Source organism: Bombina bombina, chromosome 2, assembly GCF_027579735.1.
Source record: "Bombina bombina isolate aBomBom1 chromosome 2, aBomBom1.pri, whole genome shotgun sequence".
Classification (NCBI taxonomy): domain Eukaryota; kingdom Metazoa; phylum Chordata; class Amphibia; order Anura; family Bombinatoridae; genus Bombina; species Bombina bombina.
The window spans coordinates 520,307,505-520,379,593 of record NC_069500.1 but is presented as its reverse complement, the minus strand read 5'-3'; the positions used below and the strand labels follow the sequence as shown (position 1 = coordinate 520,379,593).

General features: G+C 37.9%; 1 protein-coding gene and 1 gene segment (V, D, J or C); one reads left to right on the top strand and one right to left on the bottom strand.

The window, feature by feature from the left end:
* The first annotated feature begins 13,775 nt into the window (after nt 1–13,775).
* On the top strand, nt 13,776–52,887 carry LOC128649175 (uncharacterized). Its single transcript, XM_053702288.1, has 2 exons — nt 13,776–13,816; nt 49,739–52,887. Exons 1-2 carry the CDS (start codon nt 13,799–13,801, stop codon nt 52,091–52,093), a joined length of 2,373 nt encoding a protein of 790 aa, XP_053558263.1. The 5' UTR covers nt 13,776–13,798; the 3' UTR covers nt 52,094–52,887.
* Nucleotides 52,888–61,392: 8,505 nt separating this feature from the next.
* Nucleotides 61,393–61,909, bottom strand: LOC128647160 (Ig heavy chain V region PJ14-like). The segment is given in 2 exon segments: nt 61,393–61,742; nt 61,822–61,909. Coding segments are annotated over 2 exon segments (396 nt in total).
* Between the last annotated feature and the right edge of the window lie 10,180 nt (nt 61,910–72,089).

Here is a 72,089-nt window from a genome sequence, read left to right as displayed (position 1 = left end):
AAGTTCACATAAGCTGTACAAAGAGCACTAATCCTTAAGAATGCAATAATTAAGGCTAGATGAGGATACTAAGAGAGTCCGTAGACAAACTGAGACGAAATACCTAGCAAGGAAGTAAGAGAGGAGGGGCCTTAAATAGGCATGTCAGTCTGTGCTTAAAGGGATATACTTAAATATGTGACAGTACCAAAGTATTCTTTCAACGCCAGTTGTCTCTTAAATTTATAGAGATCCACCTGTAAGGAAAGATTATCAGCCTGTTCAGTTGGTATGAACTTAAGGCCTTTAGTTAGCACACTTCTCTCAGGCTCTTAGAGGTAGCACTTAAAAGGTGGTAAGTAAATGTATTCTGTATGTCTGAGGATGGGCTTAGGCCCGAAAACGTAAAATCTGCTTTTTGCTTAAATGCCAGTAAGTGCCTGCCTTTGTGGAACATTTTGTATTTGAGCTTGGCTGGCAATCTGGGGGTTGGATTGATGAGAGAGTGCTGGGTTCATTGGAAGTATCATGTATTGTGTTTAACCCTTAGCACCCTGCTATTTAAATAGACTGCTCCTTAGATTGTGTTTGCTTTATTTGTGACAGGATGTCACGGACTGCACATACTATACAATCTACACAAATGGATAGCACTGAGGTGATACGGGGTGCAAATATTTTTCAATTTACTGAAGAGGATGCCAATAGAATAAGATTTGAGGAGATTACCATTAAAGCTAAAAGGGAACAGCCAGATCAGTTATACAACAACCTGATTAAACTAAAGAAATGGAATATAGATTTTAAGATGCATGGTTGTTATCTGTCGGCCTATCACTGTAAGATGTTTATCCCCAAAGGTTTCAGAGTAAAGAACGTTCCCACCATTGGGAGGAATAACCCTGTGTTCAGCACCAAATGGTGTGGGATACTTAACAAATGTTCTCTGGACCTTATTTTCCTGGTGATCACCGAGGCAAGTGACATATTTAAACAACTGGATGAGGGAATTAAAAATTATGAAATGGAACACCTATCCAAACTCAAAGATGTTGATTGGTTGAATAACATGAAGAGGGATCTTGATGAGTATGACGCGGAATAAATAGCCTTTAAGGAGATAAAATGGGAACTACTAATTATAAAGAAAAACATGTGTACAGATGGCTTTTGGGGGCTGAGAAGAGGCGTCAGCAGCACAGAAATAGACGTGCCAGACCACATAAACCCAACAACCTTGATACTGTGGATAGTTCTGTCAATAGTAGCAATGAGGAACCTATACCAGCAACAATAACTTGTGTGGATAACCAAACTCCCCATGGTATGGCCCCCTGTTCAAAAAACGGGTATGGAAGAGGCCACACGCAAGAAGAGGGGGGCAGAGGTGCAAGAGGAAGACCACCACGTTATTGGCGGAGGCGATGATGGATGATATTATCATCAACTTAAGCAGTCACCTGATTACTGACCCTGAGAGAAGTGTGCTAACTAAAGGCCTTAAGTTCATACCAACTGAACAGGCTGATGATTTTTCCTTACAGGTGGATCTCTATAAATTTAAGAGACAACTGGCGTTGAAAGAATACTTTGGTACAAGCGATAATGCCACTGTGGGGTTAAGAAAGAAAGGACAGTTTGACCCTAAGAGTAACAACTAAAGTATCCATACGATACGTTCTTGAGAATCGTGGATCAGGAGGTTACCAATAGTGTACACGCCAGACACAACATCCAGAAGAACAACCTCAATAAGGAAGAAAGATTGGCATTAAAGGGTCTTAAGGAGAATCATCAATTGGTTATCTGTGAAGCCGACAAGGGCGGTGCTCTTGTATTACAGGACTATAAGGATTATAGAAATGAGATCTTGTCTCAACTTGGGGACACACGGACATACCGCAAACTTGATGGAGATCCTACTAGGGAATTCAAAAATAAGGTGGACAGCTATGTTAAGACAGCTGTGGAATCAAATTGCCTCTCAAAGGATCTGGGTGATTATATGATGGTCGAGTTCCCCATTACACCTATAATATACATACTTCCTAAGGTACATAAGGACTTAAACCATCCACCTGGCCATCCCATAGTCTCCTCTAGAGGCTCTAACCCATTGCCACATACTTGGACACTTTGTTTCAGCTGTTAGTATGTAATATGCCTTCGTTTATATTGGATTTTATAGAAGACATTCACTTGATTAGAAATATGCCTGATGTAGGGACCGAGGATATTTTGGTAAAACTTGATATTACCAGCCTTTACACCATAATTCCACACAGTGAGGGATTTTCAGCAATTAGGAGGAAATATCCATACATTGGTCCTCCTATGGATACCATTTTGGATCTAACTGAATTTTGTTTGAAATATAACTATTTCAAATTTGAACATGGTTACTACCTCCAGATTGCCGGTATGGCGATGGGTTCAAACGTGGCCCCATTGCATGCCAACCTGTACATGGCATGTTTTGAAAAAGAGGATACAGCAGCATTCAAGGACCCCAGAGTGAAGTTGTTTAAGAGGTATATTGATGACCTCATTCTACTCTGGGGGGGATCCAAACAGGAACTTGATGAATGGATTCAGTTGTTAAACAAACAGAATCAAAACCTGGTCTTTAAAATGAATTGTGATAATGTCACACTTGACTTTTTGGATCTAAGGTTAATTAAAACAGGGAATAGATTGACCGCCACACTAATACACAAGGCCACGGACCGCAACTCTCTGCTACAGGCTACAAGTTGTCATCATCCCAGTTTAATAAGGGCATTGCCTAAATCACAGTTCAAAAGAGTTGTGAGAAACAACAGTGATCCGACCAAGAAGGTTACACAATTGGAGGATATGTTACATAAATTCCAGGAGAGGGGTTATGGCATCAAATATCGACAGGAGCCATTGAGGGAATCCATCTCCATGACCCAGGAACAGGCACTAATAAAGAGGGAGAGAGAATCCAGTAACAAGAGACATATTCTCCACTGAGTACACACCGGACAAATTGGATATACCCAATATCCTAAAGAATAATTGGGACATTATAAAAACAGATGCATCTTTACCATTTAACAATTTTGAAGGTCCCATGGTAGGATATAGAAAAGGGAGATCTTTACGTGACCTACTATTATGTACTGATAATAGACCCAGTCATACTACCAGAACCTGGTTAGGTTCAGAGAAAAATGGATGTTACAGGTGTAGTGGGTGTGTGACCTGTAATGGGTTATCACAGAGTAAACAATTTGTGCACCCTTGGAGAAACACACGGTATAACATTAATTACAGAGTCACATGCACCACTACACACATAGTGTACCTACTTCATTGTCCCTGTGGGACGTTTTATGTGGGTAAGACTCAAGATGACCTACGGGTTTGTATGGCTAACCATCGATCAGCCATACGTACCACACTCCATATAGGCAGCTCTGAGCAGCCGGTGGCTCTGCATTTTTTATCGCATAATCATAATGTATCTGATCTTCGGTACATGATTATTGATCATATTCCAGCACCAGCCAGGGGTTGGCAATATGTCTAAAATGCTTCTCCAAAGAGAATCCAGATGGATTTTTACTTTGGAGACATTAGTACCCAGGGGCTTGAATACCAATTTTGACTTACATTGTTTTTTGTGATATCTCTATATTAGGTGGTTCTCTGATATTTGGTTTTTGTATTTTTGACAGATGATCCTTTGTGTAGTCTATTCTCCGGGTAGTTAGTGCGCCCATGGGGCTAGCATTTTCAACAGATGATCCTTTGATATATTATTAAGAATGTTGCATTGGGTAGTCTGTTACATCTATGTATTTAACATTTTTTCATCAACAGGTATGCATGTACATCGGTATTGGATCTCCCAGCCCTTGCATCTTTATTATTCATGCAGTATGTAACTACTTATAGGGGTGTATGTTTAAACTTTGTGTTTTTTTCTTATAGCACATTCTATATTGCATATTACATGTATTTTACGGTATAGGCTCTTTTGCAGGTTGTGTTCATATATAAGGATTGCTGTGATTTACTCATATTTATTTTATACTATGTGCAGTAACTATATCCTGTAACCTTTATTGATTTTTGGTTTGTCTTTGCACGTTGGCCCAGATGGTGGCCAGTAGTCCTACTGGCACATGCGCATGCGCAGTTGCGCCGTTTGTGTCCTGCGGAGAAACGGATGTGGCAGAGCGTTCTTACTTGGGGATTAGAGATAGCACTTAAAAGGTGGTAAGTAAATGTATTCTGCATGTCTGAGGACGGGCTTAGGCCCAAAAACGTTAACTGTATGCTTTATACACAGTAAAATCTGATTTTTGCTTAAATGGCAGTGAGTGCCTGCCTTTGTGGAACATTATATATATATATATATATATATATATATATATATATATATATATATAGTAAACAATGAAACTTTTCAAAAACACACGTTACTGTGACGTTTCGGGTACAGAGTATCCCCTTCCTCAGACATAGTGTAACAACAACTCATACAATTTATAGAGCAAACAAAGTAGTGACCCCTCCCCCCAATTGAGACCAAAAACTGCTAAACTGCAGTCATGGCAACCACCTTAAACAAAACTAAACCAAACAGTGTTGATGATAGTGACATAGCAATTGCTAATACATAATCCTTCCTAAAAAGTAAGTGATTTGATGAAAATAAGTGACAATGTATTGAACACTGTAATAACCAAACAATATGATTCAACAATGCATCATTAATAATTGATAATTGATAGTGACCTTCACTGTAAAAACACTTCATACTTAAACACTATATTGTGAATATTTAAAATCATCATAGTGAACAACTGAGAACATTAAAAAGCCACAATGTGTATCATGCTTTCAAACATATAGGGCCCCATGTACAATTATATCTCTATATGCAATCACAATACAGATTATAACAATCTTGTGACACATTAATAACTCTTGATCAAACTCTTGTACCTGATCATGTACATATATTATATTAAATTGAATTGAGAACCGCCAAACCCTGATTATAAAATTTGCGTGTATAGCGGACACATTACCTCGCCACGCCGACACGGACGCCGAAACTCCGGAAGTGAAGGGGAGGAAACACCACGTCCCGGCGTTCACGTTACGATGGTAATCTGGCATGTACACTAAGCAGCATAAAACTCAGCTAGAAAACCATAGCGACCGTCGCAATCAAGCCGGTTAACAAAAAAGAAAAAGCCTGTGTTCCAACACAGTATCAAATTAACTAGACTATCATAAAATGAAATCTTCATATGGTAAAAACCAATCACATGAGCCTATTGAAATGAATTAATACAAATGTTAGGATAAAATACCAAGCCAAAAAGTTCCAACACACCAAGGTGACCTAAATATATATATATATAAAAAAGTTAATAACATATAGTGAACTGCATCCCATATATTTTACTAGGGAAATGTAGAAAAAAGACCTGATCATTAGTGATATGGAGAAGGACATGGAGTGTTATATAAACACCATATCTCCTATACTCAATACATATATTACGTCAATAGAACCCATAAGAACAGACAAATATAAAACACAATACGGCGTCATAAAAACAAGGGCGCAATCTCGCTCATGTCTCCAATTGATGGAACAAACTCATCGAGTATATTTATAGACCGTGGCTATCATGTTGACAGAGAAAACAAAGAAAACAAATGGCGACTCCCATATAAATGACGGATGTATATTACACTAAACCCCATCAGTGGAACCCATAACAAAGCATACATAACACACACAATATAAAACAGAATGAGGCATCATAGGAACACAAGGGCGCAATCTCGCCCATATCTCCAGAATTAATGGGAAAAAGACTCATCAAATCTATTAATAGACCATGGCTCTCATATACATTGTCACTTATTTTCATCAAATCACTTTTTAGGAAGGATTATGTATTAGCAATTGCTATGTCACTATCATCAACACTGTTTGGTTTAGTTTTGTTTAAGGTGGTTGCCATGACTGCAGTTTGGCGGTTTGTGGTCTCAATTGGGGGGAGGGGTCACTACTTTGTTTGCTCTATAAATTGTATGAGTTGTTGTTACACTATGTCTGAGGAAGGGGATACTCTGTCCCCGAAACGTCACAGTAAAGTGTGTTTTTTAAAAGTAAACCAGCGAGTGCAAGTTTTTGTTACATATATATATATATATATATATATATATATATATATATATATATATATATATATATATATATATACAAATTAGAAGCAGATTGCACTCCAAGCTAACAAATACTCCAATGCCCTGGGTGCTGCAAAATAGGCATACAAAACATAGAAACAAAGCGCACTCCTAGGGATCCTTATTCAAATACTTTTAATGGTTCAACCATTAAAAGTATTTGAATAAGGATCCCTAGGAGTGCGCTTTGTTTCTATGATATATATATATATATATATATATATATATATATATATATATATATATATATATATATATATATATATATATATATAAGAAAAAGTAAAGATGGGTTAATCCAGCACTAACTATTAATGCATCTTAAATAAAAAGATTGAAAAACTGTGTAAAAAAGCCACAGGGAGTCACCGGATCAGATCCAAAGAAACACAATTTATTATTAGATAAATAATGTTAATATGAAACACAATCATATATAGGTTTAATTCACCAAATATTTGAGTAATCCTAAAAACTAAGGAGAAAATGGCCATATATAATATACCGGTATATATAGACTATACATAATAAGCTCAAAAGGTCTAGACTAATATAAGCATAACACAGCATCCAAACTGGAACAATTAGTAGCACAAAATATCCTAAAAAGGAAATAAAGATGCAGGATAAGTCACACTGTGATCACAATACCAGTATATCCATACTCGGCATAAAATATACAGATCTTATTCAGCTATAACCAAAGTCCCAGCTTAAATGGCATTCCCAAGGCAAGGCAAAGCAATTGAAACGTTCAAGCACCAAGTCTCTTGTTAGAGAAGCATAGCAAAATTTGTAATGCAGTAAGTTGTAAAGCAAGCTGTAGAAATGGCGATCCCAAAGCAAAGCCAGCCAGAAGTATTAATAAGCACAGTCACTTGTGAATAATGTGTAGCAAAAGCTTATAATAGGATAGTTCATTGTAGAGCAAATGACAGGTGTAAGAACACTGTATATCAGTCGTACATGTGCAGACAAAGTGGTATCAGCAGTAAAATATCAGCACAGCGTCTCTTTATCAAGCAGAGCAAAGCAAAGGAGACCAGGTTATTCAAGGCTTAAACCGCCAACAGCTCACCAAACTGGAATATGAGTAGTCCTCTCAAGTATACTGCGGTCAAAGCTGCCCCTCCGTCTCCTACTATAATCAGCTGTGCGGTCCGCTCCAAACACCTGTTCCGTCAAACACAGGCCAAAATCCTCCAAAGTTGGCGTCCCACGCCTCCGACTTCACAGAGGGGTGCTCTTCACGCTACGCGCGTTTCACCCTCAATTAGCATTGGGCTTTCTCAAGCGTCATAATCATTGTTGCACATAGGCAGCATTATATAGGCTTATCATATATTTTTAAATCAGGTGAAATATACTTAAAACAGATTACTCGCTATACTCATGTGTAATCAATACAATTTATAAACAAACAAAAAAATTATATATTTTTTTACCTATATTCCTGTGAATAAATTTCATTAAGCATAGAGTGGGAGTCCGATACCAATGTAATTACTATACAAATTATAATATTATTTGGGTACTTCATTAATTACGAATCATGTAAATATCCCAGTTAGAACCCCCCCCCAGCAGCACAATCTTTTTAAGAGCATATGTAAGTATGCATACAAAGTTGAATATATATTGTTTTCTTTCATAGTCTTAATTTGAACATGGGGACTGATTATCTGTACATATTTAGTTGAGGAAAGGAGCATAATTTATTTCATTGAGACCATTAGGTTTTAGAGAGTTCATATTGTATATCCATTTACACTCTGCCTTTAACAGCAACTGATCAATATCCCCCCTCTATCCTTTAGGTCAATTAACTCCAGACCCATCCATCTAAGGTCTGTGTCTAGGCTATTATGTTGTTCCTGAAAGTGTTGTGCAACACCACTAGTTTTAATATTTTCATTTAGGATATCTCTCCTATGCTCTTTTATCCTCTCATGTAATTCCCTATAGGTTTTTCCTATGTAAAATCTTGGACATGTACAAGTCACCATATACACCACTCCTATGCTCTTACATGTTATATGTCCCTTTATTCTGAATGCCCTTCCTTCCAAATTCACAATCTTATTACCTCTTATCATGAATTTACATATGATACACTTTCTGCAAGTAAAAGATCCATTTTTCAAGATTAAAAAAATCATAAGAATAATTTAATAAAACAACTTAAATTAAAATGGGAAATAACTAGTTTACAAAGATACATTGATAATAAAATGGTACCCCGAGGGCTTAGATTAAGAAAAAAAACAGGACTTAACTTGAATAACCCTTTGACTGAAAATTTTAAACAAAAATGGGAAAAGTATCTCTCTGAATGTTCCTTTAATCTGATGAAATTAATTATAAATGAAACTCAGTTAAAATTAGAAATCTTGATTGAGAAGATTAAGGAATCAGAGTTAGCACTGGATGTCTGGTCGGCTAATCAAGACTATAAAAAAATTAAAGGATAAAATAGTGATGGAGACTAGGAAATTACAGGAAGAGACTAAATCAAGAAAAAGAAGGAACTTTTTGAGAGATCTTTTAGATTATAAAGAGGACAAATTGTATGAATATGCTACTAGATATATGTCAGATTCTTCTGAATCTGTTTTAAGTATATTTCACCTGATTTAAAAATATATGATAAGCCTATATAAAGCTGCCTATGTGCAACAATGATTATGACGCTTGAGAAAGCCCAATGCTAATTGAGGGTGAAACGCGCGTAGCTGTTTTAGGGTACCAGGTATTGGAAAGGACCTTGACGAGGTACCTGGGCTTGTCCCATTTGGCCAGATGCGGTAACTAACCTTTCCATTTTTGCTTTTAAATCTTAGCTGAGAGCTTGTGAGTGAGTGCTGGGTTTTCTCTGTGTGTTGTATTAATTTGTTTTGTAATTTTCCCTATGGTTCTTGCACCCAGACCTGTCTGGGGTTAACTGCCTGTGACTCTGGGGACGGCACAGCTTCCTGTGAGTGCCAGTGGCACCCAGGACTGAGCATGTTGCAGGGTCATGGTATGTGTACCCGGTCCGGTATGAGAGTGCAGTTCCCTTCCGTGTTTCGTATATATATATATATATATATATATATATATATATATATATATATATATGTAGCCTTTGTAGGCTAGGGAGTTTTGTTTTTTTTTATTAATTGATACACAGTATATATCACAAATTAAGTATTGTATTGCACAATATCTATGTCCCAAACAAAACAAAAAAAAAGTATTAGTTAGCAATTGTTGGTTAGTTTTTTTTTTATAAAGTTTTTCCACAAACACGAAAATATATAACGAATGATATAATATGTGTAACAACTTTTTCATGAAGCATATTACATTGGTATATAAAAAAAAAAAAAAAAATACAAAATGAATGCTAGAATGTGAGCATCTGAAAACTCTATTTTCCATTTAGTTTTTTAAATAGCTTTGTAGGACTAATGAGTCTGTCACTTTTGGACCAATTGATTTAGCTAACACTGGTAAAACTAGTTAGTCCAGTTTATGACCCTTTTGGGTCTATTAATACACAATAGGGAGAGTCCAACAGCGTGTAAGCACCGCTTGAGGTTTTAGCCAAACATTTGAATAGAAAGTAGCAGTAAGAGTAAAGGGAACTGAATGTAGCCCACTGGGGGGCTCATGTTAGCATATGGGAGGGGGGGTAATGTAAGGAGACATACAATAATTATAACACCTTCAAATTAGTAATAACAGTCATTCAGTTTTTTCCATTCTAAACTAAAACAAAATTGCAGGGCGTCAGCAATGTAAATTAAGTTGTAACTAAATTAAAATGTCTGTAAATATTTTAATACAAGGAGTTAAGGGCAAATGGTCTCCGTGCATACAGTAATGTTATAGGAGATGTGGCAGAATCATAACAATTATGGAATATAGAGGGTGGGAGTAATATGGCATACTAAACATAGTATAGTATATATCAGCCCTAGATATAGACAGGAAATATGTAGTTAACATCATGGCAATTGAAAATTATAGTAGCTTATGCAGCATATGTATAGCAATAGCATATAGCATTATTTGCATATGAAAGTCATTTAGGCATGAGAACACTATAGATAGCCCAGAGAACACATATTCATTCTATTAGGTTATTAAACCTCCCTTAAAATGCCATAAGATGAAGCAAGGGCAGTGTTAAGGCAATCACAGGACAGAGATCAAAAATCTAAAATGGCATAGATATGCTGCCTGTCTCGGCCGCTGACAGGAAAGCTTGGGTTGTAATTGCCTTTTAGATGAAAAATAGGAATGCTTATAATGTATAAACAGAATAAGTAAGAATGAACTTTGCACATTTGGGGATGAAGCTCATGTCTAATAATATGATTGGTTTGTGAGAAAAACAGGAGGGATCTGTACAATAGTGGTTTCATAGTAGAATACAATATATTTAGATATTTAACTTATTAATGGATGTGGAAGAAGACATGGAAACGTACCACTAGGCTGTATATCTGGTGCGGGTTTGTGTAGATAGCATTACTCTTAGGTAGTCAAATGAAATGGACATGTTTCCTGCCCTTATATGAAAGGGGGGCAACTGTATAACCCATGCCACCAAAGAATAACTAAGGATATCTGCATCAATCACATTAGTCTCCCCCAGTAAAAAACAAAATCAATGACAAGAGGAGCATAGAGGACTGCATAATACTTAATCTATAACATTTTCGTGGAGAGCATTAATAGTCAGGAGCCTTCTGAATACTCATTATTTAGCCGCTGTAGGGTGATTTAGAGAAGTAGATATATATCCCAAGCGTGATGTGATGATATGATAATAACAATCCCTCTATAGAGGAAGACATGCACAGCTATTGAGTAAATTGCTTTCCAACTTCTGTACTGATAAAGGGCACCAATGGCTTTGTAAATTAAGATAGAAGACAATAAATGCACTGTTGTTACTTTATGTATCTGTTTTCACTTGCTATATAGTGGGGTACTCACAGACCATGAATGACCAATAGGGGGTTATAGGGACTTCTGTAAGAGTTTAGTATTCCTCAGCTATAAGATTAGCAGCCTATGATATATGAAACTAGGAAAGCATACTAAGGTCAGCTAGAAAATAAGCCCTCAACCAGTGTACTAGGAGTAATACTGTAAGTAATAGTATAAAAGCAACATATAAAATATACCAATTAGGGAGTAACTGTAATAATAAGAGGGGACATATCTGCAGTAAAAGTCTGTACTAACTAAATTAAGCTTGTTGTACCACAGTCTCAAAAGGATAAAACAAATTCTACAACGTTCTGAAGGAAGGTAGTCTCATTATTTCAAATTGTGAGATCATCATCCGGGAGATCTGTTGTCGGCAAGTCGGTGTCACAGAATGGAACAGACACTACTTTAATGGCAGTATCAAGTTACCCCACACCAGATCTAACTATGGGTGTAGTTAACCGCAGAGAGAGCTGGGGGCAAGCTTCCTTCAGAGCCCATATAGAAAAAGGTAGCTCTGTAGATGACCAGAGCAATCTGGGGCTAAGATCTCCTTCCATCTGCGTTATAGAGGGGTGATTACCATAGGACAGAGTAACCAGACTGAGTGGTCTGTGTAGTTGCTCCGGCAGCTGTGTGTCCCCAAACACTTGAGCAGTTTCAGTGTTCATTAGCGTCCCCATCAAGCTGTCAGGGTGAGAGATCTCAGTGGCTACCTCAATCTCCTCTGTGTGAGCTTTGCCGGGTTCGGACTCCCTCCGTTGTGTGCTCTGAGGGTGTAAGATGCCTGCCGCTGGGGGACGATATCAGGGTCCCACTGCAGCCCCCCCCCCCCCGGGCAGCAAAGCATCAAAGTTGTGATCGAATGAAGCCACCGCAGGGAAAGTATCCAATGATGGGTTGGCTCTGTTGTGTAGCGCATCTATGCAGGCTGCATGATACTGGTCCAGACGGGTAGACAAGTCTTCTAAAAGTAAAGTGATGAGTTCCATCTGTGTAGCGGCTCTCAAAGCTATCTTGCATGCCGGAGTAGGCCTCTGTCTTCCTCAGAGCTTGTGACGTCACTGACAGTAATGGAGGTTTTCGTGCTGTTTGTTCCTATACCTTCCAAGTAGGTTATGGCTCCTGCGCTATCATGGTTTCATCCGCATATGTTGCTCCTTCTGCAAGCAGTTATTCATAGACCTGTAGGATCCTTGGGGCAGATGGAGGTCGGGTTAGAGCTGTAGCCTTTGCTGTTCGGCGTCTTTGACCTACCCTCCCTTCAGGAATCAATCTAGCGTTAGGAAGGTGGTAGGAGAATCGTAATAAAGAGAGATCTAGCTTATCTTGGATCTGCTAATAGTCCAGTTACATTTTTATAACCTGCCTGCTTCCTTAATAGCTGTTTTTTTTAACTCCTGAATTATGTTATATTTGGGAGCTCTGCAGAGTTGTGTCTATTATCTTTCCTAGCTGGCACCGCCTCTGATTTTTGGTTAGTTTATAAAAACAATTTCTGAGTGCAGTACTCTTGTTTTGTTTCAGAAAGTTAATTGTTATTCATAAAATATATCAAAACATTCAACCCGAATTTGACACTAGTGTGACTGTAGTGTAAATTTGATTATTGATAACAAAAGACTGCATGATATACTGACTGAATGAGAGATACACTTTTAATTTCCATTCATATAATTTCATAAAACATCCTAACATAGAAAATGGTTTATTAACAATACACCAACAATTTGTGACATTTTCATGAGACAATGCCACGGACCTTTAATTAAAGTAAAGTCACATGCACACTCAGGTCAGTGTCAGTCCCCACTTATTAAAATAATAATAAAACAAATGTGTTGTGTACAAGCATGTACACAGCCATTTGTTTGAAGATTGTGTAGGACAGTTTATTATAGCAGTATTGCCTGTCTATAACTGGAGGCTATGCATATATTCCACTAAGGACTGGCTGAGACTACTTTGACGACATCTCCCCCCAGGGAGGAAATCCAGTTTTAGGCAAACATATTAGAGTATTTTATTTTTGCACTAGTATGACACTAAAATCCATCTATTTCTCTACCAGAATAGGAAATGTTGGGTTCATGTCCCTTTATGAATGTGACCACATAGCAGGAAAGACTTGCAGGACTAAATAACATGCTTTAACAATTTGCAGCATGGCATTTTTGCACTACGTCTCTTCAATGACTACATTTTACAAGGTTAGCTTGGAAATGAGAAATATGCAACACCGCCGGCTCCGTTTATTCTTTCTGAAATTCGTATTATAAAAAATGACGTCTCCAAACATGATTGCATTCTATGGGATGATAACGTATTATTCTAATTAGTTCCTCCAAAAGTGGAGCCTCATAGTCACCACCACAATCACACACTCCAACGTTATATGGACTTCAAGGTAAAGTTTACACGCATGAGCTAAAATACTATTAACAAACAATAGGACACATTCTAAATGTAATTCCTGATTAGAAAGTTACAGCTCGCTCACTCACTAACTCATCTACACTACATCATAACTACACTTTCCGTCTCCCGGCGCACTTAGTGATCGTCACATCCTGTTGGGCCTGTGCTCTGCGAGATGGACACCGATAATTCGGTAAGTGAAGAAGCCGGAAAGAGTGAGGCCGCCATTTTTGTATGACCTGTCCGTGTCCAGTGAACACTACCTGTGCAATTTAGCTGTAATTTTAGTGACTATTTGACTCTGTCATGTTAGTCGTTTATGTTTTGTAGATATATAGAGGGAAGCCACGACGGAAGAAACCGTATTCTGTCATAAATAAACATTGAGTGTCGTTTTGATGTAGCATGGACATAGCTGTAGTTTAGAATATACTATCTACAGGACGGACACCATATTACAAGGATATTGCTCTGAAATAAAAGTGGGCAGAACACCCATAAAAAGATGTCAGGGCAGCTGTTAGTATATTATAAACTATCATCAAACTATTACTAATCATTTTTGGGAACGAAGAACAATAATACATTTGCTAACAGCAGTAGGCGTCACAGTAACTTATTTAGCAGATCTTTACAGAAGTCAGGTAGATTTATACTTTTGGCCCCAACATTAATTTACTTTTGACTGACTGTAGTGCAATTCCATGGAATTCAGAACACATTTATAGACGTCCAACACATTTCTGCAAACACTTGGGTAGACAATAGCAGAGTATAATAATTAAAACAGGTTAGATGACAGTATCTGTGAGTCACTATATCATAGTTGCCAACATTTGGAAAAAAAAATAAAATCCAGGGACACTTTGCAGCTATCAATTACCTGCATGAAAATGTTTACCACACCCCCTGCCCTAAAGTTCTGCCCACTTTGCCAAACCCACATAATTAGCATAATTTAGCTCCACCTATTGTGGTGAAAAATATCTATAAAGAACCAATTAAAAGGTTACAGGCCCTTATCTCACTCTTGTGCAGATTATGCAGACTCAAAATGGATAATTCAAACAAAAGTCACATTTTGTGGCATTGTATAAATAAATAAATTATCAGTCTGACTTTAATATATATTTACAATATTTTATATATATATATATATATATTCAATAATTTACATAATGCAAATGAGCATTGTTTGAGTGAAGTATAATACCCTAATTATTTATTAATTAGTAATGAGGTAATGCGTTACAAGAATATATAATTATGTATAAGTAACAGACCCACAGGTAAACATTTCAAAGGGTTTACACCACTTAAACATCTCCATATAAAGTACAGGTGTTAACATCCTTAAAAATAGTTCACTTTTTCACAAATTTTTTCACAAACGTTAGGTATCTCACTGAAATTATTTATAAACAACTTGTGCAATTATGGCATAAATGGTTTTAAATGCTTATCTGCGATCCCCTTTGTTCAGAAATAGCAGCCATATATGGCTTTGGCTTTGCTTTTTGGTAATTAGAAGGCCACTAAATGACACTGCGCATCACACGTGTATTATGCCCAGCAGTAAAGGGGTTAATTAGGGAGCATATAGGGAGCTTCTAGGGTTAATTTTAGCTGTAGTGTAGTAAACAACCCTAAGTATTAATCTAGGCCCATTTTGGTATATTTCATGCCACCATTTCACCGCCAAATGCGATCAAATTAAAAAAAAACTTTACATTTTTCACAATTTTAGGTTTCTCACTGAAATTATTTACAAACAGCTTGTGCAATTATATCACAAATGGTTGTAAATGCTTCTCTGGGATCTCCTTTCTTCAGAAATAGCAGACATATATGGCTTTGGCTTTTTGGTAATTAGAAGGCCGCTGCACACCACACGTGTATTATGCCCAGCAGTGAAGGGGTTAATTAGGTAGCTTGTACGGAGTTTGCAGGGTTAATTTTAGCTTTAGTGTAGTGTAGTAGACATCCCAAAGTATTGATCTAGGCCCATTTTGGTATATTTCATGCCACCATTTAACCGCCAAAAGCGAACAAATATTTTTTTTTTCACTTTTTCACAAACTTTAGGTTTCTCACTGAAATTATTTACAAACAGCTTGTGCAATTAGGCACAAATGGTTGTAAATGCTTATCAGGGATCTCCCTTGTTCAGAAATAACAGACATATATGGCTTTGGCGTTGCTTTTTGGTAATTTAGAAGGCTGCCAAATGCCGCTGCGCATCACACGTGTATTATGGCTAGCAGTTAAGGGGTTAATTAGGTAGCTTGTAGGGAACTTGCAGGGTTAATTTTAGCTTTAGTGTAGAGATCAGCCTCCCACCTGACACATCACACCCTCTGATCCCTCCCAAACAGCTCCCTTCCCTCCCCCACCCCACAATTGTCCCCGCCATCTTAAGTACTGGCAGAAAATCTGTCAGTACTAAAAGAAAAGGTATCTGATTTTTTTTAATTATTTTTTTTAGCATATTTTTATATGCTGCTGTGTAGGATCCCCCCTTAGCCCCCAACCTCCCTGACCCCCCCCCCCCCCAAACAGCTCTCTAACCCTCCCCTCTGCCTTTTTGTGGGCCATCTTGGTAAATGGCAGCTGTCCGCCAGTACTCAGTTTGCAGAAAAAATGTGTTTTATTATTTTTTTCCCCGTTATTTTTTTTTCTGTAGTGTAGCTTCCCCCCAATGACAAACCCAACACCCCCTGATTTATAGTTTTTTAATTTATTTTTTTAACATTGCCCCCACTGATCAATTTTATACTTTATACATTTTCTGTAGTGTAGCGGTTCCCACCCGCTCCCTCCCCGTACACGCGCCCCCCCCCCCCCCCCTCCACCAACTCGTGCACACTCGTGCGTCCGTCCGTTCTTGCCCCCGGCTAACCCCGCCCACAATCCCGCCCCCCTCCACATCACTGGACCCATCGATGGCCGCCACCCGCCTCCCAGACCAGCTACCACCGACCAACGATACGGGCCATCGATGTCCGGTGCAGAGAGGGCCACAGAGTGGCTCTCTCTGCATCGGATGGCCAACGGATGTTTTTGCAGGATGCCTCGATATAGAGGCATCACTGCAATAACCAGAAAGCGGCTGGAAGCGATCAGGATCACTTCCACCGCATTCCCAGATCCAGGACGTACAGGGTACATCCTCAGGCGTTAACTGTCTATTTTTTTAGGACGTACCCTGTACGTCTTCTGTCATTAAGGGGTTAAAAATACTGAGAATGCATAAAGCTAAAAAGAATTTGCTGAAAGACCTTGCAATCTAATGTGACTGAGCAACTATGCCTGTACACCCAGTGAAGAGATCCCTCCCTGCTCATAGCATTACATGAAGTGTCCCAATGTCACTTTGGTACCCTCAGTTTAACACAACATAAGTTTATTAACTTTAAAGATTCACACCTCCTTGTCACTTCTCTCCCCAGTCTTGGAACACTTTCTGTTATTATTATTCTTTATTTATAAAGCGCCAACAGATTCCGCAGCGCGGCCCATGGTTACAAGGATAAAAGTACAAAGGAGAAACAATACAATAAGAGACACAATTTTACAGACAAATAAAGGGGGAACTGATACTTTTAACCACATGGCACTGATTCCACAATACTTTTCTAATGTCCTGATTAGCAACATAAACGTAAACGTAACAGCGTTCATGTTACATCAACATTAAATGTTTGTAACTGTATTATGAAAAAAGGCATCAACATTGCACAAAACTGTACAATGTGTGGGAGTGAAAACAAATGAACTTAAACAGGTCACATTATGAGAAGGTGGCAGTTTAATTTATACAAGTAGATTTTCCTATTTTTCGATAGAAGAATAAACTTTACATGTTTACTGAAACATGCCAGTTAGAATATCCGGCATAAATACAAATTCATTGTTTTTTTTGTTTTTTAACTTCTAAATAAGTTTAGCCATTGTAACTAAGGATTTTACATTTGTAGTTTAATCATTTACATATGAAATTATATATACTCTAAACCCTTTGTAAGGCACTGACTTTTTAATTACTACTAACAGAACTATCAAGAGATTGTTTTCTCATCTTTTTTCACATGGCCCCTCAGCCCAGTATCCCCAGTAACACCAGCACAACCAAGTGCCAGAAAGAGTTGAACTAGTTTGTATGTAACGTTTCATGTAGGTCAGAGACTGTAAACTTCCTTAGCAGATCAGATGCAGGAGGAGTGACAGGAGTTAATGTATGAGGGGTGGGGAATATATCACAGCTGAGACAGAGCACTGGAGCTGGGCTGTGCTGGGGAGTGTGAGCTGCAGCTGAAGATACTGGTACTCATTATAGGGTCATATAGTCAGTGATCTGTGCAGTGGATACTGGGTTGTACTGGGCACATGCTGATATAGTGTGATCTGTGCAGGGGATACTGTGACTCATTATATGGCCAGTTAGTGTGATCTAAACAGGGGATACTGGGCTGTACTGGGACTGCTGATATAGTGTGATCTGTGCAGGGGATACTGTCAACATGTCCTGGCTATGGCTGGCTTTTTTTTTGCAAGCTATATTGCCTGCAGCAGATAAGTGCTCAGATGGTGTTGAGGTGCCTGAGATGCATAAAGTAGGATTTTGTCAATTTTTCCAAGGTGGGATACTTATGTTTGTTAGCTCTTCACAAAAGTAAAGTGTTTTCCTACTTGACAAGGGGCCTCTCAATAAAGTAAGCCTGGACTTCATTTTAACATAAAAATATCTGTAAATTCTTTATGCAATGGTATATAACCACCTATATGGTTAGGGAAAAAAAATATTTAGTCCGCTCTTAAAATAACAAATATGTACTTGTAGAGGCTGAATCTGGTACAAATCACAATTTAAAAATATTAAAGTCGCTAAGGACTATATATGAATAACAGGACAAAGCCTTACACAGTTATCTATACTGTACATATAATCAGCAATAGCAAGCAATCAGCTTATAATTGTGCAAACAGATAATGGTGCACATCAATTCAAATAACTGCCATCAATCTAGGGCTAGGTGTAAATAACAAGCTCGGCATTATATCATCCAAAGCATAATGCCAAATCACCTGATTTAATATAAACAATCCAAATGATGACTCCAATTATTTCTGGGTTGCACATACTGTCTTGAAAAAGTGAAAAGTAAACGTCTGTAGATGTCCTCTAGGCTAAGGGCATAACCATAAAACACAATACCATGTGCAGGAGTTCATCGGAGTGAAGCAGCATTGATTAGTTGTTGCAGCTTTTTTATTTTTGTGAGGTAGGATTATTACAAGTACAGTAGACATTGTATGTAAACCAGGACCAATAAAACAGAGAATACAACTACATACAGAAATCAATGATTGTCAGTTTTGTATAATTCTAAATATATAGACAATACAAATTATTCTTGCTCCTCACATTTTATAGTAATATTAACTAAATCTGTTTTAAACCGTGCTGCTTAGATTCAGCAGCTAAATGGTTTGGTGAATAACCAAAGGAAAAAGAAGAAAAAGAGAGAAAGGAAAGGGAAAAAAAAAAGGAAGGTTCCCTCTATATCCTGTTCCCTCTACCCTCCCTCCTGCGCTCATCCAAAAACGTCCATTGACCTCGGAGCATATATTCCATCAATAAAATAGTATTTTGAAAGGAAGATAGAACTAGTTTCTGGAGGCTTATTTCCTGAACTAATATACTGTACATTTTTCCCATTTCTGTATAAATGCTTTTAAGCGACTTTCTGTAAGAGATAAAGTATCTATTTGTTCTAGTATTAGAAGATTGTGTACCTCTGACTTTAATTTCTCTAGCATTGGGGCTTTTCAAGACTTCCATAGTTTTAATATAATTTCCATGCCCAACAAAATGGATAGGTTTTAAAATATAGTGCTCCTTTATATCTAAATCCATCCAAGAGAAAGATAACATCTTGTACTTCAAGTATAACCTTAATTTGGACTACATTGCTTAACCAGTTAGATCATTTATGCCAAAATCTTCTAATTTTATGGCAATACCAGAAACAATGTAAAATATTTGCCTTTCTATTTCCACATTTTATACAAAGAGCTTTTCCTGTTTTGGTTATTTTAACCATTCTATCTGAAGTTAAATAAGCCATCTGAATTAATTTAAATTGTGATTCCTGGTAATATGTTGCTAAGGATGCTTTATTAATTCTTGTGACAGGAGCAAGCTGCACTTAGTCTTATGGCGCGGTCGGGCCGGGCTGTGACTATACAGCTGACCCGATGCGCTGAGTAAATATAACAGACCCGCTCAGCAGAGAGCGGGTCTGTGAAACAGCGCTTTTTTTTTATAATTAATAGGGAATATTAGGTTTTAGAAATGTTTGGCTAATATAATGTTATATAATTTTGTGTGCAGAATTATATAACATTATTTTTAAAGTTTACTGACACTTTAAGCAAATATCTTGCCAAGCTTTAATAGATTCTCTAAAAACAGGCATCTTTTTACATAATAGAGGTAAGTTTCTTACTTGAATGTGTGCTAATGCTGATAATGTGAAAGGATAAACTCTTTTTTGTTCGAGTTCCACGTCCACATAATAATCACCTGTGATTAGCCAATCGATTACAAATTTTGCTAGAGCTATTTTATTATAAATCATAAGGTTTGGTAAATTCAGCCCACCTTTTTTTTTTTTTGGGCATTTGCAATTTTTCCAAACTTAGCATTAACATCTTACCTTGCCAAAGAAATGTATTTAGATTTTTATTTATCATTTGTATATCAGAGTAATATAGAGGAAACGGGATAGTTTTCATTAGATAAAAATATTGTAGGAAAATATAATCATTCATATCTGATTTAATTTACCTCTGTAATTTATCTCATACCAGAGCTTTGGTGAGAGGGATATTTTAATGTCTAGATATTTAAAATTATTTTGAACTTCTCGGAAGGGGTGCAATATTATAGTGTTTACTAGTAAGCCATAATAATTCAGAATTATTTTATATCAAGAAAAGGATCTGAAGTTTTTGATCCGTTTAAGTACAATGGGAATATATATATATATATATATATATATATATACAGAACGACTTCCAGCTCAGCCCTCCAAATGGTCAATAGCCTGGGTGCAAGGATAATGGTGCATATGTAGACAGAAGATGCACTCACAGGACTTTCCCAAAGAAACACAATTTAATGTTGGAACATTTTCGGGGTTCAGAACCCCTTCATCAGCATGCAAACAAGACATAAATCAAACCTTTTATAGTGTGTATGATCACAAACAAACACAAACCTAGTGCCCTCCAAAATGCACCAAAATTTCGAGTGTGGAACGCATATTGCGTTCCACTGTGAAAGCCGAAACCGGAAGTTGTGATACGTCACTTCCGGTTTTCGGCGATAATATTCACTCAATATACATAAATATTGCAAAACAGAGTAACATACTTGAGCCTAAGTAAATCCACAAATATATTTCGTGAAGCAAATTTAGATAATATAAGTGTGTATGAGCTTGTCATACAGTGTAACGATCAAGCCAATCATATATAAGTGTGTGCACAGGTCGTCATAGAGACGGTTGTCATGGTAGCAGTAAACAACGCTGTGATAAAGTGTGAACAACAACATAAGAATAGAAGGGGGACATATCAATGTAGTATGTGTATAATAAAATAAGGAAACATTAAACTAAAAACAACCATTAGTTATACAGGCTTATCACTAATGGATGAAAATAACTTATGGGAATTGTTGCGGAGCCAGAACTAATAACGCTGTGGCATATTAATGATAGATACATAGGGAGTCATGTGGGTAACCATATATGAAAAATCATAAGTGGCATGCTTAAAAGCATCAGATTGTAAGATTGCCACATTTTTAACAGCATCTGGTCCAGGGGTATGAATGTTTGGATACCACTGGTGGCATATGTTTAGGTATATAACAAAGGGGTATCCATCAATCTCAGGTCAGCGTGGCAGAATACATTTATATACCATACCTATAGATACATGATGGCATACATATATTCAAGGTCAACCTGCAACAATGTATGGAATGGGGAACATCTAGGTGCAAATTGTGGGCTTATACATTCTTTATGTGTCCACATATGTCCAGCCATGGTAGACTACAAAATTGGAGTAGACTGTCCAACAAGCAACCATGATGTACCAATGAGGTATGTGTATTGAAAATGATCCATTATTGTGTATTGTGTTTCTTTGGGAAAGTCCTGTGAGTGCATCTTCTGTCTATATATATATATATATATATATATACTGTATATAAATAGAAAAAAATAAAAAAAATAGAGCGCACTCCAAAGCTCCAAAGGGACTGAGCACGGACTGTTGCTGGTCCGATATATATATATATATATATATATATATATATATATATATATATATATATATATATATATATATATATGTTTTTAAAGAATATAGCACTCGCTGGACTGTAGACATCAGTGACAGATCCAAACTTTATTGTGTACAATAAAGTTTGGATCTGTCACTGATGTCTACAGTCCAGCGAGTGCTTTATTCTTTAAAAAACTTGCATTCCTTATTACAGCACCCTGGCAAGTTGGAGTTTGTTAGTGGGAGTGCATATACTATACATCGTGGTTATATATATATATATATATATATATATATATATATATACTTTATTCATAAATAATAAGAGATTGTCCGCATAAAGATAAATTAATACTTCCTTGTCCATAATTGTAATGCCTTCAACACTATTCCTTATTGCTATTGCTAAGGATTCAATAGCTAGATAAAAAAGTAGATAAAGTAAAGTAACCACCTATATGGTTAGGGAAAAAATATCTAGTCCGCTCTTAAAATAACAAATATGTACTTGTAGAGACTGAATCTGGTACAAATCACAATTTAAAAATATTAAAGTCGCTAAGGACTATATATGAATAACAGGACAAAGCCTTACACAGTTATCTATACTGTACATATAATCAGCAATAGCAAGCAATCAGCTTATAATTGTGCAAACAGATAATGGTGCACATCAATTCAAATAACTGCCATCAATCTAGGGCGAGGTGTAAATAACAAGCTCGGCATTATATCATCCAAAGCATAATCCCAAATCACCTGATTTAATATAAACAATCCAAATGGCGCCAGCTCACCTCTGTGTTCTTCCAGTGTCCCCTGTGTAGAGAATCCTGTTTCCTGTATCTTAGAGAAGGTTCAGGCTGGGGAGTTCAAAGACAGTGCCCTGTGTGGTGGATCTCCTTTTGTAAAATCAGCTGAGGAAGGTGGCAGCTAAGGGCCAGCTCCAGGCTCTGCCCCTGTGTGGAAAACGGCACTGTGGATTATTTCTAGTGCGTAGTGGCAGAGGAGCTGTAGCAAGTTGGGTGCAGGGCTGCACTTCCAGTTTGGAAATTTTTTGCGGTGTGTGCTCAAAATGATGCCCGGTTTGTTCACTAGCCTTTCATGCACCTATGTTGCGGTTTTTGTGGCAATCCCCCAGGTTTATGCGGTGCGGTTTTGAAGTAGGACTTAGGAGCTACTGGATTATGCAGCCATCTCCCTGACCGGCTAGGCTCCGCCCCAGCACTTGTATGTTTTAATCAGTCTGTCTATTTTTTCCGGATAACTTAGCCTTACAAATATGTTGCATTTTTTTCATAGACAAGGGCCACTATTTTTCATCCGTTAATTCAATTCAGCCTGTCTGTGAACCATAAAGTATTCAATATGTGAACCCTAAGAAAGTCCAATACCGTCTTACTGGCACTTATGTGGAAGGTATAACTGACTGCCAAACATTTTGAAATTTAGGCAAGCACACATATAGATAATGTTATTCTATGTACAATCCATATACTTTGTGCACTAAATCAGTGGTTTCAACAACCCCACTCTTTAGCCAGATAGATATTAAAATAATTTCTCCTTATTTGGTTTTAAACATTGCTTGGCACTTAGGTAGATGGTCTCATATAGGTAATTTATTTTCTTATATCATGACTAGAGAGCCACTATTCTTCAGCCAGCTAACAAATACAATCAGCTTAATTAATTTGGCTTGGCGGCCAAACAAAGATCCAGCAAAGCATAAGCTATACTTAGCTTGAGACGGGTGAAGCGTCCTGGCCAGGGGACGATGCGGCTACTTATTGAGATCTGGCCCCAGTCTGAGGTAATCTGTGAACGCAGCTTTCTTTCTGGTCTAATCAATATTGTGCTCCAAACCTGATGGAGTGTAGCAGACTGCTGCGTCTCTTTTCCCTCTTAGTGGGTTGTGCTGCCTGCTGAATGTAGAAGTAGAGTGGGTTGTCCAGGCGATCTTTCTCTTGCCTGGGGAGTATATAGGGTACTTGGATTTCTGGTGTTTCAGAGAGATCCCTGTTCAGCATTCTTTAGCACAGCGTTGCGGCACTCAAGTTTTCGTGCCCGTGTCCATGCTCCTCCCACCGGAAAACCTACTGTATCAATTACCTTGTATCTATGCTTCTGCTTACTGCCTCCTTATCTCAGATCATTTGACAGACTTGCATTTTAAGCAATTAGTGCTGACTCTTAAATAGCTTCACGTGCGTGAGCACAATGTTATCTATATAAAACACATAAGCTAACACCCTGTAGCTGTGAAAAACTGTCAAATGCATTCAGATAAGAGGCAGCCTTCAAGGGCTTAGAAATTAACATATGAGCCTACCCAGGTTTAGCTTTCAACTAAGAATAACAAGGGAACAAAGCAAATTTGATGATAAAAGTAAATTAGAAAGTTGTTTAAAATTACATAAATAAATCCGGCTCCAAAAGGAGCTGAATGATGATACTAGGGATGGGCTAATGCTTTGCAACATTCTAAAAATGAAACAAATTTCAACACATTTGTTGGTTCGTTTGTAATTTTGAATGTTTGTATAACATTCTAACATTTGTTTAATGTAATAGTATTTCTAATGCTTTCTTTAAATGTAATATTTGATTAAAAAATTTATAATAATTTGATTCCAATTATGCAATATTTGATTTCCAAAAAACTTGAATTTATATATTTGTAATAGTATTTTTTTAATTTTCTCTTTAAATGTTATATTTGATTAGAGTTTTTCTAATAATTTGATTCCAATTATGCAATTTTTAAAAAAAAATTGAATTTATATATTTGCAATAGTTTTTTTAATGTTTTTCTTTAAATATTTAAATTATGATATATTCAAAATAGAAACATTCAAATTGATATATATATATATATATATATATACTGTGTGTGTGTGTGTATATATATATATATATATATATATATATATATATATATCATGTATCAATTTATTAAATTCCCTACCACATGAACTATTGAACTTCTGAATAGCACTTGTTAAATATAATGTTACATAAGAAAATTTGAATGTGGACATTCGAGCTAGTTATGAACATTAAAATTCAAAAGTGGGTGGGGGCGGAGCCAGCTTCCAACATGGATGGTCGCTAAAAAACGAAGCTCCGATCAATAGTACAGTGAAGAGACTAACTGCTATCTATTAATGGCTTAACAACCTTTAAAAATCATTTTAATAACTTCTGGACTTCCCCCGGAGCATCTTGTTTTCTATGCAGACCCAATTGCTTCAGCCATCACGGCAAGATCTGGGATCATAGCCGCTAAGACGCATGGCCTTAAATATGGAGAGATCTTACGCCATACTACAGTCCTTGCTGAAAAACTTGGAGTCTAAGATGGACACCTATTTTGAGGACCTCCTTACAGTATGCAGTAATACGGATGGTGTCTGCCCCGCTTGGACTAGCGGAGAGGCGTCAACACTCAATAGTGAGGGAGATAGAGGCAAATCGGGTCAAAACAGCCCAGCTTCAGACCGCATTGAGCCGGAGGAGGAGAGCCCACCGCACCCAGAACCTGTTAGGCTTAGTGAGAGTCAACCCGTACTAGCAGTGGAACGTCTGCTCAAAGTTTTGACATACAAAAATACAGAGACTCAGATTGTCAGTTCTATACGCTCGATTCCCTGTCTCACTAACCTGAGCCCTGACAGGCCCTTGTTTCCTACGTCCTCTGGGAATCTGGTGGTTCATGACCCTGGGGTCCTTTTTGAACATGGCAGCAGCGCACTGCAGCCCCCTCCGCGATACATGTGACATGGAGCCGCTTGCTTGGATGCCACATGTGCCTCAGACGGTGTTACCAGTGTTGGGAAGTGCTCCAGACTTCCGGATCGTCGCACAGCATATGGGAACCATTGCGGACCCAAGACTGCAAGATCTACTGCCGGGCATTGCAAAAATAGCTCCCGAAGCCGTCCTGTTCACGAGAGGTGTGGACTGTTTGTGGTACTCATGTGGAGTGTGTGCGGCATGGGCTGCAGGCGGGTCTCTCTTTCTTTGTCTACTTAGTTCGGAACGACTACAGAGGAGAGGGGTGATTGGGCTCTCCTGTGGCTTCCGTTGCTGCACTATGCTCCATGGGCTGCACTAGACACTTTGGTACAGAGAAAGACAGATAAGCCCTTTCTACAGTGACTTCCAGCTACTAAGGGTGGTCATAGGTTGACACTCTGGTTGCACTTACACATCGGATATAGAGGTTTGCAGGAAGGCTTATAGCTACTATATCTGATATTATACAATACGAACTTGGACAATTGCTCTATCTTCTTTTTTCAGTTCATGATATCATGTTTGATGTTATTATTGACGTTCTCTAAGCTTTCATATACATTTTATATTTAATAAGGTTCCAATAGTCCCATAGTATTATTCACGATCCCTTTGGATTACCAGGTTTATACTACCGGCATATGTATTCTCATAATTATCTGGGGGACTGGAATGCTACACAGGTTATTTCTAAAGTTTTACACAACCTATAAGTATATTTGTGCCTGATCTTTGAATACATTGAGGGTATAAAGCTTGCTCTTATAATATAAACGGGGGTCTTGACAATTTTACTCTCTACTGCTAGATCCTAGTTAAAGTGTTGGGTGTAGATTATTTAAGAGGGTCTCTAATAATGGTTAAGGCCTTGGTTGCATATGCAAGCAGAAGCTTCTGAAAATTTAATTATGGAAGCTACATAATTTTAATCACTCCCACTTATGGTAACAATACTTCTCTAAGGAGATATTTTAAGCAACATTAGGTCTCAGCTTATGTGTGACATCTTTAACACTTACTAGCTTTTTAGTTTAGAGTTTCACAGCTAACACATACAAACTTTTCGTATGTTTATTATTAATGTTTAGGTTGTTAAGTACATTTGCTTATATCTTATATGTGGTACGGTTATATCTAATTCATAGCTATCTTAGAGCATTACTAGAAGTCACATGCCTTAACTAATGCTATATATCTTATGGTTAGGCGATAACTGCCTACAGGCCTGTTTTGGGACAATCTGTGAATTAATAGTTATTTAGTTTTGGAGCACTCTAGTATGTTAGCTATGAGAGTTGGAACACCTGTGATTCCCCTTTACCCTACACTAGTTTATTTCATATGTATCACTGACTGTATCCTCTTAATTGTGAAAGTATGAGATACGTCACATTATGAAAATGTCTTTATTACTAATGTTTTACATGCTTTCACTTACCAAATATTCAGCTGTCTTAGCGGGTACTAACCTGAGTCCATATAACACACTAATGTGTTGAAGTACTTCTAATACTACTAGGCTCCATTTATTCTCTAGCTATGCTGACAGGGTTCATAGGTTGTAAGCTAGGATGCTATGTCCCAAATTTCTCAATTTACCTTAGTGTGTACATATGGTTACATTTTACTGATATATCTATGCTAGGTAAAGTATTACACTTCTCAATTACTATGTGGATAACTATATATTTGCTGTTTATATTATGGGCTGATCTATGTAATACCATCTTTAGGATATTATATTATTTCCTCGCTATACCTATCATACTGGTTAAAATCCATCATTTCTTCTACCACATTACTAGCTGCATTTTTTCTCTTAGCTCCTAGTACCAGAATACTCATCGAAAATTTGATTCAGTTGTAACTCCATCTATATTCCTAAGATTCCCACTACTATAGCTCAATGCTAGTTGAAATAACATCCCAGAGGGACTGGCATCCGGCTAATAACTCCCCTACATATTTCCTACACCTCCCTATTTCTGGGAGTTGCACCTGCAATGGGCATTAGTTAATCTAGTACTCTTAGTAGTAAGCTTTACAGCAGATTATAGCTCATGTAGGTAGTAACCCTTCTGATTTAAACTAGCTCATTTATTTGAGTCTCTCCCCCATCCAGCATCGCTAAAATTTCTCCTCTCATCCCAGACAGACTCTATTTCTTCAGTGGATGTCCCCTCCATCCCACGTCCAACCTTAGAATATATAATTTCACCTTTTATTATTATAGACGCTGCTGGGCCGTGTTAACTGGGAAAGCACGGCTCAGCATCACAGTTTATTTGGTGATCCTGGTCTGAGACTTGTTTGTAGTACCTAACATTATACATGGTTGGAGATATCTGTCTATATTTATCTATATTTTTAATATACGTCGTAACTTCCCCCGGTTTATATCCTTCTTAGGAAGCTACTCTTATTCCTGTACCTACCCTAGCTTAGATTTACACACGGTGTAAGTAGAGGACAATTCTATCTCGCAGTATATTCTAAAGCTCTGAGTTCTCGTTATATTTATTTATTCGATATACTGGCTGGCTCCGCCCTCCCACCCTTCCAACTCTCTTTTGAGCGGCTCTCGCCCGCTGCAACCCCCTCCCCTATAAAACCATAGAGCTACCCCCCCCTAGCCCCAAATCGTTCCTGAATAGTTATCTGAATCTTTTTCTTATAATCTCTAGTCTATATTTTATATTTATGATACTCTATGACAAAACTGAAGTCTTCCTATGAAACAGCCCACACTTTATAATTATGCTGGAGATATTTGAATACATTACATTGCTCATTATACTATGTTTACATTGTTCTGTATATGTTTTGGGGCATACCCTATATGTTGTATTTGTTTATGACTTCAATAAAAATTATTTAAAAAAAAAATATTCAAAAGTGACATTCAAATACTGTAAATAGCATCCAATTATAGAATTTTTAAGAATATTTGTTCTTATCAACATTCGATTAGGTAAATCTAATTTCTGCAATAGAATAGAGAAGAACAGAGGGGCGCCTCATGTGTAGACTACACATGAGGCACCCCTCTGTTCTTCTCTATTCTTCATAGTTAACCCGGACCAGTCGGTGAGGAGGAGGCAGCCACTACCTGTTCCTTTGACTTTAAAGAGGACTTTTTGATCTTTACATTTATCATATTGTTAAAAGTGATAATATATTCATATCATTCCATTGTAATTTTGTATATATTATATATATCCCACTATGGTATTTATATAATAGGATTTATTCTACATTTTATATATCTAGTTTGTTTGTTCTTTCATTAGCGCCCCCTCCCTGTGACTAGTTTATATTATTATAATTTCTACAATAACATTTGTTCTTACATTCAAATTTGAATATAAACACATTTGTTCATCCCTAGCTGATACGCATAAAAATTATATTACCCGGGTAAAATGGACATTACCCGAGCGGCTGTGGGTAATGCCCAATGTACTGTAATTCTCCCATCTACACTAATTTATTTTTTTTCCCTCCGCCTGGGGGGTTGAAGGAAGGTGCCCAATGATCCTCTGGCATCCACCCCAAGTGAACCTTGGGGAAATAGGTTTACAATTGGGAGCTTCATCCCCCTTTACCCCCCCCCCCCCCCGGCAAAGGCAGAAAAAGATAGTAAAGATTGGGGGGAATTACAGTGCATCGTATATATGTTTAACGTGGTGACTCAATGATCTTATAATCTTACATTGGGCTTTACCCTCAGTCACTTGGGTAATGTCCATTTTACCCAGGTAATCCTAGGATTAACCAATAGCTGACTTTACCTATAATAAATAAATATAAATATATATATATATATATATATATATATATATATATATATGTATGTGTATATATATATATATATATATATATATACTCCAAACAAATGCACTCTCAGGACTTCTTAAAAAAGTGAACAAAATTGAATTCTATCAGCCAATCGGAATTGAAGGGACGCCATCTTGGATGACGTCACTTAAAGGAACCTTCATTCTTCAGTCGCCGTCGGATGGAAGAGGATGCTCCGCGTCGGATGTCTTCAAGATGGACCCGCTCCGCTCCGGATGGAAGAAGATAGATGCCGCCTGGATGAAGACTTCTGCCCCTCTGGATGTCCGCTTCTGGCCGGATCGGATGAAGACTTCTGCCCCTCTGGAGGTCCACTTGTGCCCGGCTGGGTGAAAACGTCTCAAGGTAGGGTGATCTTCAGGGGGTTAGTGTTAGGTTTTATTAAGGGGGATTGGGTGGATTTTAGAGTAGGGTTGGGTGTGTGGGTGGTGGGTTTTAATGTTGGGGGGGTATTGTATTTTTTTTTTTACAGGTAAAAGAGCTGATTACTTTGGGGCAATGCCCCGCAAAAGGCCCTTTTAAGGGCTATTTGTAATTTAGTATAGGGTAGGGCTTTTTATTTTGGGGGTGCTTTTTTATTTTGTTAGGTGGATTAGATTAGGTGTAATTAGTTTAAAATATCTGTAATTTCTTTTTTATTTTCTGTAATTTAGTGTTTGTTGTTTTTCGTAATTTAGTTTATTTAATTTAATTGTAATTAATTGTAGGTATTTTATGTAATTAATTTAATGATAGTGTAGTGTTAGGTGTAATTGTAACTTAGGTTAGGATTTATTTTACAGGTAAATTTATATTTATTTTAGCTAGGTCGTTATTAAATAGTTAATAACAATTGTACCTAGTTAAAATAAATACAAACTTGCCTGTAAAATAAAAATAAATCCTGAGATAGCTACAATGTAATTATTAGTTATATTGTAGCTATCTTAGGGTTTATTTTACAGGTAAGTATTTAGTGTTAAATAGGAATAATTTATTTAGATGTATTTAAAGTATATTTAAGTTAGGGGGGGGGTTAGGGTTAGACTTAGGTTTAGGGGTTAATACATTTATTATATTGGTGGCGGCAGATTAGGGGTTAATAAATATAATGTAGGGTTCGGCGATGTTTGGGGCAGTAGATTAGGGGTTCATTAGTATAATGTAGGTGGCGGCGGTGTCCGGAGCGGCAGATTAGGGTTTACTAATATTATGCAGGTGGCGACGATGTCGGGGATGGCAGATTAGGGGTTAATAAGTGTAAGATTAGGGGTGTTTAGACTCGGGGTTCATGTTAGGGTGTTAGGTGTAGACATAAAAAGTATTTCCCCATAGGAAACAATGGGGCTGCGTTAGGAGCTGAACGCTGCTTTTTTGCAGGTGTTAGGTTTTTTTTCAGCCAGCTCAGCCCCATTGTTTCCTATGGGGAAATCGTGCACGAGCACGTTTAGCCAGCTCACCGCTACCGTAAGCAACGCTGGTATTACAGTGAGATGTGGAGCTAAATTTTGCTCAACGCTCACTTTTCTGAGGCTAACGCCGGCTTGCAGAAAACTCGTAATACCAGCGTTGTCTTAAGTGAGCGGTGAGAAAAAAAGGCTCGTTAGCACCGCACATCATTACCGACAAAAACTTGTAATCTAGACGATAGTTATTAGATCAGCTGATAAGGGCAGCGAAGTAGTGATTCAAGATAAGCCAGATTATGTTAAAGAAGCGGTTAGACGTCTTAGTGAATCCAACACTTATAAGAAACTTTCCTATGACCCAACAGTTAAATTTACCAAAGAACTCAATATAATATTGACACAAGCTAAATCAAATAACATTTTGCTGGATAGAGACCCCTCTATCCCTATTTTTTTTTTTTTATATATACTTTATTTATTTCCAGCACAAGTCACAGTTACAAACATTGTAAATATGAGTAAACTTTACAAAGTACAGTAAAGAATATTATCACCACAACTGCACTGGGTCTTTTACATTTTTTATAATCTTACTTCCACTTGACTCCATTAAGCTTCTATTTTCTATCTATCATCTATTCTTAGTCTAAATCTATGTACGTCCTTCACTTGAACAACTTGTTAAACATTAAGATACTTTCTATTAGTTTTTCTTGCTCATACTTCTTCGTTAATGTGGGTAGTTCTAGATTGCTCTGTGGGCTTGCTAGCAAGTCCGGAAAAGTTTGTGGTTTCAAGCTGGCTTCTTCGTATAGTCAACTTAGGCTTTTACTGTTGAAAAGAGTCTTCTAATATTCAGGTAACAGTTTATATTAACATTACTTACTTCTATTCTATCCCTTCCTTTCACCTTATCCTTTGGAGTCTGTACTCCTCAGCCCCTCCCAGAGGCGCCCCCCCCAGGGTCTTTTCTCCACCTCCCATCTCAGTCTGTCCAGCACTCTCATGGATTGTTAATGGAAGATATTCCATTTTCCATGTAGTTGGGCTTCTAACACGTGTTCTGAATTTCTAAGTGGGTAGATAATCTGTTTCTGATGTGGTAAATCTAGGCTACAGATAAGAGGCTCCCATTTGGTCAGAAAATGCTTAGTCCTCAGTGTAATATCTCCCTGCGTGTCCATTTGTTCATATATCATTTGTTGTTGTAGTGCTTGTCTGAGGTGTGTTAGGTGTGGCGGTGTGGGTGCCATCCATTGTTTGAAAATTAGTTTTCTGGCTAGTAGTATTGCGTTGTGGATAAACTGTGTGTGCCGCTGTGTCTCTGATTGTGAGTGTAAAAAGAACACCATTTCTATTGTCAGGTCAATTCTTTCTCCGGTAATACTCTCTATCCATCTTCGTGTCATCCCCCAGAATTTCGTTAATCTCGGGCATTGCCATATCATATGTATGATGTTTGGGTTGAGGTATGAGCATCTTGGGCATAAACCTGTATTCTCGGGGTTCCATTTGTGGAGCATTTTAGGTGTTATGTATGTGTTGTGTAGTAGCTTTGTGTGCGGCTCGCGTATGTCACTGGACAACGACGCCTTTCTCACCTTTGTGAAACTGTGTTCAATCTGTTTGTCTATTGATGTCTGTCCAGTCAATTTGTTCCAAATGTTGTGAAGTTGTGTTCCAGCTACCGTGTTGGGGTTGGTTTGTAATGCCATGTAAGTATGGGAGATAGAGGTCATTCCTCCTTTTGTCAGTGTCAGTAATTTGTAGATGTCACTTTTGGCATCTGGCATGTTTCCAGTTTTCAGAAGATCCTGTACATAGTGTCTCATCTGGAGGAAAGCAAAGTGGTGCTTGTTTGGTATATTGAAGTCTGTTTGCAAGTCTCTGAATGGTCTGACTGTTTGTTGATTCTCTGACAGTACTTGTCTAACAGTCGTTACCCCCCCCCCACTCCTCCCATTGCATGAAAGGTTTCGTGGTAAACCCTGCCTGAAAATCTGGATTGCCTCGCAGTGGGAGGTATATGGTATGTCTATGCGAGACTCCGAGGGCCCCGCAAATCTTCCACCACACTTTTACAGGATGGAGGAGAAGAGTTGCACCCCCAGCTATCGCATCTAGTTGTGTGCGTGTCATGTGTGGAAGCATTTTTAAGGACCACGGTTTAATGATTTCCGACTCTAGCTTATGGTTGGTGAAGTGCCCCTTGTCCAGGAGCCAGTCCATCACATATTTGGCCAAGGCCGCCCAATTATAGTGTTCAATGTTCGGAAGCCCAAAACCTCCCCTCTCTGGTGGACACGTCATTTTGAGAAAACTTATTCTATGTTTTTTCCCTTTCCACAAGAAGTGTAGAATGGCCCTATTTAAAATCTTGAGGTCCTGTTTGTGTATAAGCTCTGGGAGCATCTGCATAGTGTATAGCAATTTGGGGAATAATATCATTTTTATTAATCCAACTCTCCCTGACAGAGTCAGTGGTAGTGCGAGCCAGTTTAATAGTGTTTGTCGTAGGTCTTTGAGCAGTGGTCGGAAGTTGATCTCGTACCACTGGGCAGGGTCCCTAGCCAAGGTGATGCCTAGATATTTAAAAGTATTGGTCACTATTTTAAAGTTGTCCTGTAGAGGTTCTGCAGGTCTCTTATTCTGCAACCACAGAAGCTCTGATTTATCTCTATTTACGCAGTATCCGGAGATTTCCCCAAACTCTGCAATAATGTGCATTATATGAGGGATATTTCTTCTGGGTTCTCTCGTATATAAGATCATGTCGTCTGCAAAGAGGGACATGTGAATAGTCTCTTTACCCATACTTAAACCCTCTGTGTCACGTCTGATTTTTATTGCCAGTGGCTCTAGTGCGAGGTCAAAGAGGAGCGGAGACAGGGGACACCCCTGTCTCGTGCCCCTCATAAGCGGGAATGGTTTGGATGGTGTGCCATTAATCAGGATCGTGGCGCGAGGTTCATTATAGATGCTGTTTATTGCCGTCATGAAGGCTCCCTGTATACCGAATTTCCCTAGTGTAGTAATCAAGTGGACCCACAGTATCTTGTCGAATGCCTTTTCGGCATCCACAAGTATCAGACAAGCATCTTCAGTATCATGGGCCCTACCTAGTTTGGCTTTTTCCCAGTAATGTGTAAGTACTAGTTGTATTTTTTTCATATTTTTAACTGAAGATCTGCCCTTCACGAACCCTGTCTGGTCCTCGTGTACTAAAGAAACGAGTATCTCTGCTAGTCTGTTAGCCAGAATTTTTGTAAGCAGTTTGTAGTCCGAGTTGAGGAGGGATAGCGGTCTGTAGGATAACGTCAGTAGTGGGTCTCTGTCTGGTTTAGGGATAACTGTCACATTTGCCTCTGTAAATCTGTTAGATATGTTTGCCTTCCCTTCCAAAATTGCATTGTAAAGCAGTGTGAGTGTCTCTGCTGTCTCTTTTTTGAGCATTTTATAGAATTCCCCTGGCAACCCATCGGCTCCAGGGGTTTTCTCTAGAGGCAGCGCTTCAATTGATCTAGTGACCTCTAGGGGGTGTATTGGGGCGTTTAGACTTTGTAGTTGTCCATTGTCAATCTGTGGGAGGATCATGTCCCTCCAGAAAGTTTGTTTCCTCTCTGGATTTACGTTTTGAGAGCTATATAGTTTAGAATAGTAGTCGGTAAAAGCTTTCTGTATGTCTTTTTCTTGTGTTAGTAACCTATCCTCACTTCTGATGGCTGTTATGATATTGGACTTTCTGTCTAACTTGGTAATTTTGGCCAGTAACTTCCCTGTACGATTCCCATAGCAGTAGAATTTTGCGTATAGTCGATTCTGAGCATTAACTGAAGATTGTATGAGGTGAGTATCTCTAAGGGCCTTGGTATTTCTGTATTTGAGTCTATTCTGTTCTGTTGGGTGTCGTAGATACTGGTTCCTGGCATTTAAGAGTTGGCGTAAGTGTAGCTCCCCTCTAGCCCTATGGGTTTTAGTTAATTTTGCCGCGTATGCTGTGACTACGCCTCTCAATACCGCCTTTGCGGTTTCCCAAAAAAGGGGTATGTCATTCAAATGTTGGATGTTCAGCTCTTTGTACACTAACCATTCCCCTATTAAGTGTTTCTGAAGGTTCAGGTCATGGTACAGGTGTGTAGGGAAGCTCCATCTGCGAGCCTTCCTCTGTGGTGTATCAGTGCGCAGCTCCATTGTGACTGGGGCGTGGTCTGATATGGTAATAGGGTCTATTCTTATCTCCTTAACCTTGGAGCAGAGAGGTTTGGAGATTAAAAAGTAGTCTATGCGAGAAAGAGTGGTTTTAGAAGGGTGTGAACATGTATAATCTCGTGCCTCAGGGTTTCTCTCTCTCCAAACATCTATAAGGGATAGATTGTTTCTGAAGTTTTTCAATATTATAGTTTCCCTTTTGGAGCCCGCCCATGGGTGAGTTAGGTGTGGATCACAATTAGGATTGCGGAATCTGTCAGCTGGCGTATGTGGTGCTATATTGTAGTCTCCCCCTGCTATGATGGGAAGGTCTGAGAAGTGTATAAGCTGACTTTGGAGGTGGTTTAGGAATTCTCTCTTCCCCGTTTGGGGGCCGTAAATTCCACAGAGTACTAAGTGTTGTGTGCCTATTTGTAGTTTGGCAATCAAATATCTGCCCTCTTTGTCAGTCACTGTCTGTGAGATATTGTAAGTTAAACCTTTACGGAATAGCATTGCCACTCCTCTCGCTCTTTTCCCCTCATATGGGGTGTAGAGTACCTCCCCTACCCATATGTCTTGAAAAAGGTTCTTCAGAGGACCGAAACGCGTAGACGAATATCGATACACGATTTGTGAGGCTTACCATATTTCCAGGATATAACCTAATGGGGTAAGTTTATTTACCAATATTCTGAAACCCCATAGGCTTTTTTGTTTAGTGCACTTTGTTTTTCTTTTTCAGGATTGTTTTGTACAGTATTTACTTGGATTATCACATTCCCAGGATTATTGGCCACTTCAGACCCTATCGAGGGACATCAAAAAACATTGGACTTTATTTTGGACTTTCATTCATTTTATTTAGGATTTATTCAACACGTATATATTGTTTGTAAAGTTTTGTATTTTACCCTAATGCACTGTTAGCCATCACAGACTAGGAATTTAGGACAATTTAGGATTCCCCCCGGGGTATTTTGATTTCACCAGTCACTAGAGATTTTATGTCAATAATTTGCTTTTTATAATTTTTATAATTGTTGTTTTGAATTTTTATAATTGTTGTTTTGAGTACCGCTAGGGAAGCAGATAAGTGACACTAGAACATACCGGTATTGTTCGAATTTAGGACAGGATAACGTAGAGTTATTTTGTTAGGATTCATTATTTGTTAGGATTCACATTATTGTTTAAGCACTGATTTTTGGCATATTGTGATTTTCTGTTTGTTTGATTTTATTTTCTGATACATTGGACACAATTTTGAGTGTTTTTTCACTGGTTTCACCAACAGATATTATCCCTTCGTTTTGGTTTAATTCACAGATATAATTTTGGATTATTGCACTAATCTCAACTAGACCATCTGTAAATCTAGTTGCATTTAATATTGCCCAAATTTGTTAGTAAGAAATTTGATTTTAGTCTTTTTCTTTTTTCTTTTACATTTTTGATTTATTATCATTTATGGTCCTTTAAGGATCGATACTATTTATCTGTGGAAATAGTGTATCCTTAATCTGTAGCCAACAAGCTCAGATATTTTACATTTTATATTTCATTTTATAATATATCGACATTGTATCGAGAACATTTTTTTATTAGTGTGTTCTATCATATTTTTATTATATTTTTATTGTATTTGTAATTCCATTGTATTACCCATATTGTGACATCATCGGCACATATAAGATGATTGTTTATTATCCTATTGATTAAAACGATTTTATACGGAGCATTTGGTCAGGACTGTTTTAACTATTTCAGCTGTTTTAACTATTTCAGCTGCCCTTTCCATTATCCTTTGATCATATTTAAGCCCTGTGATATACCTTAGCCTAAGGCGCTCCTATATACACTTCTTACAGTTACCTCCCCTACCCAGCTTTGCTTGAGTTTCTGGTGCTCTTTTTTGCGAGAGATGTGTTTCTTCCAATATCGCAATGTCTGTCTTTTTGGCATTGAGCTGTCTTAGGATCGCCTTTCTTTTAATGGGGTAGGTTATTCCCCCTACGTTCCATATAGTGATTCTCATTCTGCTAAGGGAGTATGGCTAGCTCCTATGTTAGCGGCTGTCTACCAGTGTAGGAGTGTGTAGTGAGTTGTATTCAGCTGTTGGGATGAGTCTAGATGCACTAAAACTACTTACTCTTGTTGTTCCCAAGGACTGTCCTCTTTTTCCCTGGGGTAGCGCCTCGAGGCTGGTTACACTAAATCTATTATAATACAAAACAGTTAGTAAACAGAACAATAGAACAATAACCTCCCTCTCCCTTGTCCCTCCCAACAACACAGTGATAAACAGAGTCTCTTCAGCTGTGAAGAAAAAGTCCCCCCCCCTCACTTATAAAGGATATAGTTCCACATGGGTAGTGTTTTACTTTCTGTCTTCTGTGTCCCTGACACGGAACCTCAGCTTCTTGAGGCAGGAGGGGAGCTTTCACGGTCTGATGTATGCTGTTGCTCCCTCTCTCTCTGTAAGTGGAGCTTGAGTTGGTTCGGTGACTCAAAGAACAAGGGTCCTCTTGTTGTGTGCAATCTTAGTCTGGCTGGGTATAGTAGGGCTGCTGTTCTGCCTTGCTCGATCAGCTGTTTGCAGTAGGGCGAGAATTCTTTTCTTCTAGCTGCTACTGCCGCAGAGTAATCCTGAAATAGGTATAATTTTTTGCCTTCGAACTCCAGAGAAGAAATCTTCCTGTAAGCTTGGATGATGGTTATTTTTGCTTTGAAGTTAAGGTATTTTACCATGACCTGCCGTGGCTGTTGGTTATTTTCGCCTTGTCTTCTCGGGTCCCCCACCCTGTGGGCCCTTTCCACAGTGCACGGAAGGTTTGATTGAGGAATATGCAGCAACTTCGGTAGGGTAGTTTCTGCAAACTCTATTAACTGTGCCCCCGGGAGGGATTCTGGTACTCCAACTATTCGTAGATTATTTCTTCTTGACCTGTTTTCCAGGTCATCGATTTTTGCCCACAGCCGGTCGGTTTGTTGCTGTAGTGTATGGACAGTGGCTTCCGTTTCTCTCTGTCGAGCTTCTCCCTCTGCCACCTTTTGTTCCACTTGAGTTAATCTGCCATTGAAAGATTTAACTTCTGCTGTGAGAGAGTCCATTCCTGTTTGTAGCTGCTCCATCTTTGGTAGGAACAGTGCAGATATCTGGGAAACAATTGGGTGGGTATCCCCGGCAGTGGTACTTGGGGCTTCTTCAACGCCCAGAGGTGACTGTAGTGATTCAGTTTGATTCCTTTTCTTATCTGCATTTTTCAATCTGTTCGCCATTGTGGCTGTTTTTTTACTATATGAGGTATAATATCTTTGCATTCAGATCTAAGAGTCCCTTCACTATATTCCTCAGCTGTGATATATTACTGGGATTGTTGCCTTGCTGGTGTGTAAATCCTGTTAGGTGTCTTTCTGGCCACAGGGTGATAAATAATCCAGTTTCAGTATAGGCTGTAATAAGCGGTGGGTGAGCAGGGGGGATGTGGAACCATGGCTTCTAGCCCTGCATGATTTCAATAGCAGGGGGTGCTGTTTATGTAGTAGAGTGGGTCTGGGGCTTGGGGTGTGTGTAGTTTAATCCCACTAATTAACCTCCACGGGTCATGTACTTTCTCAAAGTATTAGTGATTATCAGGGTTGAAGGGTGTTTCTCCTCCCAGCCAAAGGCAAAAAATAAAAAATAAATAAAGGGGGGGACAAAAAGAAAGGAAAAAAGTTAAGAAAGTTCGGTCTTCGCAGTTTAATCATTCACTAGTTGATAGCTGGGTAAGGCTGTCGCGTCTCTAGGGGTTATTTAGTATGCACAATTCTGTGCTTTTTGGTCCCTTAAGTAGTGCTCTTGTCCCCTGATAGCGTTATTTCTTGAGCCTCTTGGTTAGATCTAGTCTGTGTTCACAGCTCTGTGATTCAATTTTGTGTTTATCCCCCTGCTAAATATTGGCTGAAGGGGGTAACATATAATGCTCTGTGTGGCGTGGCTTATTTCTTTATTGTCCGTTAATTATGCACTGAAGTTTTGGCTGTTTGCAGACGTTCCCACAGAGACCCCCCCCTCCACTGCGGCTTGTCAGTTATAGTCAGCGCTGTTTTTATAGCCCTGATACTGAGAGCAAGATGGCGGTTTTCCCGCCCGTGAACGCACCAGCCCTCCCGACCTGTGAGGTGGCCCACACAATGTCTCGGACTCCCACCGGGCAGTAGATGCCTGTCGCTTACCCTTATGTGGCTTCGTGGATATTTAGGATCGCTGTGGAGTACGTTTCTCTGCGGCCGCAGCTGCAGCCGTCCTCTTCTGCCTCTGTCTGGCGGCTTGTGCGGCGGTGGGAATCTGATGGTCAATTCCTTGCTGTTTGCAGGCCGGGCAGGTGTTTAACTTTCCTGCCAAGGGTAACAGCACTCTTTAAGGGGTGTTGTGTGAGGTTTTTCTCAAGTTTTGGAGCCAAAAGCAGCGGAGCTCTTTTTCTCTGCATCCACTCTTTACACCCGCCCACCGGAAGTCTCTCTATCCCTATTTTTTACCATCTCCCCAAAGTCCGTAAGTCTTTGGTGGATCCTCCAGGGAGGCCTATTATTTCAGGGATAGGATCTCTATCCAGCAATCTATCTACCTACATTGACCATTTTCTACAGCCAGTTGTTCAAAAGATTAGGTCTTTTCTTAGACACCTCCCAAACGATTAGAATTTTTGAGGGGATGAAGTGGGAACGTGATATTTTATGGCTTACGTGCAATGTCACAGCCTTATATACTTGTTTCCCACATAATCTTGGGTTAGAAGCCATATAGGAGAACATGGCAGACAGTCCCCTACCTAAAGTACAGATAGATTTTATTTTGGAAAGAATTGATTTTATTTTAAGACATAATTATTTTCAGTTTAATTCGCAATTTTATTTACAGTTACAAGGCACAGCGATGGCGACTACATTTGCCCCATCCTATGCAAATTTATTTATGAACAGCTTTGATAATCAATACATCTGGCATAACAATCCTTTCAGTAGTCACCTGATTGAGTATTATAGATACATAGACAATATTATTATCGTCTGGAAAGGTTCAAAAGATCAGGTTATTGATTTTTTAGAGCATATTAACAACAATAATATGAACCTTAAATTTACTAGCAAAACCCATAGTATCGAATTTCTAGACTTTTTTTTATTTGTTGGATAAAGTCTCAGTTAAAGGATTACTAACTTTTTTATTTAATAAGGTTAAATGCAAGAAACGTTTGGAATATAAAGTATAGTATCAATTTAATTTACCTTGTTATTGTTTTAAACGAAGCCTCCTTCTTACATAAAATACATATTAGAAAATAATAGATTTATATGTATACTCCTGTGTAATTGGCATTTCATTTATGACTACAGTGTCCCTTTAAGAATTATCGGAAACCAACGGATAAGGATGGTTTTCTTAGTGCAGATAGTGGACATCTTCCGAGGTGGAAGAATAATATTCCCCTCGGACAGTATCAAAGAATACACAGGAACTGCACTAATCAGGAGGACTATTTGGTAGAATCTGCCTTATTGGACAATAGGTTTAAAGAAAAAGGCTATGATGTCAATCTGTTAAAAACTGTGAAGGATAAAGTATCTAAGATGAATAGAGATGAAATGCTGATTCAGAAATCGAGGAGACAATTAGAGACCACTGACAAGGAGATTAAATTTATTACCACGTATTGTTAAGGGAGTACAGACATTAAAACATTTTTTAAATAAGCATTGGGGGGTCCTCACTAGTGATCCTGTACTGGGTAGAACACTCCCAAATAGACCATTGGTGACATATAGGAAAAATAGAGATTTCAAGAATTTGTTAGCCCCATCCAAATTGAAATCCTCTCATCCCCCTACGGTTATAAGTAACACACAATGGCTCACTAGAGCTAATGGCACATGGCCATGTGGTGTCATCAAGTGTAATATGTGTAAAAACATTGTTAGGGGTGATACTTTCCTTAATACTTATCAAAACAAAACTTTCCAAATAAAACACAAATTTTCATGCAAATCATCTTATGTGGTATATATCTTAATTTGTAAATGTAACTGTTACTATGTAGGGTGCACTAAAAGGCTCATTAGAACTAGATATAATGAGCATTGCTGTAACATCAAAAACAAGATAGAAACTCATAGTGTGTCGGGACATCATAAGTTGTACCATAATGCCAAAGGGCTGGGCATCATGGTTATTGACTGGTTTAGGTTAATACATTTATTATAGTGGCGGCGAGGTCCGGTTGGCAGATTAGGGGTTGATAAGTGTAGTTAGGTAGTGGCAACATTGGAGGGGGCAGATTAGGGGTTAATAAATATTATATAGGGGTCGGCGATGTTAGGGGCAGCAGATTAGGGGTTCATAGGTATAATGTAGGTGGCAGCGGTGTCCGGTCGGCAGATTAGGGGTTACATTTTTTTATTATAGTGGCGGCGATGTGGGGGGGCCTTGGTTTAAGGGTTCATAGGTAGTTTATGGGTGTTAGTGTACTTTGTAGCACAGTAGTTAGGAGCTTTATATTCCGGCGTTAGCCCATAAAGCTCTTAACTACTGACTTTTTTTGGCGGTAGGAGTCTTGTCGGTAGAGGGTCTACCGCTCACTTCCAAGACTCCAAATACCGGCGTTAGGCAGATCCCATAGAAAAGATAGGATACGCAATTGACGTAAGGGGATCTGCGGTAGCCTGGAGTCGCGGTAAGGAAGTGAGCATTAGACCCTTTCCTGCCTGACTCTAAATACCAGCGGGCGGTAAAAAGCAGCATTAGGACAACTTAACGCTGCTTTTGACGGCTAACTCCAAACTCTAAATCTAGGCGATAGTGTCCGATCACAATAGACTCCATAGTAAGGTTTGGAAGGTGCGGCCACACCATTTTGAGCATGTGCTATAGCGAGGGGAATAGTGCATCCGGAACTTCTGTGTATCTATGATGAGCCCCTTAACTTCCGGTCCTCACTCTGCTAATGCCGTGCATGCTCTATTAGGAAAAATCTATGTCACTCTTTGCAACATGCACGAGTGTAAGGGGCATATGATAAGGTGATAGAAAAAAAATGGAGGAGGCTGAGGGCGGAGTTTGGCAGCCATTTGAAAATGACCAAATACGTTAAATTTTCTTTAAAAATGGGCACATTGTCCTGATGCAGTATGTGGAAAGGGGTGCAATATGCATTTCATTAATCAAACTAAGGAAAGCCTTCATGAAGAGTGCGGTGTAGACTGTCCTTTTAAATAAAAATAATGTACTTTTATATAACTTGTGATAACTGGTTGTGCTGATAGTTGGCACACAATGAAATGTTATTGTATTGAAAATACACAAGTAAGATAAGGCTCCGTTTTTTTTTTTGTTAGTTTATTCTAGCATATTGTGAGAAGTATAGGATGACCCATCTCTGTGTAATATGTGTATGGGGAAACTTGAAAGTGTTAAAAATCAATCGCTCAATATTAACCCCTTCTCTACTGGGAAATTCAGAGAAAACTGCCCAAAGTGCCATAGAAATTTTAACATTTTTGCTATCACTCCATTTAAATAGGTAAAGAGACTTTTTTTTAACCTATAAAAAACTATATATATATATATTTTTTTTTTTTTTATTTTTTTTTAATATTTTTATTGAGGTGATAAAAACAGGCATACAACAGGAATACTTTAGTGCATAAAGTTACAGTACATAGCCTTTCAAAAACAATAAGTTCACACTGCATCATACGGCACAAAAAAGGTATATTTAACTTATTCAGTGAACCGTATTATTACATATTGCCTGAGCCTTGCGAAACCTTCCAATATGACTCAATAGGCCGCTTGTGGACCTCTAGTACTAACAAAAGAATATACAGAATAGAAGGTAATCTGAAACAGAGAGACCTCTCTTGGGCCTCAACTAGTGCACCTCAGGATTTTATAGTTTTCTGGGAAGGGGATTTTTTTATATAACTTAATATGAGCTAAACTAAAATAATATATAATAGGGAGAGAAATGATACTCGCTTACTTTTGGTGTACTATGTGAAGAGTATATAACTCTGTAGAGCACAAGATATGGGATCTAATAATAGGGAAGCGTGGTAAGCTAGACAACATTACACTGATGGGCTGTAAAGACTCCATAACCAATAGTAGGATTTTGAACACTAATACAGAGTATGGACCACACTTGGATAAAATGTAGGGAAATAAGTAAATTTTCTCCTCAGCCTGGAGCCTATGAGAAGCAAGACTGCAATAATTGTGTATGTGGATTACAAAAAGGGACATTGCAGAGTAGTTAACCTAAGTGGAGTAGCTAAGAGCCTAAGGTGAAAAACTTCTGTTGAATGACTAAGGATAAATGCCACCTATAGTCTATATCATACATAGATACCCACTCCCCCACATAAAAGGGTACCAGCAAGGACAGTTATTGTTAGCAGTTAACCTCCTTTTCGGCAATACATAGTTTAGATATGCGTGTAAACAGTCCAATGATATAGGAACAAAATAATGGTGAGGTAAATCTATCAGATCTGACTATATATAATTAAGGATATATTGGGATGGGTCCAGTATACAGCAGTATATAGCAATGTATTAGAATGTGCAGCTGCTATAAGGTTGACGGACAGACACAGATTACATGAAAACTGCAAAGCTCCCAGAACTGAATCCAGGCAAAAGTGAGAGAATAGCGTTCCAATTTGGGTTACCATATTTAACTAAACAACTAAGAGTTCTAGGGAAAACACATTTCCCCTCCAACCTGCATCGAATCCAAAGATGCTCCACAGTTGCCGAGTCAGTAAATTGGCCAAAGAGTGTAGTGTTAAATGTCTCGCCAGGTTAGTCAGTACATCAGCTGAGGCATGAAAGTGCTCCTCTGAATTAGCCGATACCGGAGCGTCTATGAGGCAGCTCACAACTCTCTGTAGGGGCAGTGTTCAAGGAGGCTTGATACTCGGGAGCCCCATGGAAACTGGAGACACTTGGGTGATATACAAGGCCACAGCAGAGATCGGAACAAACTTGCCTGCATAGCTGAGAATGTCCCGTTGTAGTAAGCATCTGTGTACTGAACGCTTTTTTCATCAAAGCAGGGCGACTTACATACTCTTGCCTGTGGCCCCCTGCTGTATAGGGAGGTCGGGCTGTTCGTGGATCACAGGAAGAAAGAGAAGCCCGACTTGCTGCTGCTCCCCCTGGCTGAGCCGGTCGCCTGCTTTGTAACTCCCTCTGTCTGCCAGTGCCTATGTGAAACACCGGAACCCTCGAGGTCAACTGTCTTTTCCTCCGCCTGCATCGTGTAATCCGTTGAAGCTCCGAATCTCCTCTTAATCTCAATACCATGGGCGGTATATTTTTGTCTGCAGCCGGGATATCGGGTAAGTGATCCGCCAGACTGGGGTGTTGCAAGGGAACTTCTACGTTCTGCGGGGCCTCTGTAAGGATTATGGAGGGTTGATCCCTATCATTCAGAATTACAGGCTGAGATTGGCCGTTGAGCCCTCAGGCCATTAGGTATGTCATCTCCATTGTCGGCTCAGTAATTCTAGCTGTTAGGCCAGTGTGTTGAGGCTTTGATTTTAGGACTAGTTTGCATAGAACTTGGGTCGGGCATGTAGTAGATTTAATGGGCAACTTTAGTGAAGGCTGCATTTCTCCCTTTGCCTTAACACAGACATCTTTTAGGGAGGCGAATTCCGCTTTAAGTACTGCACACATTTCTTTAGAGTGGGCCTCCAGCATGGCTTTCATTTCCCTAATGAACAGCATGGTGTCTAGCGCCATAGTAAATCTGTGATGTACGATGCTTAGACAGATGTGAAACGTCCCTTATCTCAAAACATGACCAAAAGTAAGTTCCACTGTAGATACTTAGGACATCAGTGTCAAAGCACTGTATACCCGGCTTGCAAGATACCGGGGGGGGTGTTGAGGACCTTTCTCTGTGGAAACTGCCTTAGGCCTCAACGCTCCAGATCGGTTGTTACAGGTAGTACTCCCATAAATGTAGATTCAATCAAATCAGCTCGGTCTGTAGACTTGTATTAGCAGGAAACACAAGGAAGATGGTTCTTTTATTCACGGATAAAAGGCAGATTATCTGTGATCCCCTGAGAGCAACCGATACTGCAACCATTCAAGGTGCTGCCCAGAGACACGCCCCCAACTATATATATTTTTAAAGTAGACAACCCAAGGTATTGATCTAGACATTTTGGTATATTTGATGCTACTATTTAGCTGCCAAATACCATAATAATGAAAAACAAAACAAAAAAAACATCTGTTAACTTTTTTGCAAATTTTGGGTTTCTGACTGAAATCATTTACACACAACTACTACAGTCATAAGATAAATGGTTGTAAAAGCTTCTCTGGGGTCCCCTTTGGTTAGATACAGCAGATATGCATGGCTTTGCAATAAGAAGGTCGCTTGTCACAGCTATGCACCACACTTCTGAAATTCCCAGCATTGGAAGGGTTAATCAGCTTGTAAGGTTATTTTTTGCTGTAGTGTAGAGACCACCCTCCCACCCCCTGATCACTCACAAACACCTCTCTAGCCAGTCTGCCAGTAACATTTTTTTTTCTCTCTGTAGTGTAGCGGCCCCTCTTCACGATTCCTTTTTTCTGTAGTGTTGGGTCTCCCCTCCATCCGATTTTGTTCTATAATGTAGGGCCCCATTCCTTCCTCTCCTTGCCTTCACATTTTTCTTTAGTGTAGGGAGCCCCACCCCCTCCCTCCTCCAATGAGCTGATCCACATGGTTCCCTCCTACACCTCCCACTCGATACCAACAATACAATTGTTTCAGAAAGTGACACAGACAGTGTTACTCTCTGTAACAATCAGCGATCTACCTTCATATGGTAAGGGAGCAAGTTCAGTGCTCCCTTACGATCCAACCTTCTGCCCCAAACTGTTGTCTAAGCTGATAGCAGGGACCACAGCATGCTCTTCTGTGTTGGACTTAGCTACTATGTCAGCACAGTACCCTGGACAAAGAGGGGTTAAAGTAATGCCTTCTTATTTGATCTTTAGCTATACCTTGTCCATATATGACAGTTATCATATTGACTTTAAAAATACATAAAAATGTATAACAAACAATGCTAAAACCTTGGCTTGTTTATATTTATAGTGCTCTTCAAACAATGCAATGCAATGTTCATTTGAGATTTGAGATCTTGATTCCTCTTTAAGTAATTTAGGTTATTTAGGTGTAAGGAGTTCTGCACATACATGTACAAATACCCAAATCTGGCCTTCCAAAATCCAGGATTATTTTAAAATCCAGACTTTATATATAAAGTCCCCCAGGGTTCAGTACTGGACCCTGTTCTTTTTAATATATATATATTTTTTAAAATATATATTTTTATTGAGGTTGCAATAATACATAAAGAAAAAAAAATACAGAGCATGAGTTTACAATATAAGAGCCATAGCAAAACAAAAAATGACCTTATTATTATTGGCAGGGTTAGTTTTTTAGTATATAAGGATTTGCATAATATGATTAGAAACATCTACAGCTATGTATGTCACATCAGGGAGGCACACTTAAATTATGGTCTAATAACCTAACCTAATTAACCTAAGCAGCATTATTTGTTAGATGTATCTATGAATTCACAATCTTTGGAAAGTAAAAAGTCTAAATTACATGCTATGAACATTATTTGCAGTAACCTCAGTTTTCTCTTTTTATAAAGTTAAACCCTATTTACAAGTAACAAGGAAATTACAAAGAGGATCCCCATAATGAAAACTATGGCCACTCTTAGGCCTTTAACATAAATATATACAGTATTGGGAAAGGGATATGGGAAGTAGCATATAATGAACATTGGGCATATAGGGCCACTCTTGGGCCCTTGATAAACACATATATAAATTGAACTATATATAAATAGTTAAGGCTATTCTGCATCATTATATAGGGATCTGTCACCTAATATGATTCTCCTCCTGGAATAGATAAAACTGTAAGAACCTGACTTAACCTGCAGAACCAAAATTAAATCTTAGCTCCCATCTAGTTGGTAGGTTTTTACTTAGTGTAGGCACAGCTTTTTTTTTTATTATTAGGTTACTTATCTAGTTTAGTAGGCTTGCTGTTTCATAAATACAAGTATGCAAATATTTTTTCAGTCCTTGTTTGTCTAGTCCTTTAACCATCATATATAGGAGCTGAAACCTGAAAAGCAGGGTCTTATGTATGATAACAATACCTAGGGTGTTAATCTGCAACTTGCAAGGGGTTACATGTGGGCTAACCTGCTCCAGCTTTATAAAATATCAGTCTTACCCCACACCCGCTCTCCATATCCTCCACCTAAAACATGTAGGCCGTCTGGGAGGCGAGATAGGAGAGTGTTCCTTTAAGCATTTAAGCCTCTTCCAGCCTCCCGTTCTCATATGGCTCCGGTTGTCAGGATCGGAGTAAAGTTCCTCTCTCACCATGCTCCTCTGTGCAGTCGATGCCAGGAGCGGATTAACTGGAATAATCCCTCTCTTGAGCTGCGGCTTTACCCGCCTTGCGAATCCAGCACTGCTCCGCTGTCCCATGCTCCCACATGCTGTCAATGCCGGGAACGGATGAGTCTGAGAGGTCCCTCTCCTTAGGTGCGACAGCACCAGCCTTGTTATTTCAGTACTGCTCCGCTTTCTCCTAGCAGTTATAACTTTGTTGCTGGGTTCACAATTGGGGACTTTCTCTATCAATGTGCCAGACAGGGTATCCACTTCGGACTTAGTTGCAAAGGGTGTTTTGTTGGGTAGATCTGCATTACCTTTCTTGGTGTAGGGAGAGGGCACTTTTATGCCAGATACTTCTGATTCTATAGGCGTAGTTCTACATTCAAGTTCATCTAAGCGTGTGCAACATGCATTCCCTATTTGTTTGTAAGAAGTAGAGGTCTTTTCTCTGGCCGGGTCTGACCAGGAAGGTATAGCTTCATGGGTATTTCCACTTGAAGGGAAAACTGCAGTTGCTGGTCTCAGGAGAAGTCTGCATAATTCCACCTCTAAGCTCCGGTAGTGATCGTCTATAAACTGCACCATCTTGCTATCCCACCTGTTCAGGGCCTCCATTTTAAAATGGTACGTGTACAGCTCCCTTTTAAGTAACCTCACATGTAGATGAACTGTCCTGAAATATATTTCCCTTCTTCAGAGTAGTAGACCCAGTGATCGCTTAGACAGTTTGAGGCAACATTAAGTATCTCCCTAGTAACCCAGTTTCCTGGGGGGGGTATAATACGGCAACCCTGGTCATGTAGATGAAGGCCCTACGAGTAATGGCAATCACTCCATGGCCAGCTAAAGAACATAGGCAGTCAGCAATCTTGATATAGTTCCAAACTCCAAATCTCTTCTAACTATTAAAAAGCATATATATAATTTATTTTACTGGAATAGCTATGATTAGTAGCTCTTTAGAGTAATTAATGTTAGGAGCTCTTCTCAGATGTGTCCTGCCGCTTCAGCTACAAGCTCCGCTCCCCTTTTTAATATTTTTATTAATGACTTGGAGCCATGATTAAATAGCAACTTCTCTATTTTTGCAGATTATACAAAGTTGTGGAAAATGGGCAGGTAAATGGAAAATTAGATTTAATACTGGAAAATGCAAGGTTCTACATTTTGGAAGTAAAAATAAGCAGACAATCTATTATTTTAATGGGTCTAGACTTAATCAAACAGAGGAGGGGGATTTGGGAGTAGTAATAGATAACAAGGTAAAGATGGGTGCACAATCCAGGTCAGCGGCTGCTAAGGCTAATAAGATACTAGCATATATTAAAAGAGGCATTGATGCTAGGGGAAAAAGCATGAGTATGGAGTGCAGTTCTGGGGACCAATCTAAAAAAAAGACATTTTAGACATAGAGAAAGTTCAAAGAAGGGCCACAAAGCAAATAAGGGGACTGAAGATATGAGGAGTGGTTAGACATACTGTGTCTGTTTATCTAGCAAAAAGGCACTTGAGAGGTGACATGATGATGTTTGTTCCAAGACAATTTTTGTGACAAAAGGTCACAATTAAATGCTGGAGTAAAAAAAAAACATTTTTTTTTTCACTGTTGGAGCAATAACATTTTGGAGTTCATTTCCCGAGGAGCTAGTAAATGCCAATACCTTAGCTACCTTAAAAAAATGGTTTGGATACATTTCTGGCTAGAAACAGAATTCAGTGATATGATTGCTTGTGTTAAATTGTTCACCTTTTTCAATGGGATTAATTTAAACTCACCTGGAGCTTTTTTGTAAGTATATTAGATTTGTATAGGTTAAAAGCTGTTAAAATTCAGAAACTTTCAACAATCATTCTATGCCTTATGCTGTGTGCCACCATTTTTGGAAGTTCTATCCAGTATGCTGTAGTAAAATGCTCTTTACTATAGAGTTGTAAATGTTTATTGATTCAATGAAAGATCAGCCTGTGCATATTAACTTGGTCAAAACAAGTCTAGAATCTATTCAGAATTCTGATATTTTTATTGTTGCAGATCCCTTTGTGTCCAGTGACCAAGAGACCAAATGAAGAAGAATCGAGTGATGCAACAGAGTCTAAGCGAATGTGTCTTATTAATACGGATCTCATTAAAAAGGAAATAAAAGATGATGATGATGAGCAAAGCAGTTGTGAGGAAGCATGGTTGAAAGGGTTTGGTTTATATAGTGATGAAGTCGCTCATGAAAGCAGTCCATCAAACTCTGCAGATATCGGGCTGAACACCTTTATAGACCCAGCATTGGATTCTAGTACAGTTTTTCAGAGCCATGTGGATGAAAACGGACCTAATGTTTTTGATGTGGACAAGCCATTTCAGCCCTCAGCAGATCATGTTCCTCCACAGTGCTTTGGGACCAGAAAGCTACGGTTTCAGAGTGCTTGGTACACTGATTTCCCATGGCTTCACTACAGTCCTGAGCTAAAAGCAGTGTTTTGTTTTACCTGTGGGAAAGCTGAAAGCATGGGCCTTTTGGGATCCTCCCGGAGGAGAGATTCAGTTTTTACAGTTGTAGGGTTCTCTAACTGGAAAAAAGCTAGGGAGAAATTTGGATCTCACCAAAAATCTAAGAGCCATGAATTTGCTACCTGGAAGCTAATTCATACCTTACAAAACAAAAAGAGAGAGGCTGCCCTTGAACAACAGAGGAAAGTTAGACAAGCCATTCCTAGTGAGTTTTTGAACAAACTGATCTGTGCTGTGAGGTTTTTAGTCCACCGGGGGCACACATTTCAAGGTCATGAGTCAATTGAGGAAAGTTTGTTTGAGCTTTTGAAACTTGTAGGCCAAGATAACGAAAACTTTAGATATTGGGTAATGGCTAATCAGAATTTTACTAATCCAGAAATTCAGTATGAAATTATCAGTTTAATGAGCCACGAGATTATAAATTTAATTACAAAGGATGTGAACCAAGACTCAATGTATTACTCTCTTATTGTAGATTGCATTAAAAACTCAGACACCCATCAATTGAGCCTATGTTTGCGGTATCTAGATTTAGATATGCAACCTCAAGAAGAGTTCATTGGTTTTCTTGACCCTATGGACGAAACAGGCATTTCTGCAGCAAATCTTATTTTAGAACTTCTTGATCGACACTCTTTACCGATTGATTTACTAAGGGGAATTGCATTTCAAGGGAACTACTCGCTTTGCTACGTGGAATCCTGCACTTTGCTTAAGCAGAAGCAACCACTATCAATGTTTGTACATTGTGGGGCACCTTGTGGCAGTTTCTTAACTAGGGATGCAAGTCATGCTAGTCCAATTTTGCAACAAACCTTATATTCCATTAATGACTTGTGCAAGTTATTTAGTAAAACAACCAAGTACCAATTTTTAATCTCCGAGATTACTCCCAGTCTTCTTTCTCAAACACGGTCCCTTGGCTCTTCTAGATGGTATGTTACTTTACCTGTGATTAATGCAGTCATTCAGCATTATGGTCTTATTATAGAGGGCCTGAAAGAGATGGGAACAGATATTGGAGATGTTGGAGTAAGAGCACATTTTCTATTACAAGAGTTTATTGAAGGAAATACATTCATAAGTTTACTTATTATAAGATGCATAATGGAATCACTGAATGCCTTAAATGTAGAGGACCAGACCAGGCTCATGATGGTTACTCTTAAGAAAGTGAGGCTAGTAAAAGAAATATTAGTAAGACAACGAGAAGAAGCTACAATGGTGGATTTCTTAAGACAAGCAGATGAGTTTGTTGTTAAATTTAATTTAGTACCAACAGATATACCACCACCAATAAAGTGGAGCCGTCGAGTCACTGATGGTACAGATGAACAGTTTACTGGAACGAAGGAAGTTTTTTTTAGAAATGAATATCGCAAAATGCTTGATGCCGCCATATCTCAGCTGGAGAACAACTTTCTTCAACAAGGATTTATTGATTACTGCCACCTGGAAGATGTGCTCCTTTGTGCTGGAAAAGGAGTGGAATCTGACGGCATTATTGAGGAGAAACTAGCCATTCTTTCCAAATATCCAGAATTTAATGTGCGAATGCTCAAAGTACAGCTTGAAATGTTTGGCCACAAGAAAACATATAGCTCTTTGACTGAAGCTGTGAGTCTTTACAAGTCAGTGAGTCCAGAAGTCAAGGAGTTTTTTAGTGAACTGGGTAAATTCCTAAAGCTTCTCCTCATTATTCCAGTGGATAACAGTGAAAGTGAGCAGATTTGTTGTCCATTCCAAAGACTGAGAACTTTATTAAAATTTACAAACACAGAGACTCGCTCAAGTGACGTCGCTGTCTGCTACGTGAATGAGGGACGTCTGGATAACCTTTGCTTAGATACTATTGCGCATAATTTTGTTTATGGACATTGATACTTGAAATTTGTTTTTAGGTAAAGAGACACACAAGTCCATTCCTTGTCATTAATGTAAAATGCATATTCAGATCTTGGAATAAAATATGTTTACATAAAATATTAGTGATCTAAAGGTCAGAATTCATACATTAAATGTAAAAAATATATATGGTGTAAGCAGTGCTCTATTCTTTTGCCAAGCTGTATAATTAAGGGAGATTTTGGGATGTCTTGTTTGTGTTTTCATCTTTCTCTTTTGTGCGCACTGAGCTTCCACGTTTTTTTTTTAATTCTTAGCTGTACACACTAATGGTTGTAATAAGTCAGTCTGACACAATTCATGCTTTATCAAGTGTGTGAGGTGACAAAAGAGATGTAAATAATATCTACAAACATTAGATCTGGTAATATTTCTGGTGCCATGGCTCTCTAGGATTTGAGATTTGTCAGACTATGCTGTTTGGTAAAAGACAATTGGGTTCTCTTTACTTTTGATGTTTTCTAAATTTGAATTTGCTGGGTTTTTTTAAATTCTTGAAAGATGCTGCAGTTTATTCCTCATTAAATTAATAGTTTACACAAAGTTATTATGTTGTAACATAAGTGCTTTTGTACATTACATAGATGAAATTGCTTCTAAAAATGCCTAGATTAATTTGACACAATTGATTATAGTTCTAATCTTTGCTATCCTTAGATAAAATGTATATATCCAGCAGCAGAGTATCAAACGATACTAAATTAAAAAGTTAATTTCCTCTGAGATGAACTTAACTAAATAAACCAACTCTTTATTTTTTATTTATTAAATGTGTGTGTGTATTTTTTGACAACATTTGTAAATTACGGTACTTCTGCAAATTCTTATTTTCATTAATGTTCCAAGTTGTGTTTTGTGTATATCATTTGTTTTCAGTGGGGGGAAGGGCTAACATGTCTTGAAGTTAAAACACACTCACATATTCTGTGAAATGTTTATTATTAGCATAATTATTTTGTCTATTTGATGCTTTGCTTTTGTTTTGTACACAGTGCAATCTTCTATTAACTATTTATAATTTGTAATGGTTCAATAAATCTAGTAAAATATTTAGTAAATTTTACATAAAAACTTTTTTTAAATAGTATAAAATCCTGAAAAATAATTTTAAAACATTAAAAAAAATTGACTGCAGAACTTTATTACTTGGGTCATATCTGTTGCAATATGGTTTCCTTACTATCAAAATGGCATGTTTGATTGAGTTTATTAATATTTCAAAATCAGTCGGATGTCTCCCATATAGTTTTACTGTATATTTCCAATCCCTAATTAGAAAATTAGTTGTGTCTCTGTATGTCTGTGTAAATTTAAAAGAACACTAAAGTTAAAATTAAACTTTCATAATTCAGATAGAGCGCACAATTTTAAACAACTTTCCAATTCACTTCCATTATCTAAATGTGCTCAATCTTTTATGTGTACACTTTCTGAGGCACCTGCTCCTATTGAGCATGTGCAAGAACTAATAGAATATACAAATATGCATTTAGTGATTGGCTAATGGTTGTCACATAATCTGGTGAAGGAAATGTAACTAACTTTGAAATTTGTCTGAAAAAAATATACTACTAATTTCAAATTCAAATTAAGTGCTTTTGCATTGTTATTTTAATATACATTTGTTGACTATGCAATTTTTCTGTTTTTAATGGTCCTTTAAAATTTCAGTCAGTCCAAATGTGTTCTAGAAATCATAAAACAAAAGACTTATTTGACAAACTAAAGCTGCAGTTTTCATTGCAAAATTATTCTCCGATATGAAGTTCCTTATACATATTTCTTTCATGTAATTAGCAAGAGTCCATGAGCTAGTGACGTATGGGATATACATTCCTACCAGGAGGGGCAAAGTTTCCCAAACCTTAAAATGCCTATAAATACACCCCTCACCACACCCACAATTCAGTTTTACAAACTTTGCCTCCCGTTGAGGTGGTGAAGTAAGTTTGTGCTAGATTCTACGTTGATATGCGCTTCGCAACAGGTTGAAGCCCGGTTTTCCTCTCAGAGTGCAGTGAATGTCAGAGGGACGTGAAGAGAGTATTGCCTATTTGAATTCAATGGTCTTCCTCTAGGGGATCTATTTCATAGGTTCTCTGCTATCGGTCGTAGAGATTTCTTCTCCTACCTCCCTTTTCAGATCGACGATATACTCTTATATACCATTACCTCTACTGATTCTCGTTTCAGTACTGGTTTGGCTATCTACTATATGTAGATGAGTGTCCTGGGGTAAGTAAGTCTTATTTTTTGTGACACTCTAAGCTATGGTTGGGCACTTTATATGTAAAGTTCTAAATATATGTCTTTAAACTTATATTTGCCATGATTCAGGATAATCAGTATTCCTTTAAAATTCAGACTGTCAGTTTCATTATTTGGGATAATGCATTTCAATTCAATTTATTTTTCCTTACCTTGAAAATTTTCAATTGACCATTTTTCCCTGCGTGCTGTTAGGCTCGCGGGGGCAGAAAATGTTTCTTTTTATTGCGTCATTCTTGGCACGGACTTTTTTTTTTTTTTTTTAAATTAATTGGTGTGTTTTTGTTAATATGTTTTGTTTACTTCGTGGTTCTTTATTGTTGCGTGCTTTTGTTTAATTTTTAGTTTATTTTGTGTGTTTTTGATTAATGGTTTGCTTTCTTTGTGGTTGTTTATTCTTGTGGGTTTTCGGTCAGTGGTTTGTTTACTTTGTTGTGGTTTAATTTTGTGGGGTTTTGGTTGTTGTTTTTTGTGCTATGTTTTTTCATTTACTGTTGTGGCTAATGTCACGTTAGGGGTTAATCGTGTGGTGGGGTTATGTTGTGTTGTGGCTTATAGAAACACCGATTTTGATGGCAGATAGTAACAATATGCACAAAAAGTCTGCCCAGTATATCCTAGTTCTTAGGATATCCTTATGCTTATCCCAGACATTTCTAAAGTCCCCAACAGTGTTTGTCATTACCACCTCTAGTGCAAGACTATTCCATGAATTAATCATAATCACCTTTATTGTAAAGAAGTGCTTCTACAAATTTCTCCTGAATCTACTACCCAGCTTCAGCTTCAGATCATGACCCCTTGTTCCTGAATTATTCTTTTTATGAAAAATACTCACAGCCTCATCTTTACTAAGTCCCTTAAGATACTTGGAATGTACTATCATATTACCTCTTTCCCTTCTCTCTTCTAAGCTATACATATACAGTATATGTAATTGATCCTCTCCTGGCAAGTATTTTATAGACCATATACCATTTTACTAGCCATCCTTTACACTGATTTTAGTTTGTTTATATACTTCTGGAGATATGGTCTCCAGAGCTGCATACAATGAATTTAATTTAATTAATAAATAATAATCTGTAAAGTGGCCTAGCAACCTTACTATTTCTGCTGCAAATATCTCTACCACTACAACCAAACATTCTGCTGGTCTTACTCACTACAATACTATATTGTTTACTAAATTTAAAATAATCTGAAATAATAATTCCCAAATCCCATTCCTCATTTGTAACAATCATTAAAGTGTCTTTGAGTAATAAACATTTGGAGTTTTCTTTCCTAAATGCATATGATTGCAGTGTTAAATGTTAGACCACAGTCATTTGTCCAATCCTCCATTTTTTGTATATCAATTTTCATTTTTTCCTCCCCCTCTGGAACATCTACTCTAATACAAATTTTTGTATAATCTGCAAACAGACATCATTTCTCCTATAGCCCTTTATCACTGATAAGTGTGTTAAACAAAAAAGGCTACAGAATTGATCCCTGGGGAACACCACTAGTAACCCCCCATCTGCTGAATGTACTCTATTTACTAAGACACTGTTTTCTATCTTTAAGCTAGCATTTTACCCAGTTCATAATGTGTGAGTCTAGACCAAGAAGATACAGCTTGTTAATTAGTTTGTTGTGTGCGGCAGTGCCAATTGCTTATCCATCTGGAATAATGGGTGTTGAGGTAAGTAACAAGTGTGTATGAGAGTAGCCGTTTTTTTTTTACAATATTGGGAGTTAAAATCAACTTGTGTACTAGACCATTTAATGGTAGGATCGTGTAGGGTAAGCCATGTGATGCCTAAGGATAATTGGGTAGAGAGATGAAGAAATGACATCAAATGTGACAAATTCTGTGTGGAAATGGTCTGTGGTAATGCGAAGGGGTATAGTGTGATAATGTATAGGTCCTGATTAAATTTCTTTACCGTCAATGAAATGAAGAGAGACTGGAGTTTTCTTTCTAATCAGTATTTTATTGGCAAACGTGAAATCAGAGTCTATATAGTTAAAGCTGGCACCAGAGTCAATTATCACTTGGGTTTTGATACAATGTTCTTCCCACTGCAAAAAGAATATGGAGAGTGCAATGAGTAAGGTGTTTTACTTGTGTTGTCAAACAAGTTGAGGTTTTAATTTGCTTACCCTTCCTTTGATGAAGTAAGGGGCAATCTATCACAGAGTGTTCCAATGCACCACAGTACATACAGAGGTTGCTTGTACGTCTTCTTAATTTCCCCTGATGGGTGAGCGGCCCTCTTAGAAAACCAATTTCCATTGGTTCAGTTGTAGGTTTGGCTGGTGGTTTGGAATATGCACTGGGTAATATAGATGTCTGAGTTTTCTTTAAGGAGTGATCTATTTGTTGTTGTTCTAGTCTCCTTTCCCTAAGGCATCTATCTAGGGTAATACTTAAATGTATCAGTTCCTCTAGGGTGTCTGGTAGATCTAACCTGGCTAATTCTTCCTTAAGAGAGTCTGAGAGTCCTATTCGGAACTGATTTGAAATCGGTAATATAATCTTTTACTGGTCTTTTGTTTTGCTTGAGAGACCTCATAGTTGTCTCAGCTGTAAGCTGTTTTTAAGGGTCATCATAAAGCTGAGCCATTGCTTTGAAAAAATCAGTAATAGAATGTAATATTGGATCATTAGATTCAAATATGTATTGGCCCAGACTCGGGGTTCCCCTCTTAGATAAGAAATAGTAGTGAGAACTTTTGCATGGTCAGTGGGGTAAGTTTTAGGTTTTAGAGCAAAGTATAGTAAACAGGCGTTTTTGAATTCTCTAAATTCTTTACGATCACCTGAGAACTTCTCAGGGGGAATAGGATGAGGCTCTGGCGAGTGTCAGAATGCTTAACAGACTATTTTTTCATTGATGTAATTCTTTAAGTTTATATTCTCTTGTTGAAGAGTTGTTAGACCTTGCGTAACAGTTTCAACCCTTTGGCCCCTATTTAAGAAATGTCTTGCGGACCTGATCCGACAGTGCGGATCATGTCCGCAAGACATCGCTGAATGCGGAGAGCAATACGCTCTCCGCATTTAACATTGCACCAGCAGCTCTTGTGAGCTGATGGTGCAACGCCACCCCCTGCAGACTCGATCGGGTTGAATTGTTGCGATTCCTGTCCACCTGCTCAAAGCAGGCAGACAGGGTTATGGAGCAGCGGTCTTTGTAACCGCTGCTCCATAACTTTTGCTTCTGGCGAGTCTGAAGTCTCGCCAGAAACACAGGCCATCAAGCTGATAGGACAGTCTTGGGATTCTGAGTTTTTGATCTGTACTTTAGAGACAGCGTGTCTTCTAATGGGGATTACACAGAAAGATTTTCTTGATTTGATAGTGCGGTTTTTGTGTCTTTTAATTTGGATCACTTCAATTGTGCTTGCCGGTGGACAGGGTAGTGGGGCAGCTGTGATAGTGTCAGGATATAGAACTTTACATTTTGATTTTCCTCCACGACAGCCACTGTCGGTCCCTTTGAAAATGCTGAGTGATTTTATTGTAGCCACTAGTGAGGGACTGAGTGCCCCAACCACTTTTTGGGGTCTTAGGGAGTGCAGATGTGAGGGCGTATAGGTGGTCATTCCCTCTGCAGTGAAGTGGTTAAAATAGCTTCTAGTTTTTGTAGGGATGTTAGCAGTGGGGGCTGGTTACATTGCCCTGCTCTATAAGATTCAGGCCAGTGAGGTGTGAGATTTTGCACTTCGGGCTGCCATTATGATTTAAAAAGGATATCAAAAACAACTATGTGATAATAAAAGTCTTCATATGATCAGTATCCTTAAATAAAATACATTTTTTTTGTCATGATCAGTCATATTTCCAAAATCAATGCCAAAATGTCATGATTTCTGCCAGGGTATGCAAACATTTGAGCACAACTTTCTAAATATAGGCACCCACCTTTGCTCCCTTCCCTGTCAAAATCATTGTCATATTCCATATTCCTTTAAAATAATGTTTACACTTTTTTTGTAAGTAAATTTTATTTTTAAATATATATATATTTATTGAAATAAAAATATAATTTTCTTTTAAATGAAGAGCAATGCCATTTCAAGTATGTTTTAGCACACCATCATATTTAGCACACCTGGCTAAGTGTACCTTTGGGTTAGCATGCGTGTGAAAGCCAGAACAGGCTTTTGTTGCACACTCCATGTAAGTCTATTGGGAGAGACAGTTTGCACGGCCAACCTATCCGACATTAGTGATGGGCGAATGTGTCAATTTTCGAATGTAGAACGAATGTTATTACCGAAATTCGAATTCTAAATCCGAATGTCGATAAGAACGAATATTCTTAAAAATTTGAAAATCGAATGTTATTTACAGTTTTCGAATGTCACTTTCGAATTCGAATGTTTATAATTACATCGAATGTCCACATTCGAAATTTCGAATTTAACAAATACTATTCAGAAGTTCAATAGTTCATGTGGTAGGGCGGGAATCTAGTAAATTGATACATAAATAGATACAAATATATAATTTCGAATGTTTCCATATAGAATATTGCATCATTCGAATATTACATTTAAAGAAAGCATTAGAAATACTATTACAAATATATAAATTTGAATTTTTTGAATTCGAATATAAATTCGAATTTTTCAAATTTGAATATTGCATAATTCGAATATTACATTTAAAGAAAAAGCATTAGAAATACTATTACAATCTAAATTCGAATTTTTCGAATTTGAATACACGTATTGCATAATTCAAATATTACATTTAAAGAAAAAGCATTAGAAATACTATTACAATCACAATTCGAATTTTTCGAATTCGAATATTGCATAATTAGAATATTACATTTAAAGAAAAAGCATTAGAAATACTATTACAATCTAAATTCAATTTTTTTTAATTCGAATATTGCATAATTCGAATATTACATTTAAAGAAAAAGCATTAGAAATACTATTACAATCTAAATTCGAATTTTTCGAAAAGAATATTTTCGAATGTAATCGTAAAATTCGAAACCGAACATTTGAAAATTGAATGTTAGAATGTTATGTAAACATTCGAAATTCGATTTGAACGAACGAATGCGTTAAAATTTATGCCGTTTTTTGAATGTTGCGAAACATTCGCCCATCCCTATCTGACATCCAGATTTTAGCGCAATTGAAGCTTTCACTCAAACACAAATTTCTTACTTTCAGCTTGTAATATGAGCACAAGAATAGGAACACTATTGATTCAAGATGAGCGTTGTTAGTGCTCATATCTCTAATATTTTTGCACTCCTCTTGTAATCAAGGCCACAGTGTTTGCATCTTGCACAGTAGTATCCCCTGCATTTTCTGTTTTTGCTCCAGGACATTTAAAAAAAAACTTCTCCTTTATTTACCTCTCTTAAGAACTTTATTTCTTTCCCACCAGCTTGGCGCAATCCATATATGTTAGGCGAGTCAGTCAAGAAGGCACCAGTAACACTTTAGAGAAATGTCTTCTGTATGCATCACAGTTCCAGGGCCGAACTAAACAAGTGAAATTTGCAAAATATCAAGTGCATAAAAGACTGGGAAATCGTACACAGTTTACCCTTTTAATTTATTTAGCTGGTATGTAAATCAAATTCACATTGTATTAAACATACATTACATATTTATTGAAGGAATAGACACTGTACTAGGAAATAGTTCAACATGGCCAAGCTTCAATACTTGGTAAGCAGTCATCATTATACCTTTATAAACCACTATAGCACTATGTGATATTAGATTACCGGATACTGCAAGTTTTCGACTCAACATGATGCACACTGTTCTGTATATTTAGAAAGCAAAGTTAATGTGAGCTTTGTTTGCTGTGTTTCAATTGTTTTGCCCACCCAAATGTTGGGTAAGTCATACACAGATATTATTTCCTAAAGATTTAGGTAAAGTTGTGGGTATACTCTATCTGTCCCTTTTAGAGGGCTCTTTTGAGTTGTGACCACCTTGTCTACCTAACCACCCCTAAAGTACAGATTTTTTTAGTTTCTTTACTGGGGCTATAACAACTATGGCACACATGCTAAAGTTTGCTTTCTGTTGTGGAGTAAAAACTAGGACAGAACAAAAGATGTGGCATATGGGCCATTGGTTTGCCATACCTGGTTTACAGGTTAGGTGTAAAGGAAGTAGATGTCACTTGTCTGAGCTGTAGATTGTAGTTGTAGCAGCAGTAAAACGTCACTATCCATATCCTTCTTTCTTCTGTTTATGATCTTGACATCACATTCTTATTCTGCATTTTAATGTAAATTTAAGTTTGCATGTAATAATTGAAATTATTATTAAGACAATGTATAATCTTTTTAGTATCCAAAAGGTAAATCTACATCTTCAGATTTTAGTGTCTAATCAAAAGTAAGTATAGTTGATATATTTGTATTTAGAAAATAACATCTAATCAATATTTTTCCAATCTGTAAAACTGTACAAAGTATATGTAGTTTACCTTGTGTAATTTTGAAGATAATAAATATGTAACACTGGTTTGGTTGAATATATAACAATTACATTAGTTCCTACAACACATCACCAGAAACACAAACATATATCTGGTAACTGTCTATTAATGGATTTAACACTGAGTGAAATAGACAGGTGTATATTTATACAGAGGAGGTCTGCATTACTTGTTTTAAGCACCGACTCTCCACTGTTGTTTAACAGAATTGATGCAGAATTGTCAGATAAGTGAAACAAATCACAGCCTGCACATAGGAAATGTTTAACTTCCTTGTTGGTAAAGATAATACAATAATAATATAGTGCCACACACTTGGCAGTGATGAGGTACCTGAGCTTAAGTGGGGATAAAAGGTATGAGAGTGTCTGGGTAACGTGTGGTAAGAGTCTTAGATATGTATATCTGGATCTGTAACTCATAGCTCCCAAGTTTATAGGTTTTAATTCTATCATAGCAGCAACAGGAAATAAAAACCAGATTACTCTGACAGTCATGGTTTACATAAAATAGCTCAGACCAGTTTTTACTCTTCCTCTCCATACACATGTCTCACAGTGTGTCTTGCACAGTAATATCTTCCTGTATCTTCTGTTTTTGCTCCAGCAAGTTTTAAATAAACTTCTCCTTTATTTGTGTCTCTTGACAATTCCAGACGTCCCTGCAGACTTTGAGCAATTATTTTATCTGCATTATAATATATAAGTCCTAACCACTCCAGTCCTTTCCCGGCAGACTGGCGGATCCAGCTCACTGCATACATGTTAGTGCTGTCTGTCAAAGAGGCACCAGTCACTTTACATGTCAGTGAAATGTCTTCTGTTGGCTTCACAGTTCCAGGACCAGACTCCACAAGAGAAATCTGAGACATAACACCTGTAAAAAAATATAAAAAAATGTTACTCTGTCTACACTATTTTACTTCTCATGTAGCTGATTTATAACTCAGACTCACATTGTAATGATGACACAACACAAAGTAATCGGACGATATTCTTCATTTTTGTTACAGAAAAGGAGTTCGCTATTCTGTCTGTTTTCTAGTTCACCTGCTCTAGTGTGGCTAGTAAAGGGCATCACCAGTATTTCAACAGGAAGTTAAAGGGCAATTTGCATGCATAATCTGTAAGCAAAGTAGCTGTGTGTACTATATGTTATAATCCCATACCATGGTCTGCTTACTGAAAAAGACTACCTCTTCCAATTGAAATATGTTCCTTATCTGTAATCAAATAAGTAAAAGAGGTTTTGAAGATTCAACTTTATTGTGTTTCTTCTCCCTGCGAGCACAGTCCTATATACATAATATAACTTACACATTTATAGGCATTCTGTTCTTAACCTTAGAAAATGTGTACATCTTTTTTATATTTTTCACTCTTTTTAAAGATAAAAACAAATATTATTATATTTTGGGCATAGGCTTGTATGAATATGCAATGTACAATAGACATGCCTATATTGCAGTTCAATAGATGATTCTATCAGGACTTTATTGAACAAAAATCATTTTCAGCTTTGAGCAAGCAAATTCAAACCATTAACCCCTTAATGACCACAGCACTTTTCCATTTTCTGTCCGTTTGGGACCAAGGCTAGTTTTACATTTTTGCGGTATTTGAGTTTAGCTGTAATTTTCCTCTTACTTATTTACTGTACCCACACATATTATATATCGTTTTTCTCGCCATTAAATGGACTTTCTAAAGATACCATTATTTTCATCATATCTTATAATTTACTATAAAATTTTTTATAAGATATGAGGAAAAAAATGGTAAAAACACACTTTTTCTAACATTGATCCCAAAAATCTGTTACACATCTACAACCACCAAAAAACACCCATGCTAAATAGTTTCTAAATTTTGTCCTGAGTTTAGAAATACCCAATGTTTACATGTTCTTTGCTTTTTTTGCAAGTTATAGGGCAATAAATACAAGTAGCACTTTGCTATTTCCAAACCACTTTTTTTCAAAATTAGCCCTAGTTACATTGGGACACTGATATCTTTCAGGAATCCCTGAATATCCCTTGACATGTATATATTTTTTTTTAGAAGACATCCCAAAGTATTGATCTAGGCCCATTTTGGTATATTTCATGCCACCATTTCACCGCCAAATGCCATCAAATAAAAAAAATCCTTCACTTTTTCACAAATTTTTTCACAAACTTTAGGTTTCTCACTGAAATTATTTACAAACAATTTGTGCAATTATGGCATAAATGGTTGTAAATGCTTCTCTGGGATCCCCTTTGTTCAGAAATAGCAGACATATATGGCTTTGGCGTTGCTTTTTGGTAATTAGAAGGCCGCTAAATGCCACTGTGCACCACACGTGTATTATGCCCAGCAGTGAAGGGGTTAATTAGGGCGCATGTAGGGAGCTTGTAGGGTTAATTTTAGTGTAGTGCAGTAGACAACCCCAAGTATTGATCTAGGCACATTTTGGTATATTTCATGCCACCATTTCACCGCCAAATGCGATCAAATTGAAAAAAAACGCTAAATTTTTCACAATTTTATGTTTCTCACTGAAATTATTTACAAACAGCTTGTGCAATTATGGCACACATGGTTGTAAATGCTTCTCTAGGATCCCCTTTGTTCAGAAATAGCAGACATATATGACTTTGGCGTTGCTTTTTGGTAATTAGAAGGCCGCTAAATGCTGCTGCGCATCACACGTGTATTATGGCTAGCAGTGAAGGGGTTAATTAGGTAGCTTATAGGGAGCTTGCAGGGTTAATTTTAGCTTTAGTGTAGAGATTAGCCTCCCACCTGACACATCCCACCCCCTGATCCCTCCCAAACAGCTCTCTTCCCTCCCCCACCCCACAATTGTCCCCGCCATCTTAAGTACTGGCAGAAAGTCTGCCAGTACTAAAATAAAAGGTTTTTTTTGTTTTGTTTAAAAAAAAAAAAAAATCTGCTTTGTAGGACCCCCCCCCCCCCTTAGCCCCAACCTCCCTGATCCCCCCCAAACAGCTCTCTACCCCCTCCTCTGCCTTATTGTGCACCATATTGGGTACTGGCAGCTGTCTGCCAGTACCCAGTTTGAAATCAAATGTTTATTTTAAGTTTTTCTGTAGTGTAGCTTACCCCCCTTAACACCCAACCCCCCACCCTCTCCCAGATCATTAATATTTTTTATTCCCACCCTCTCTCCCACTGAGTCCCACCTTGTGCTTCTTCCACTTTAACTTTTGGCCAGGCAGTTTCACACGTGCACGCGCGCGCTCTCCCGTGCACACGCGCGCGCACCCACACGCGATCCCGCCCCCCTCCTCTACTGATGGCTGCCTTCTCACCTACCTGGACACGCTCCCACCCACCAACGATCATAGCCACCAATAGCCGATGCAGAGAGGGCCACAGAGTGGCTCTCTCTGCATCGGACTGCTTAAAAAAGTTATTGCAGGATGCCTCTATATCGAGGCATCACTGCAATAACATGAAAGCAGCTGGAAGCGATCAGGATCGCTTCCACTGCTTTCAAAGACCAACGACGTACAGGGTACGTCCTTGGTCGTTAAGGACATTTTTTTGGAGGACGTACCCTGCACGTCGTTGGTCATTAAGGGGTTAAACACCTTGAAATGTTTGGTTATGCTTATTTAGGCAACTTTGCAATTAACTTTAATTATCTAGTTTGCCACCTTTTCATGTAATTTAGCTCTGGAAATTTAGAATTTTCTAATTCTCAGCTCTTAAAGTGCACCCTGCTGACTTCTGAAGGCTAACCCTGCTACACATGTTTCCCTGATTGTTTTAGCTGACACAAACTGCAAAAAAATACATTTCATACTAACATTATAGCCATGGCTATCCTTGTTATCTACAGATTAAAGCCCATATTGGATCCTCCAATTAAGACGGGTGGAGTGTTGCTATTCAACCACAATTACAGTAAAAAGGAGCTACTTAGCTACAGAAAGACAACAGAAATGTCTTGTAATTACAAGGTAATTAGTAATTACTAACCCTTTCATGCTTTTTCTGTGTGTGTCATCAGGGCAATAGTAACCCTGAGCATTTTCAGTAAGGGCTTTATTCTCAAAAACTCTTCAGCTTGCAGTGAAATCTTCTTGCAGATCTCACAGGGGTATTTATATATATATATATATATATATATATATATATATATATTATACAACACTACAAATAAAACAAGGGCACAACTTTAAATGCCAATTTCCAATAAAGAATTAGAAATTAATGTGTATTAAATTTTTTAAAAAAATAAATAAAAAATGTGCCTGTTTGCAGGTGCATGATACATCAGATCTCTGCTTAATTTTATAACTGTATAACTGTGCCCCAAATGCCCCCAAAATACAGTGGTGTGTATTTTAGCATTTTTATTTTTTAATAAAATAACTTTACCAGGCAGTTATTTTAATAAAATAACTTTACCAGGCAATTGGCGGGTGTGGCTGTTAGAAAAAAAAAACGGAACTGCAAAACGTGCCCTTACATTGAGGTCTATGAGAACTATCGGTCCTAACGCTGCTTTTTAAGGCCCGCTGCTATTACGAGTCTTGCAGGTACAGGTGTACCGCTCACTTTTTTGACCAGACTTGGAAATACCGCAAATCCACTTACGTAAATTGCGTATCCTATTTTTTCAATGGGACTTGTATAGCGCTGGTATTACAAGTCTGACAAAAAGTGAGCAGTACACCCTCTCCTGTCAAGACTGGTACCACATTTTAAAGTCAGTAGTTAAGAGTTTTATGGTACAACGCCGTAGCATAAAACTCTTAACTAAAGTGCTAAAAAGTACACTAACACCCAAAAACTACCTATTGACCCCTAAACTGAGGCCCTCTTACATCGCAAACAGTAAAATAAAAATTTTAACCCCTAATCTGCCGAACCTGACATCGCCTCCACTATAATAAATATATTAACCCCTAAACCGCCGCCCCCAACTTCACCGCCACTATATTAAAGTTATTAACCCCTAAATCTAAGTATAACCCTAACACCCCCTAACTTAAATATAATTTAAATCAATCTAAATAAAAATAACTATCATTAACTAAATTATTCCTATTTAAAACTAAATACTAACCTATAAAATAAACCCTAAGATAGCTACAACAGGGGCGTATTAAGGCATAGGCCAACAAGGCCGGTGCCTAGGGCAGCAGATTTTTAAGGGGCAGCAGAATTTTGAGTCCCTAGGGCCACTCTACTGAACTCAGGGCCGGGTGGCTAAATCAACCAATTACTAATGACTTAAATGGCTGGCCCTGCTATTGCTATCCAATGGGATTTTATGTGGGTGCGCATGAAGTGGTGACAGTGGAGGCGGAGCTCACTTGCGCAGCCTGGCCTGGACTGAGAGGGAATGCGGTATTCTTCCTGGCTCCACCGTGTGATTGAGACTCACACAGACTACACAGTGCAGTGTGCACTACACAGTGACCACTGTGAAACAGCACATGTCTTTCTCCCTTCAATACATCTTCATTAGGCATTAAAATACTTAAACGGATTAGTCACTAAATACTTGTACATTTACTGTTTGTCTATCTGTCATACATGCAAAGAATAAGTATTTATTGCTGAATCTATACAACTATGTGCCTTAAAACACAACTGAAAATATGTTGTATGCATTTAATACATTCAGAAACAATACAAGTATATACTTGATTATGATTGTATCATGTGACTTTATCCCCTAGGATACAATTCCTAAACCTATCATAACTACTGTTGTATTTTTTAAGTACTTTTAAAGGCCAGTTTGTATATTCATTACATATTTATCCAAGTATATATATATATATATATATATATATATATATATATATATATATATATATAGTGAACATCTACTTAAAAAGACATTTTTTTTTATTTTTTACACCCTTCCCAAAAATATTATGTCTAAAAAAAGGCCTTAAACCTGGGGTGGGGGGCAGCAGAATTTTGAGTGCCTAGGGCAGCACAAAACATAAATACGCCCCTGAGCTACAATATAACTAATAGTTACATTGTAGCTATCTTAGGGTTTATTTTTATTTTACAGGCAAGTTTGTATTTATTTTAACTAGGTAGAATAGTTATTAAATAGTTATTAACTATTTAATAACTACCTAGTTAAAATAAAGACAAATTTACCAGTAAAATAAACCACCCACACAACCAATTCTACTCTAAAACCCACCCAATCCCCCTTTAAAAAACTAACACTAACCCCTTGAAGATCCCCTTACCGGGAGAAGTCTTCACCCAACTGTGCCGAAGTCCTCAATGAAGCCGGGAGAAGTCTTAATCCAAGCCGGGCGAAGTGGTCCTCCAGACGGGCAGAAGTCTTCATCCAGACGGCATCTTCTATCTTCATCCATCCTGCACGGCACGGGTCCATCTTCAAGACATCCGGCACGGAGCTTCCTCTTCCAACAGTCTTCTTTAGTAAGTCTTCTTACTAAATGACGGTTCATTTAAGTGACGTCATCCAAGATTGCGTCCCTCCAATTCCGATTGGCTGATAGAATTCTATCAACCAATCAGAATTAAGGTAGAAAAAATCATATTGGCTGATGCAATCAGCCAATAGGATTGAACTTCAATCCTATTGGCTGATCCAATCAGCCAATAGGATTGAGCTGGCATTCTATTCACTGTTCCAATCAGCCAATAGAATGCCAGCTCAATCCTATTGGCTGATTGCATCAGCCAATAGGATTTTTTCTACCTTCATTCCGATTGGCTGATAGAATTCTATCAGCCAATCGGAATTGAAGGGACGCCATCTTGGATGACGCCACTTAAAGGAACCGTCATTTAGTAAGAAGACTTCATTGGAAGAGGATGCTCCTCGCCGGATGTCTTGAAGATGGACTCGCTCCGCGCCGGATGTTGAATGTTGAATTAGGCTAGCTACAACCAATTTTATAGATTCTAAGTATACCATCAGTATACATATTACTAACTATACTGATTACTGAATTGAATTGCAAAGAGATTAATGATGATCATCTAAGGGCAGCAGCAATAACAATTGAATTATCCACACACATACTGATATTCTGATAAAAAGATTAGGGATTACATACTGGCCCAGCAATAATATTTTAACAAAAAATGATGGGTGTCTCTCTTTCTCTGGCTCTGCTGCTGCAGCCTGAGGTGAGACGTGGTTTTCCCGCCCATCCCACACAAGATGAGATTGTGCAGGAGCCGGCGCGTGACGCCCATATACGACTGCAGAAAAATAATTATAACACTGCTAGGGGCCAGCCTGCTGCCAAAAAGGCTCTCTGTCCTCTGCTCTCTCAGATCATCATTGAAGATCGACATCTGAGCTGAGCATCTCTCCTTTCTCCTACTTCATATTACTGTGTGTGACAGTGTCACATGCCACGTGGACATGCCACACAGCATCACTGTGTGTAAGGGCCACGCCGGCCACACTACAGTAATGCTGTGGCCATCTACTGTGTGTCACCACTGGAACTCAGAGTGAGACAATCACCATCACCACTCAGATCCTTGTGGTTACTCCTCTGCACAGAGCGCTACCAGCAGGCAAAAATTAACAGAACAATTGAGCACCTGATGCTGTTCTTAAATTCCCTGAGTGATGTTTCAACCAGGTAACTCTCCAACCATAAAGTGCAGAGAGAAGGTGCACGCACCCCTAGTGTGCAGCCGCCGGCCCGGCTGGTATTATTTGGAATATATGGGCCATATGCCAAATTGGCAATCATCATTGTAATGACATGTTGTGAATAAATACACATTATTTATATTAACTATTTGTTCAACAATTGTTTTGTGAATTATTATGATTATGATTCATAATCATTATAATTCACAAAAAATGTGTTGTATAAAGAATTAATAAAGATAATGCAGTTGTGGTGGGCGGGGCTAAACTACAGCGTGGTCTACCGGGCATTTGCCCAGTATGCCCTACATTCAATCCGGGCCTGTTACATATATATATATATATATATATATATATATTTATGTGTTTATATGTGTATATACACATATTAACACATAAATATCCATGTATATAATCTTATATTTCCAATTCTCTGCCATCTCTGCGTGACTTACTCCATTTGCTGTGCTAGTTCTCATGCAGTGTTTGTATTACTCAGTGGAGTGCAATTATCGCTTTCACGAAAGACATATTAAGCGCTCCACTTGTCATCTGGCTCATAATCTTTATTACTTTTGTTGATGCCAATGTGTATTTTAGAAATTCATAACTTAAGATTTTTTATATATAGGTTTTCTATTATATACATTTTAAATAACTTTTTTATTTAGCACTAAGATTTTCTTATTTCACTATAGCAATTTTGCACTAAGAGTGGCTGTCTACACTTTAGCAAATTAATATATCCTTGGTACCACAGGTTTTCAGTGCCATTTCACCCCTTGTTTTTTGTACATTGTCTGGGAGGAGTGTGATTTCTTAGAACTTGGCATAGGTACACTAGCGCCTCTAAATATTTCCTTTTTTGGTAACTCCATAATCTTTATTACTTTAAAATAAGACTGCAGTGTTTTTAAAAATGAAAGACCACACCACTTACATCCCAAGTGGGCGGAAAATGTTAAACATCTTTATAAATACATTTCAGTGATAGCAGCACTGCAATATAATAAGACTCTTCCTAAGATACAATACAACAACATTTTGGGAGGTCTCAGTTAATTATGCTAAATACACAAATGCAATATCATATCTATTTATACCACTAGATGGCACTCTACCTTATTTTTTCATTTAATTATTTCATCACCTTTTAACAAGTGTCTCTTATGGTAAAACATCACATTACAACAGTGATATGTATTCAAAAATCCTCCACCAAAATCATCCTGCCTACTTTAATGTGGTGGATTTTTGAATACATATCTTACATAAGAACATAAGAGGCCAGATGATTGTTTTAAAATAAGTCTGACAATTCCAGATATCTCTACAGACATTGAGTTATGCCTTTATTATCATTGTACCATAATACTCCTAAGTACTCCAGTCCAGAGTGATGGACAGTGCACTCTGTTCGTAATAGTGCTGCATAACCTGTAAGCGAAGGAAATTTATGTACAGACATAAGTCCATCGCATGGGTCTTTTTACCTAAAGTGTATGCAAGTACCAAGTTTGTAGAATATTTTATGCTTTGTACTTAAACCTAAGATAATCTACGATAAAGATACATTTATGTCATGGAACACATATTAATACCACTTTAAATTATTACAAAATTATTTAATTATAATTAAAATAGGCCCTTTCTCTGTAATATCATAGGTAGATTATTTCTGCAAGAATCAAAATTTTGTGATTCCTAGTTCCTCTAAGCAACTTCCTATGTACATACTATGAACTACATATTTTAGCCATAGCTGAAATGTTTATTGCTAAGCTCTTTTGCTACATTTATTATACTCGAGATATTACATAAACACACAGTGGTCTAGATCAGGGGTCTCCAACCTTTCAAACCTCAGGGACCACTAAACTGCTGACTTTAGAATGGAAGCATCTTTCTCTGAGCAGCGCTGGATGGGAGGAGTTAAAAATACAATCTAGCTATGCAAGTTGTGCAGTACTACGCAATGTGCATAGGGATATTGAAATTTAACTTCTACTCTGTCGGTTTTCACTGATGTCCAGCCAGGCACTGTAGGGAGTTGCGGCGCGACGGGGGTGACACCATCAGAGGAGATTAATTCCTGCTTGATGGTGTCAAGGACCACCAACATCTTCTCGTAGACCACCAGTGGTCCATGGACCACTGGTTGGCGACCGCTGGTCTAGATTACAAGTGTAGCACTTTTGTTGTTTGATTGTTAACATTAATTGCGCTGGAAACAGAAACTGTAAAGTATACCGTGACCATATGTGTGCTCATATAACAAGTTGAAAGTAAAGCTTGTGCATAAGTTACCAGATTCTCAAGTAAACCGTGTTTCCCATTGTTACTTTTCCAGATGCCAACCAGTTTCTGTTAAACAAATACACATCACTAATACAAGGACCCTTCAGCAGGTGTTTCATTAAAGGGACACTGAACCCAAATTTTTCTTTCATGATTCAGATAGAGCATGCAATTTTAAGCAACTTTCTAATTTACTCCTATTATCAAATTATCTTCATTCTCTTGGTATCTTTATTTGAAAAGCAAGAATTTAAGTTTAGATGTCGGCCCATTTTTGGTGAACAACCTGGGTTGTCCTTGCTGATTGGACAGTACCAATAAAAAAGTGTTGTCCATTGTCCTGAACCAAAAATTGCCTGGCTCCTTAGCTTAGATGCCTTCTTTTTTCAAATAAAGATAGCAAGAAAATTAAGAAAAATTGATAATAGAATTAAATTAGAAAGTTGCTTAAAATTGCATGCTCTATCTGAATCATGTGAATCATGAAAGAAAAAAATGGGTTTAGTGTCCCTTTAATGTCCCTTTCATTACAGGTTTTTGCACTGATACTTCTGTAGAGTGTAAAATGACACTTCTAAAACCATAAATCTTTGTTAAAATGATGAAATTTACAACATTGTGGTGACATTTTTTCCCCTAACAAATACCATTAATTCCACAACCTCAATGTTATTATAATACTGTATTTTCAAAATGTCGCATTTTACACATCCTCTTTTATTTCATCTTGATGTTTGAAAACTCATACAATGGATTTTGAAAGTGAACACGAATATCTTAGGCTCAATGTTTAAGCTCCCACTCTCAGCAACGCGAAAATTAAACACATACAGGCATTGTATGAAAGCATTGGCACAATGTTTTTTCTCAATATTTTCCTATTGATTTTTGTGTGCTGTGCAAAATAACATATAACTGTCAAATTAATATAGTTAAAGTTGAGAACCAACCAATAGCAAAAGGACTATAAAGCAAATGTGAATATATGTTGAAATAAATACAGACCATTGTATATAAAGTAAATTTAAAATGGCATCAGTGTGTTTTGTCTATGCACAAAACCAATGTTCATATTTATAATGTGCTAAAATAGCGTAAAAATAAAACCTAAAGGACAGTTTTGTTGTTTACCAAGTCCAGTATGAGCAGTCACAGGGGCCTATTTATTAAAGGTCTTGTGGACCTGATCCGACAGTGCGGATCAGGTCCGCAAGACCTCGCTGAATGCGGAGAGCAATATGCTCTCCGCATTTAACATTGCACCAGCAGCTCACAAGAGCTGCTGGTGCAACG